The sequence below is a fragment of the Glycine max genome, chromosome 12 (assembly GCF_000004515.6).
Source record: "Glycine max cultivar Williams 82 chromosome 12, Glycine_max_v4.0, whole genome shotgun sequence".
NCBI classification, from domain to species: Eukaryota; Viridiplantae; Streptophyta; class Magnoliopsida; order Fabales; family Fabaceae; genus Glycine; species Glycine max.
Genome location: NC_038248.2, coordinates 11220833 through 11292921, shown reverse-complemented (window position 1 = coordinate 11292921; position 72089 = coordinate 11220833). Strand labels below are relative to the sequence as shown.

The 72089-nt window shown below is 34.2% G+C and overlaps 4 protein-coding genes, 1 long non-coding RNA gene and 1 other non-coding gene across 6 annotated transcripts; 2 read left to right on the top strand and 4 right to left on the bottom strand.

The window, feature by feature from the left end:
- Window positions 1-22745: 22745 nt before the first annotated feature.
- On the bottom strand, window positions 22746-26353 carry LOC100815222 (uncharacterized). The gene is made up of 4 exons (XM_006592375.4): window positions 25990-26353; window positions 25711-25925; window positions 25269-25497; window positions 22746-23291 (listed from the first exon to the last, which is right to left on the bottom strand). The coding sequence occupies exons 2-4, from the start codon at window positions 25912-25914 to the stop codon at window positions 22861-22863; spliced, it is 864 nt and encodes a 287-aa protein (XP_006592438.1). The 5' UTR covers window positions 25915-25925; window positions 25990-26353; the 3' UTR covers window positions 22746-22860.
- Window positions 26354-34533: 8180 nt separating this feature from the next.
- On the bottom strand, window positions 34534-34604 carry TRNAG-GCC (transfer RNA glycine (anticodon GCC)). The gene has a single exon. It is a non-coding gene; the product is annotated as a tRNA-Gly (tRNA).
- A 1056-nt stretch (window positions 34605-35660) lies between these two features.
- LOC102661631 (uncharacterized) lies at window positions 35661-37811 on the top strand. The gene is made up of 2 exons (XM_006593017.1): window positions 35661-37139; window positions 37233-37811. The coding sequence occupies exons 1-2, from the start codon at window positions 35661-35663 to the stop codon at window positions 37809-37811; spliced, it is 2058 nt and encodes a 685-aa protein (XP_006593080.1).
- A 3983-nt stretch (window positions 37812-41794) lies between these two features.
- Window positions 41795-44193, top strand: LOC100814167 (probable L-type lectin-domain containing receptor kinase VII.2). The gene has a single exon (XM_003540864.5). It carries the CDS (start codon window positions 41977-41979, stop codon window positions 43993-43995), a length of 2019 nt encoding a protein of 672 aa, XP_003540912.1. The 5' UTR covers window positions 41795-41976; the 3' UTR covers window positions 43996-44193.
- A 3038-nt stretch (window positions 44194-47231) lies between these two features.
- On the bottom strand, window positions 47232-47827 carry LOC121173236 (uncharacterized). Its single transcript, XR_005887680.1, has 2 exons — window positions 47662-47827; window positions 47232-47365 (listed from the first exon to the last, which is right to left on the bottom strand). It is a non-coding gene; the product is annotated as an uncharacterized lncRNA (long non-coding RNA).
- An 11610-nt stretch (window positions 47828-59437) lies between these two features.
- On the bottom strand, window positions 59438-66258 carry LOC100814156 (probable serine/threonine-protein kinase At1g54610). The gene is made up of 8 exons (XM_003539881.5): window positions 64891-66258; window positions 63979-64263; window positions 63496-63813; window positions 62819-63046; window positions 62153-62250; window positions 61546-61660; window positions 60419-60865; window positions 59438-59846 (listed from the first exon to the last, which is right to left on the bottom strand). The coding sequence occupies exons 1-8, from the start codon at window positions 65308-65310 to the stop codon at window positions 59670-59672; spliced, it is 2088 nt and encodes a 695-aa protein (XP_003539929.1). The 5' UTR covers window positions 65311-66258; the 3' UTR covers window positions 59438-59669.
- Between the last annotated feature and the right edge of the window lie 5831 nt (window positions 66259-72089).

Below are 72089 nucleotides of genomic sequence, written 5' to 3'. Positions count from 1 at the left end.
CTTATTACACTTAATTGAATAGGATATTAAGATATTCAAAGTTAACCGAAAATTAGTGTAGAAAGTAATAAAAATTAATTTTTAAGGCAACAAACATTGTTTAAATCACTTACTTTAACTACAATTCATCTAGCAGCAGCCTTGGTTTTACTTCCTTGACTATAGTTGAATCCCTTTAAAGTACCGATTAAGAGAAACATGCATGAGTATTGTACAATTAAAATATTGATGTCAAATACTAATCATAAAGTAAATGTATAACAAAATACAACTGACCTATTAACAATTCATTTCAAGTAGTTGTTGAGCCTATTGTGCAAGGAACAAAATCAGAGGACAACATTGTCCTTAGGACATATAACGACCATTTGCCAATGTGTATTGCATTGGAGAACATTTAATATTATAGTGCATACATCATTTAAATTGATTTGTTCAGTTTAACTTACCCATTCAAGTAGACTCCTAGATAGACATCTCTATGTGAATTCTGCATCTATTTCTTAATATGATTTTCTGATTCAAATTGTGATTGCTCATATCTCTGTATGGACTGTGGCTTGAGGAAAAGAATTCTCAGGCAGTTAGTCCTTTGAATCTTTTGTAAGGGAGAAGAGAGACACAAAAGAATTCAGGCGGTTAGTAAAATAGTTAGTTAGCTAACATATAATAATGTAAAGTGACTTACAAAATTCATAATTGTATAATAGAGATACTTAAAGAAAGTGTTGATAAAAAACTTTTAGAAAGATAAAGAGAAATGTACAAGGGGAAGTTATCATTATACACCCCAACCACGGTAGCATTGCATGAAACTTGGAAAAGCTTGAGGAAAATCTGTGAGATGGTCAATGTCATCAGGTATAGGGGATTGACATCAGGATCCGACCTATCTGCAAGTTTTGCTGGTCTCTCAGCTCCTTGTTTATCCAACACAGTTAATAAACATAAGTGAATGACAATCAACACTTTATTTGTAACAAATCCTTTTTTAATAATTCTTAAAAACAACAAAATGAAATACTTATTTTGAAAAACTCTTTACAAGATGTGTCGGCCAAGTAAGGAAGGTGTTAAGTGCATGTCCAACTAAATGAACCTCTTAAGCGGGTACATGAACGCTAGCATCAGCATCTCAAACTTCCGCAACACCAAACTTGACTTGATCATTTCCCAAAGGGATGTTGTGGACAGTGGTCAACCCCTCATAAACTCTTCCAAGAGCAACCAGGTAGGGAGGATTTTCATCAATATACAACCCACATTTCTCTAAGTCACCCGTGTCTGGGTCCTACCCTGAGGGATCGACACAACTTTCCGTTGTGCTAACACGAGCAGTAGAAGGACCAACATCAGGCTCAGGAGTCAATGCGAGTCCCTATGATTGCATCTGTGACTGCAACTGGGATTGCATTTGGCTGAAGGACAACATTAGTTTTCAAGTCACTTTTTTTGTGATCGAATCTTCCAACTGGTCCCTGATTTTTTGTGTCAGCTACTCTAGGTCTTCAGGAGCCATGGACGTAGACGTGCAAAAGCTCCTTGAAGTCGGTCCAAAGTATTGTTTGATCGTGACACCAACTCCAGCAGCATTGACACGACTAGGGTGTTCTGGTTGCCCAATGGTAGTAGTTAGTACATCTTGACGTCCATGGGCGACAAAGCTTCCCTGTGAGGCCTGCTCTTCCAAGGAATCCTGTAGTCAACAAATAAAACAAATTTGGTTTACTCATCCAACAATTATTATAAAAAATGACAACTGACAAATGAGACTCACTTACAATCTTATCTACAATTTCTTTTCCTACCTTAGATGTCATTTGACTAGATTTTTTCATGCGGGCCATCTTCCACTTCACGTGTCATCTAATGGGAGATGGAGGATCAATGATTGTGTTAGTGTTCCCAGATTGGGCTGCTTCCTCCAATCTTTCCTTTTTCTTGTCCTCCATCGACTTTGCTTCTAGATAATCATAACCCCCACGAGCCAACATGTGAAGGACAATGTTTTGTTTCTAAATGGCCTATGCCTTCTTTCAAACATTTTATAACAATTACACATTAGTCTAACTTAATATGTTTGACAATAATGCGTAAATACAAAGTTTAAAAAAATGAAAATCATCTAACCTCCCATGAAGGGTCTTTATGGCTTTGACACAACTGGTTCCACTTTTCCTTGCTTATGTCGTACTTTTCACATGCTTTATCATCATCGCCCTTCTTTTCATCTGCCAGAGCCCATTTAGAGGTCAAATATGACTTAAACTGCCTCCATCGCTCTCATATGGTCTGAAGTATTTTTTTTCTTCGTCCTTAAATCAGATGCTTTAGGAATATCAAATTCAGCATGTGATACAATAAATATATTTTATAGTTAGTCAATTAAAATTTGAGATTTTTAGTACAACCAATTACAAAACATACAACATTTAATTGAAATACATGAATATCCTCCCATATCAAATCCTTTTGAGATGCAGGGATTTGTTTCCAATTATCCACCTTATCACAAGCGACGATCCCCAAATATGTTCTTAATTTCTTTCTGTGGGGACCATCGACGTTCCCAGGGGTAGGATCCACATGAACCATTGGTCTCTTCGCCCCAACTGCCCTAATGGCCAATTATCTAACCCGTGTTACTTTTCTTGTCTTCTTCGACGTAGACGGAAAAGGTGATGCTGACTCAAGAAGAGGAGGAGGGGAGCTGGGTGGTGTAGCCATGTGCCTGTTAAAAAACAACATTAATTAAACAATGTTTGAAAATTATATTAAGTTATGTAATTGAAATTACGAAAGCAAGTAAATATAAAATAAATTACATTATACAATGTTAATTAATTCTCCTTCATCATGATTATTACTATTTGGATGCACGTCGTCAATTTCTTCTTCTTCGTTGACGTTAGGCAACATTTGTGTGGAAAAAAGATTGAGACAAGTATCAATGATTGAATCATCATCTTCAACATTAACACCAATTGTTTTTCCGTGTAGAACCACTGACCACCTTTCATCACAAAGATCTTGAACATAAAACACTTATTTAGCTTGTTCTACCATAATGAAAGACTCATTCTAATAAGCAAGCTTCTTCAGATCTACCAACGTAAATAGGAAATCATCCGTTTGCACACCCATATTGCTATCAACCCACTTACACTTGAAAACAAAGATCGTGAATTTGTCATAATTAAGCACCCATATTTCTTCAATGACTCCAAAGTAAGGCATGGAAGCTATACGAGGATTGTCACCACGTACAGTAGCGAAGTGTTGAGATTCAGCACTTAGACTAACCCCACTATTTTGCAATGTACTTTTGTTGTCTTGTGATTTCGGGTAGAATGAAAACTTGTTGATATCGTATCCATGCCAAGTTATAACATTTCTTTTAGGCCCATCTGCTAACTTTCTTAGTGTTTCAGAAGCATTATTGTCATCAAAGATTATATCTTTAAACTGATTCAAGAAAGTCTTATTTTGCTCTTTCAACACCCTATTCTTGGTCATTTTTGGGTTACTTTCCTTGGCTAAAGCTTCGTGATGAACTATGTATGGCAGAACTTCATTACTGTTATTCAATATATACAAATGAGCTTGTTACAATTCTTCTAGACTTGGAGTAATAACATGCAGTCCTCTTGAACACTTACCTTCCATTCTTTCATCATGCTGAGACTCGAGAAGCACAACAGGTTTTGCCTTTTCAATATACTTTGAACAAAACTCAATAACTTCTTCTGCAATGTACCTTTCAATAATAGATGCTTCAAGATGGTGTAGATTCTTCGTATACCCTTTTAAGATCTTCATGTATCGCTCAACCGGGTACATCCACCACAAATAAATGAGACCATAACATTTAATTTCCCTCAATAGATGAACAATTAAGTGAACCATGATGTTGAAAATTGAAGGCAAAAAATACATCTCCAATAGACACAAGATAATAACGGCCTCATTTTTTAGGTCATCTAACTTGAGAGGATCAATGTCTTTTCTACACATGGCATTGAAGAAAAAGCACAGGCGAGTTATGGCATGCCTGACTTTGTTAGGCAAAATGTCTCATATTGCCATGGCTAACAATTGTTGCATCAAGACGTGACAATCATGAGAATTTAAGCTAACTAACTTTAGATCTTTGAACTGCACAAGACTCTTAATATTTGAAAAGTATCCCTGTGGCACTTTGACACGGTGCAGACACTGACAAAAACTTATCTTCTCTTTTTTGGACAAAGTATCACAAGCTGGAGGCAAGTATATTTTCTTACCATCAGACCTAGGAAGTAATTGGTCTCATATACCCATATTAATTAGATCTTGGCGAGTGTTCAAACCATCATTTGTCATGCCTTGAATGTTAAGAAGTGTGCCAATGACACTACCACACACATTTTTCTCCACATGCATAACATTAATACAATGTCTGACATCTAGATCAAACCAATATGGAAGATCAAACAATATCGACCTCTTCTTCCATATGCAAGTTTTACTCTTTTTTTCCTTCTTTTGGGTCTTTCCAAATATAGTATTGATGTCCTCAACCTGCTCAAGAACCTATTGACTAGTTAATGGTATCAGTGCACTTTCATGCTCTTGACTTCCATTAAAAGCTTTTTCCATTGTCGGTAAGGGTGATAAGCTTTTAGAAAATGTCGATGCCGAGTGTATACTATTTTTCTTCCATGTTTCAGTTGTACGTAGCCTGTGTCCACTCAAATTCCCGTATGCTGGAAAGTCATTTATGGTACAAAATAGCATTGCGCGCAACTTGAATGTTTCATTTCGATACCCATCAAACATGAAAACCCCCTTGTCCAACAACTTGCTCAAGTCTTCAATCAAGGGACTGAGATAAGCATCGATGTCATTTCCTGGTTGTCTTGGGCTTGATATCATCATAGACAACATTATGTATTTTCGCTTCATGCACAATCAAGGATGCAAGTTGTAAATTACTAACAAAGTAGGCCAAGAACTGTCTTGAGTGCTTAAACTACCATAGGGATTCATTCCATCAGTGGAAAGTCCAAGCCTTAAATTTCTTGCCTCTTTCTCAAAATCTAGATACAAATGACTAATCTTCTTCCACTATAGGAATTAGCCAGATGGCGAAACATTCCATCGTGATTTCTCCCATATGCATGCCATGAAAGGTCTTTAGCGTCATCTACGTTAGCAAACAAACGCTTGAACCTTGGAATGATCGGAAGATACCATAACACCTTCACTGGGGGGCCTTTCGTTGTGCTTTCATCATTGCTACACTTATTGTCATCCTTCACTTTGTACCATGATACCCCACACCTGGGACATTTATGCATTTCTTCATACTCATGTCTATACAATATACAATCATTAGGACATGCATGTATTTTTTTATACTCCATACCCATCGGACACAGTATCTTCTTCAGTTGATAATAACTTTTTGGCAACGTATTTTCCTCTGGAAGGATATCCTGCACTACCTAAAGCAGTGAAGTGAAGCCTTTGTCACTCCACCCATATCTGGCCTTGACATTAACCAGACTTAACATTGCTGACAACAGGGCCAAATATTTCTTGCACCCCAAATACAAAGGCTTCTTGGAATCACTTTCCAATGTATCATACATAGGGGAATGTGCTTGCCGAAAAAACTCTTGTCCAAGATCATGAATCATATCCTCTAATCGATCTCTCATTTCTACATCAATCGATTCAGTTTGGGACCCCCTCTGCATGTCTGTCAATTCACCATGCCAAGTTCATGCCATATAATTCTTCTTAATCCCATCATACAAAAGATGTTCTCATATGTCGTCTAGTATTTGTTGTCTCCCATTCAAATAGTTTATACAAGGACATAAATATTTTTCATCCTCATTAGGTCGACTTCTTTCGGAGACAAATTGCAAGAACTCTTCAACACCTTCCTTATACGTAGGGCTCATGTGACTTGCATTCATCCAACTTTGATCCATCTAATTAATAACTTTGTGATACTCACAAAGTTATTCCATGCATGAAAATCTCACTTTTTTCATTAAAGGTGTGACCATATCCCATTCAGGAAGACATTTCTTTATACTAGATTCATACGTAAAGGTTAAGTCTCTATTCTTAAATTTGACAAAATTTCGACAACATTTCACATTGATCTCCAAGTACACGACATGAAAGTGGTGACATGACTTCCAGCATATTCAAGTATGCACTCAAAGAACAAAGTGAAATGAATTATACCAAAATTTCATCAAATTTAACAAAGAGACTTAACTTATACATGTGAATCTAATATAAAAAATGACTTTTCTCAAATTGTCCAAACGGACAATTCAAGATTCAATATAACGATTAATCCAAACTATCCGAAAGAATCATTGTATTCAATCTCAAATGGGAAACTAAGGTTCACTCATAATGAACATAACTTGTATATAAAAAGCAATATGACATCATTAATCACATAATATAAGTTATAAAAACATTTGTTACGAAAATAATCATCAAAATAGTATGACAGACATTTGTACCTATGAAGATGGTCACTATTAATAACAATGAATGATCATGATGGAGACAAGGAAAGGAAAAGTGCCTACAAATTACAATTACAACTACATAATGTTATTTAAAGGGACTAATTTAAAAAAAATATTTAAAGGACTAAAATAAAAAAAAAGGTTACTCCTATTTTATTAGGACCAAAAATGTTGATCATTAGTTAGGTCCATTCACTTGACTGGACAATTTGCTTATGCTTGCGACTATAAAGATAATTATTGGTGAATCATTTGGTCTTCTTCATCCAACGGTCAAAGGAATTACTGAATTGGAGAAAGATCAAGAATCAACAAGACACTTGGTGAAATGCTCAACAAGTAAATATTTTTTTTTTCATTGTCATATAAAATAAACCCTCACATCACATGTTCTCTCTCTTCTCTCTCTATATACATTTTATTAAAAATTATAAAATAACAAGTTTTTTAAATAAAGAGTGGGATTTATTATATAATTTTTTTCTAATATATTTCAATTTACAATAATGTGTTAGCCAAATAATATTTTGCTAGTATTTATTTTAAAGAAAAATATCTCTTTATAATAATGTTAATTACCTTTTTTATTATCTAACGTAAAAATGAATGCTACAAATTAAAAAAAAAAACAAATATTTCAATTTTTGAAAGAAAACAAATCAAAAACTTCACTTGTAATTTATATGTTTCACGGTTCATGAGAAGAATAAGGAAGAAAGAAGGTCATGGAATGTGGATTCTAAGTCTAGTTCATTTGAAGTCCCTTACAAAGGAAAAGGCCAAATTTTAAGTGACAAATTATAGCCAAATTATATAGTGGAACTTAAAAAGAAAATTATAGCCAAATTAATATAGTGATTCTCAAACCCTTAAACCCAAGTTCAAGCTAGATTACTCTACTCCAAATTCAAACATTTATTCTCATATAAAAATGAGAAAAGTAAATCCAATGAGATTTTTGTTACTCTACTCCAAGTTCAAACTTTTATTTGCAATATTTGTCAAAGTTTGCGTTCAAGTCAAAGGTGATCGAGGCTCATAGGACTTATCTATGAACTTAAGATTCATAGTTCTAAAACAGGACCAGCCACCAAACGCTTTATTTTACGAATTTAACATGACATGTATTCCATGGATAAGTCAAATTCAAATTGCAGAAGCAACAAGCTCATTCACAAACAAATTCATTTAATTCTCATTATTTCCTATCTTCGATACTTCTCCCCATCTTAGCACCCAAAATTTTATTTTCTTCCTTCTCTCGAAGCATCAATTGCAATGTGAATTTATTAAAAGTGCGACTCCATGCATCAAATATTCATAACAAATAAAGTATAATTTTTGCCTTATCAAAGTACAATTGAAAGGGAATATGCAGTCACAAATTGGACTATGGTACCCATGATCATCATTCATCACAAGTAATGCACAATAAACACAAAAAGGAGAGAACAAAATATTGCAGAACATGGAAATCACATGTAGGAACTAGTACTTAAAACTATAAATTCTTGTTATTGTTTTACTCCAATCCATGTTTGAAATCAATTCCTTTTATTTTCCCTGTGCACTATGACAAGTGTAGTAAATACTTAAATCAAGTTAATAGACAATATGGGAAAACTCAACCAACCCTAACTCCAACATTGCAATCATCAGTGCAACAAAAAAATTCTAACAATGTGTACGCCAGAAGATTTTCATATCTAACTTTTTCATACCTTCAAACCACAATGTATGGATGGCGAGATGTACTTGTGGCGGCGCGAATGGACTGGAGGCACGAGAGGCAACAACATCGGGAAGGCGAAGAGAAAGAGACACGGAATAATGGAGCTGAGAACGGACTAGAGGCATAGGAGGTAGCGAGAGAACGAAGATGAAAGAGAAGAAAGGAAGAGAAAGAGGCGCGAGAGACAGTAGTGACGCGAGAAACAACGAGAACGGAGAGGAAGAGAGCACACTGAGACAGAGAGAGGAAGAGAGCCCAGCGTGAAAGAGTAACCAGAGATTAGGGAGTGGAGGCATTTTTAAAAATTGAGTTTATTAACGTCAATTTTTACTAAAAACCGATGTTAACGACCCAATGTTAACTTATCATTTCACAACATCGATTTTTTCAAAAATCGATGTTAACAAACTCAGGTTAACATCGATTTTTTAAAAATCAATGTTAACAAAATCCTTTTACTTATAAATATACAACCACGCTTTTGTTAACATCGATTTTATAAAAAAATTGATGTTAACATAATAAGGTTAAATCTATATTTTTTAGTTGTAGGTATTAATTCATCCTACCTATGGCAACTTTTCAAAGTGTTGACACTAACTAACAACATGAAACTTGAAATTGGTTCTTCAAATTTTGATATGAACCAAATGAAGGATATTTACTATGCTTCTATACTTTATACATATTACTATGATATTTGTTAAGAAATTGTAAATATGATGCTAAAATTATCCTATTTGATAGTTTTTAATATGGATACATGTTTTCTTGAAATAGTTAAACATATACTTAAAATATTATCATATATCAGATCTTTTTATTAAACTAAATATATAACTATTTATATACGTTATGACATACAAATTAAAAATTTAATCCGTCCTCACCAAAATATCCATCCATGCATCGCACTTTGTTTTAATATATAGTAGGTACAGAAGCCGCTGTAACAGCATATACATGTGTCAAATATTAAACTAGTGCTTAGTGTTGTTTTATCAAATGTAATCATTTCCTTACAAAATTTTACTTGTAGTTGAAATTTTAATTTATAATGGATATCTTTTTGGAGTTTTCTAATTATTAATGAGTAGATCCATTAAGGTGATTACGTAGATCGGAAAATTGTTTTCAAACAACAGCAAACACGTGCCCTCTCTTTGCAAACACTAAACATGATAATAAATGGAACGATAAATAGTTAAGTTAGTGTTCAAAAATGATAAATTGATCGTTAAAAGATAAAAAATATAAATTTAATTTTTAAATGGATAAAAATTGTGAAATTAGTTCTTCCATTAAATTTGAAAGATTATTTTATTATTAAATTGTAATGTTCAAAAATTAATTTGATAATAAATTATATTTTTTAAGATTAATTTAATATTAAATTATAAAATTTAAAGAATAACTTATTATTAAATTATTTATAAAATTAATTTATCATATTTTATGCACATTTAATAATTGAATATAAATTTTTTATCATTCAAAAATCAATTTATTAATACTTTACATTTTTATGAAAGAATTTGGATATTTAGCTGAATGTAATCATATTCTTGATATATGCAGACTCGCTCCATTCAATATTCCATATTGACCATAACGAGGAACATTTGGTTTGACAGGATTGGATCATATTTATATAATTAATTATATGATATTTATATCTTGACTTAAATATATTTTGGTTTTGCTAAATATTATCAATGTTTTATTTGGAGCTCTTTAATTTTTAAAAGTAGGAATTCAATTTCATATTTTTTTCACAGACTTCTATCAATTCTCTTTTCATCTTATTAAGTATCATGCATACTTACCTGTTAATAATTTCTTACGTACGTGGAGCACAAACGCGTATACCTACCATCCTCTAGCTGCAGTTATTTCTCCAACTTATTATATTAGTAAAATAAATATCCACTGTAAGTTGATATTTACCCACTAGGGGAACAAGATCACTATTTACTAAACATTAACCAATAAAACCAACAGCCGCGTAAGGTATGGTTTTGTATGACAGTGGAAAACTACCTAGTTTTTTATTTGGTTTTTTTAAGAAGATGTTTTTCACTTTGGATAAATATATTATAGAGATTGAAGTTAGGCGTGGCTTAATTAGGCTTAGACTTTCTACTCAAGCGTATCTAAACAATGTTAATTTAATTAATGTCATGCTTCTTAGGTTTGTGCGATTTACAAGTCAATGTAGTGTGGTAGTTCTAAAACCAATTCTTATAGGTATTCCTTTTGCTTGATTACGACAAGCAAGTTCAGTGCTTCGACATGTGTATCATTTAGCTATGGAATAAAACATACGATCAAATATCACACACTAGTAAAACAATGAAGTTGTTCTTATCCTAAGCGCTTATTCCTCATCGGTTTCATGATGAGGCTTAGTGGAGATTAATAAAGGGGAAATTAATAAAATAAACAAATATAACCTTTTTCTAAGAACAAGTGTCTATTAATTTCACGAAACGTTAATTATGACTGAAAGAAGCAATTTTCCTAGAAAGAATTTTGTCAAAATTAAAAATAAAATAAAAAATGGCATGCAATATGCATGCATTCTTTTTTTTTTTTACAGGAACATAGAATTTTGCTATATGCGATATGGATATATTATATAATAATAATGTCGTAAACTCTCAGTTATTAGTTTTCAAGGAGTGGGGGGCATAGCTGCCTATAAGAGTAGTTAGGGATTCCATTCAAATATAAGAGAGGTAAAATAAAAATAGTAAAAAACGAAACTACAAAATTCTTGTATACATTTGGTGGCAATCGGAACAACCCAGAAAAAAAAAAATTGGATTAAACCCTTAACGTCCAAAAAACATTTTAACCAATAAAAAGAGACCAACTTAAAATGAATTGAAAACTACATATAACGAAAAAGTATTCGAACAAGACAAGAAGGCGGTCACCTAGTGCAACATACCCTACAAAGCCGAGTACTCTTTTGTTCATATGTTCACATATTTCATACAACACGTCTTGATCTTCAACATAGACAAGTGATGAGTACCATTTGGACAAAATTATAGTCAATTAACCCGCTTAAGAATAATTACTTGGTTAGAAGCACCTAAACAAGATTAAGGGATCTATTACCTAACTAGTAATCAAAACATGTAGGCCCTTAGACCCAATGCTCAGTAAGGTCAGTATATAAAAGGTAGAGCGCCCCCCCAAGTATGGTGGACTGTTATTTTTACTTGAATATTCACTTGACATCCTTGATAGCTCTGAGTCAAATCCTTACTTGAGCACTAGAGTGTCTTTTGCAATTAGCCCCAGCTCTTTCGGTCTTATGCACACAGAGACAAGTTACCATCAAAGAGGCCTTTCAACATAGCAGGAGACCCTTTGGAGGAAGAAGTGTTCGGTCCATTAGTGACAGGAATATTTTGGTGCCCATCGTGGGGCCCAAGTAAGTTATATGTCGACCCCAAGAAATTATGACAATAATTAGAATTGGAACGAATACAACAACAATGAAGCAACCAGTAGAACGAGGAGATTCATGTAAAGGACCAAACCAACTTGTCTTCAATCATGCGGAGATTACAAGCTCGGGTCTCGAAAATGCAAAGGCATCACGTCGAAGAACTCATTTCCTTTCATCGCGAGAACGCACATCTGTGGGAATGTCATAGGTCGTGGAAACCTGAGGCTAACCCATCTAAAGGAGGAGAAGTCGAGTCAACCACCATCAATTTACCTAGAGCTACAAATTTCAGTATACATTCAAACACTAATCCCCCATCCCTCAACACTTTAGGAAAACAGTTTCTACAGTTCAAGAACCTCTTTGTTCCCAGCATCATGGAGGCGACTCTTCCTTCTAACCGGAAAAACTTGACCATTGAGAAATATGATGGTACCATAGACCCAAATGAGCATCTGAACGTATACATCATCCAGGTAGGCATATACACCACGGATAATGCAATCCTCTGTCAGGTGTTCCCGACTTCGCTAAAGGGACAGACCCTTCATTGGTTCATGGGTCTACCCCCTCCCCCCCAACTCCATGGATTCATTCGACACCTTGGCAGCCCGTTTAAGCACATAATTTGTCACTAGTCGACCTCACCAGGTGTGGGCGGATGCCATTTCGGCCAAGAAAGACATGATAAGCCCAACTCCAACAAAGCTCGCGACAACGAGAAGAGGGATCGACCACCCCGAGAACCGTGTTATGCTTGCTACACTCCCCTTACAGCCAATAGATCTCATATCATGGATGAGGCCTTAGCTGTAGACATTTTGGCCATGCCAAAAAGGGCTAACACCCCATTGAAAGCCGACTACTCAAAACATTACCGGTATCATTGCAATTACGGTCACTCGACACAGGAATGCAGTGCCTTGAAAGAAAAAATAAAAAGAATTTGTCAAGCTTGGCCATCTAAAGGAGTTCATCCACAAGTCATAGTCATACAGGAACCACAATTCGTATAGACCACAGTCAAGCCTAGAAAAGGACCAATAACATGTAAGTCGTTTAAAGAGACGAATGAACTGAAGTCACTCGAGGGAGAAAGAGAATAGACCCCTGGACCAACCAAGGTGAGTCATAAACACCACTGTTGGAGGTTTCACTGGGGAGGGGCCACTACCTCTGTGTGAAAAAGGCACCTATGGCTAATTCGGTCGACCAATATGGTTTCGTGGCAGAAAGCACCCAACATGCTTCCCATAACCTTTACGTCAGATGACTTCAAAGAGATCGACCCAGTACAGAATAACTCAATGGTTATTAGTGTAGAGTTAGCCAACTGCATAATCATGAAGACCCTTGTAGACCAAGAAAGCTTGACTGGCATCTTGTTTTGGAACACTTTCAAGCAAATGGATATACCTAAATCTGAAATCCTCTTACATGATGACCCATTTTTCAATTTTGCTGGAGAACGGGTAGGGACAAAAGGGTGTATTTGGCTTTAAACTAAGTTCGGGCATGAAGGGCCACTACAAAAAGGGCTAAAAATACAATACAGGATAACGCGCGCTCACACATCGTACAATATACTCCTTCGGTATCCTTCACTGAATGCCATGGGTGTGATTGTGTCTACCTTTCACCTTGCAATGAAATTTTTGTCAGACATTGGAATCATCATAATTGTGCACGCTGACTAGAGGACAACCAAAGAATGTTATATGGTCAGCCTTAGGTTACATCCTTATGCAGGAGAGGAAGTCCCAAAAGTTGTCCATTATGTAGAGGGCAAGATGGAAGTCGAAGAGGTGGAGGAACTAGATCTCGATCTAGGAATCGATGATGACAACTGTGTAAGGATGATAGAGGAGACATCCACCTTCCAACTTAGTCCTAAGGAAGGACAGGTCACTCAATTGGGAAACCAACTTTTCGGTGACGACTGACGTCACATCCAACAAATTATTCGGCAACATGCTAACTTGTTCGCATGGTCTGTGATAGACATGTCTAGGATTGATCCAGATTTCAACTGCCACAAGTTAGCCATATGCAAAGATGCAAAGTCCATCGCATAGAGGAAAAGAAAGATGGGGTAAGAGAGGTCTCGAGCAGTACGGTAGGAGATTGCCAGCTGATGGTTGCCCAGTTCATCAGAGAAATTGACTATAGCACTTGGCTTTCCAATTTGGTAATGGCGAAGAAATTGAATGGGAAGTGGAGGATGTGTACAGAGTATATGGACCTGAATCGAGCATCCTCGAAACCCACACTCAAACATCCACCACCTGATTGACGGAGCAACTAAACACAAATTGTTGAATCTTTTGGATGCGTATTTTGGCTGCAATCGGATAAAGATGGACCAAAGGGACGAGGACAAGACGACAATTATCACCAAATCTGCAAACTTTTGCTACAAAGTTATGCCATTTGGACTTTAAAATGTTGGAGCAACTTATCAGCGTTTAATGGACAAGGTGTTCAAGGGTCAGCTTGGATGAAACCTGGAAGCTTATGTGGATGGCATGGTGGTCATGTCTGATAATTTGGCAACCCACGTCACTGATTTAGAAGAGGTTTTCGGCCAACTCAAAAAAGTATAACATGAGGCTGAACCCCAAAAAGTGTGTCTTTGGAGTAAAAGGGGGAAAGTTTCTAGGCTTCATGCTAACCCACCGAGGAATACATGTCAACCTGGACAAATGCCAAGCCATCGTAGAGATTAGGAGTCCTCAGAATGTAATAGAAGCTAAAAGGCTAGCTAGCATGAAAGCCTTCTTGTCAAGATTTTTGCCCAGAATTGCTGAGAGGGTTAGACCAATCATGAACCTCCTCAAGAAAACCAACAACTTTGTTTGGGACGATGAATGCAAAGAATCTTTTCGGCACTTGAAAGAAACATTGGCAACACCACTCATCTTGTCAAAGCCTAACATTAACAAAAAGCTTATTGTCTACCTTTTGGTCTCAGGTGAGCCCATAAGTGTGGTACTAGTATAGGAAGAAGGGAGTGAGTTGAGGCTAGTACATTTCGTGAGCCAAGTACTTTAGGATTGAGAAACGAGGTATCGTATTATGGAAAAGGTAGCCCTCGCACTTGTTAACGTCGCCCATTGTCTTTGCTAATATTTTCTAAGGCATAGGGCCACTATTCGGACTAACTGCCCCATAACCAAAATACTGCGCAAACCTGAGCTGACATGGCGGATGATGGCATGGTCTATTGAACTCTCAAAGTATGAGATAACTTAAGAGCCAAGAGGGATTGTCTGGGCCCAGGTGCTAACTGACTTCATCAATGAACTTCACCCTCTACAATCACATTTTGAGCAAGAAAAATGGATGGTGCATGTGGACGGCTCTTCCAACAGACATGGAAGTGGAGCATGGCTGATTTTAGAAGAACCCAATGGCATAGCCCAGATTCAATCTTTACATTTCGATTTCAAGGCTACATGTAATCAGGCCGAATACGAGGCTCTCCTAGCAGGATTAACACTTGCCAAAGAAGTCGGGGCTCAAAGAGTGTGGTGCTAGAGTGATTCCAAAGTCGTAGTCGAATAGATAAACAAAGTGTTTCAAATCCGAGATCCCCAACTCCTGAAGTGCTACCATGCATTTGACAGACTCAGGGAAGAGTTTGAGGAAATTTAGGTGACTCACATAAGTCGAGAAGTCAATGACAAAGCCGACAAGTTGGCTCGACTGGCAACTTCACCTAAATCTAGGCAGCTGAAAACAATCATACTTCATTCGATTCCCAACCCCAATGTCTTAGGAAAAGAATGCTTGTAGGTTGAAGAAAACCCTTCGAGATGGAAAAAAAATAGATAGTTGAATACTTGTAGCATGAGACATTCCCAACAAACAAGGGAAAAGCCAAAAAAACGCTAAGAGCACAAGCCACTAGGTATACCTTAGTGGTCGAGGAACTATATAGGAGAGGGTTCTCCTCACCTCTACTCAAATGTCTTGATCATGACTAGGCTAACTATGTGCTTCGAGAGTGCTAACTATGAAGGCATCTACGACATGCATTCCGAGGAAAGAACAATGGCCTCAAGAGTGTTGAGCGCCAGATAATATTGGCCAACTTTAAGGACAAATTGTTCGAGATTCATGAAAAGATGCCTCCAATGCCAAAAGCATGGGAATTTGATACATTGGTCGTCCCAAGAACTACATCCTATGGTTTCCCCTTGGTTGTTCCTGTTTAGGGAATGAATATTTTCGGACCCTTCCCGAGGGCTCCAGGGCAAAGGAAATTTTTGCTAGTGGCAATCGATTACTTCAAAAAATAGGTAGAGGTCAAACTGTTGGCAAACATCACAACTTATACTATCCAAAAAATTCTTTTGGAAAAATATCATCACACATTTCGGAACTTCAAATACGTTGGTAACAAACAATAAGCTACAATTCACAAAGTGAAAGCTCAATGAGTTCTTGGGGGGCCTTGATATCAAGCATAGGGTGACATCAATGGAACATGGGCAAGTCGAAACAACTAACAAGATAATCTTGGGTGAGTTAAGGAAGCGGCTGGGTGGAGCGAAAAAAAGATGAGTCGAAGAGCTAGCAGAGGTCCTATGAGCATATAGATGCACCCTACAATTTATAACCCAAGAGACTCCTTTTCGACTAACCTATGGGATGAATGCCATGCTCTTTATCGAGATAGGAGAAGTCTTTCTCCGACGACACTACTTCGTTAAGGCTGAAAACAATGAAGCACTATGAATAAAGTTGGACCTTATCGAACAAGCACGGGAAGATCGGTCACCATGACTGAAGCCTGCAAGCAACACATGACCCGATGCTTCAACTTTAAGCTAGCCCTTCAACAGTTTGAAGAAGGGGACCTAGTACGAAGAGCATGTGGAGGAGCCTGAAAGGTCTTGTCAGATGGAAGTTGGTGGCCAACTAGGAAGGGCCCTTCAGAGTCCAACACAATTTGAAGAATAAAGCTTACAAGTTAGAAGAATTATCCGGGAAGATCATCCCGAGGACTTGGAACTCCACGCATTTGAAATTCTATTATAGCTAAGGGCATTTTTGTAAAGGGTGTCGTACTCTTTTTCTACCTCAATTTTTTATCCCTATAAAAATGTGAAAGGGTTTTTTCTGAGGGGGTTTTAATGAGGCACACTCCAACAACCAACTATTAATCAAAATCTTTTTGTCTCTATCTTTGACTGGAAGTTAGCGTATCCGGGAGTGACAACATTTCCCTCCTAAGTACTCTGCTCGGCTAAGGTTGAACTTCAACGACTTATCAATAATTCCCTCTCGAGTACCCTTCCCAACTAAGGTTGAACTTCAACGACTTATCAATAGTTCCCTCCCGAGTACCCTCCTCGGCTAAGGTTAAACTCAAAAGCTTATTAACAATTCCCTCCCGAGTGTCTGCCCTCATCTAAGATTGAACTTCAACAATTTACCCTCATTGGCTAAGATTGAACAACAATTCAATAACAAGTTATATGGTGTATGTTAAAATTTATTACATCTCGGGTAAGTGGTAAATTTACACTTACGCGATTTACTTTTATCATTTTACTGCCAAGTACCCTTTCAATTGAATACATAACATATTGCTTGAGTCTTTTCTCTTGAGAGCTCCCATCCTTATACCGGAAGCTTCCCCGAGCCACTTTGGTGATCGCAGTGACTCCTTTTATTGTGCTTATGCTTCCCCTTAGGGTCTTTAACGAGAGGGGGAATGGACCTCCGTTGGCAACAATTTGGCTCCTGCGGGCCAGGCAGAAGGCGTTCATGTCGACACCAACTTGAGTCATGATTCCTATAAAATAACACAAGTCATAAATGCACAAATTAGAACAAGAAATTAGCGCACACCCGAAAAGAAACATAACTAAAGATTGGAGAAGTGACACTAAAGGCCAAACAGGTAGTTGTTAAGGGAACATGTCGAGGATATATTCAACTATACATAAGCCATTCAAATGGTACAAGGGCCATAGTGACAGTTAACCAAAATACACACACTTTATTATAGGGACATTATCATAATTTATTGTTTATTTTTTGAAAAAAAATAAAAACTTATGTTTCTCTTTTGTCCCACTCATTCTCACTTCTTTTCTATTTCTATAACGATCCATCTATGATATTATTCTCACTTCTATTCTATTTCTGAAACAACCCACCTATGGTATTATGCTTAAATACTACAACATGAAGAACTCTATTATAGTCCCTTCAAGCAAGAAGTATATATATAATGTTACTAATACAACTACAAGTTTTCAAAGAGTCTCCTTCGAGGAAAATATATACATAACAACCCAAAATGATATACTAAGGCCCTAAGCTCGTCCCCTTTAAGAGTATATGCATAACTAGCAAAAAGAAGGAGCTTGACTCCTAATTCATCCTTCAATTCTATATCTTTAAGAGACGGTGTAATTTCCTACAACATCAATATCATCTGATCCTATGTTAAACACAATCATCACAATCATACAACATCGCATAGACACAAAAGCAAGGGTAAACTTACATAAAATGAAATCATACTATAAAGGAATTATAGGCATGAGGATACAGTCCAAAAATAAATTTGAATAAAAATAATCATTTCCAAGTCAAATAAATATATGATATTATGTAAAAAAATGTTGATATAACTCCATGGAGATCTACAACTTTTGGGCGATCCCTATAAGATCCATCCCCTACCATGATCCTGTTCTCTAACCATTCAAGGAGTCCCTTGAGCTGACCTTGTGGAGACATTGTGGTTTTATCAAAGTTAAAAAAGTGTGGGTAATGAATTGTCTCTATAAGGTTTGCATAACCTTACATCTATAGGATTTTGCCCCCTCGTCTAATCTATAGGTTCATTCTCATTGGTTGCCACAAAGACTCCCAACACTAGGTAGAGAGTCTACCAAACACTCTCAACTTACATGTCTATCCATATGCATATGATATGCATGCATAAACCAAACATGTTCATCAAATCAATATGGTACTACAAGTTCATTCTCATCAACACACTTAGGAATCCATCTAGCAATTCCATAAGCTCAACAACACCATGATAATTATCAACAATAAAATCATAGACCAAACCTCGCATTATAAGTATACGTCACTCTTCATTTCTTACTATGCGTCTATGACCTTAATGACTTATAAACATCATAATTATAGTTATACTAACACAAATAAATTTATTCTTGTCTCATTTGAAATCTAAGAATATTATCTCCAACTTTTATGTTTATCCCAAGACCTAGTTTGGAATTATACTTTATCTAAAATTACAATCTATATGGGACTTTTTCTTATCTCCAACAACTTGACCTTTGTTCACTAATTTGGTAATTTCTAGAGTTATACATACTATTTTTAAGTGAGACCAAAGTCATTAGTTAGCTAACATCTAGGACTATAATTTTTCCTAATTCTATCATTTGAGTCATCTCCAGGGTCACTCAACTCACTTAGTGAGTTATTCTTGCCCTGCAAGTAAAACTTTTTTTCTCTTAAAATTTCCTCGAGGCAGTGGGGTTTGCTTGCCTAGCGAGACTGCAGAATTCTACCGTTCATGACTTTGCCTCAAAATAGAACATCCAAACCCATAAATCCATACCAAACCAAATTTTGATCAATTCAACATATACATTCATCATTCAACAGCCAAAAGTCACAAAATAGACATCAAAACTCAACACCAACAACAATTTACACATTAAAGCTTCCCTTACCTAAATTAGACCCTAGGTTTCCAACCTCTTGTAGAAGGAAGAATCAAGGAGGAACTTGGTGAATTTTTTAGTGAACTTTCTCACTTGTGATCCTAGACCAGTTATGGAATCCTAGGCCAACATCAATATAGTTCTACAAAGTTCTAACACCAACCCATAAGAGTTCATGACAAAAGGAAACAAAATAAGCTCAAGGAACCAAAAGAAGAGGAATTTGGAACTTATCAACTGAAATTAAACAAGGAGCCTTTAGGATTTTAGAGAATCAAGCCACCATTGACTGGGTGTTGAACATGTAAGCTCTAGAGGAGGAGATTTTGGGCACATATGGGAGTGAAGGAAAGAAGGAAGGGTGGGGAGGGGGGGCTACACGTTAGAAATGAATTTGTAGGAAGGGATGGACTATGTATTTGGTAAATTTCTAATCGGCTACTCGGTTTCTTCTATTCCCACCCTCATCAACATACTTTGTGACTTTATATTTTTGGGCCCATAAATGCCTAAGCTCACTAACACTCCTACACCACTCAAAGCATTCATATAAATAAAAAATCAACCACCACATCAATAATAAAAAGCCACACTCAAAACTCTATCTTGCAAAATAAAATAAATTAAGCATTTAATTGCACAAAAGAATAAGATAAAAACATGACATTACAATTTCTACCGGAAGAAAAAAATATGGCAACCACTAACCACATCTCCGAGGCTAATTCATAATTTTTGCGATGAGTTAGTGTTCCGATGGAAAAATTTTCTGCCCATTTTTATTTAACTTTTTGAATGCCCTCTCCTCATACATATGTTATCGTTTGTTTCTTAATAACTTTTTGTTTTTTCTTTTTTGTTTTTCCTGCATCACTTTGTTTTTATTCATTTTTTTTTTCATTTCTTTTCCTTTTTTGTGATTTGATTTTTCATTGTTTTCGTTATAATCTAAATGTAATGTGATATGTATATGCAAAAATTAAATAATGGTGGAGAATTGTTTTTGTGATTCAATAACAGTTATTTGTATTGATTTTGTGAAGACTGTTTGCATTTGAACTTTGGTGCAGACAAAGAGCGCCCTTTTTTATGATGAAGAGTACTTTGATATTGCACATCCCTGTAACGTTACCAATTTAAAGATCGATGCAATTTAAAAAGTTGATCATATTATACAAATATATTATTTATTTCAATAGCATTAATTAATGATGTGTTCCTTGCATGTCACTATTTCTATTGTTTGTTCTTCTCTCTTGAACTTATTATTATTATTATTATTATTATTATTATTATTATTATTATTATTATTATAAATTTTAATTATCTATGTTTTACATAAGTATATAGAAAGGTGGATTTTCAACATTATTATTCTATACTTTTCAGTTAACTATAATGCTTTCTATTAGATATAATTGAAAGAAAAAAAAAAGAGTATTATAAATTTAATTTCTTATTCTCAAGATCTCGTTTTTTTTTTTTTTTTTTGCATAGTCTTTTTGTTTATATTTCGTGACGCGACATATCAAATCTTATATAACATTAAATTAATATTTTTCTTTAATTAGCTATTTACTTAAAAGTTAAAAAGATTAAACCCTATGTGGGATATGCAAGCATGTAGGTACATGTTATGAAAGCGTACGCGTGTTGAATAAACAAACAACATCACATTGTGAATACGAAACTCTTATTATCTTGAACTTTGTTCCAAACTTCCTTCCAATGTTAATTTCGATCATATTATTTTTTTTACATGTAAAATAAGAGATATTATGCTATCCCTATTTCTGCCCCCACGTTTGATTTTAAAGAGAACCCAGGAAGAAACAAATTTTTAATTTTTTTGTCATTTTTATATTATATGAATGAACAGAAATGTGAACAAAAATAAATCATGGACAAAAAGTTGACAAATTCTCTTATTTCTCCTTTACTTGTATTTTTTTTTTCTCATTTTGTCTTACTTTCTTTCCTAACTGTTAAGTTTGCCAGAGAACCCGTGTCGGCCCTTATTCAGGACCCACAATAGGATTGGGCTAGGAAGAGGAGTTTAAGCCCTGAAGAAGCCACTTGTTAACAGCCCGAATAATTTAGTGTGGGAATGCTTCTTTTTTTTAAAACTTAGAAAACTTGTTTAAAAGTATCGAATTCAATACCACTCAAACTATTGATGGTGTGTTAGAATAATACTTTGAGAGAGGGGGAACTATATTCAAGTGACATTAAATATTTATTGAATTGAACCAATAATTCTTTTCCCCTATTGACCAGGAGTAATTTTGAGTTTAAAAAGTCTTGTAGCTCCTAATCAGTGGCAGATCCATAGTGGAGGTAATGGGGCAATTGTCCCACAAAGTATTTTTTTACTTAATATGTCAAGTAATTGTCTTATCTTTCCCCATAAAAAAAATAAATGTTGCTCCCACAAAATAATTATTGTTAAAACTGAATGTAAAAAACAATAAATGATAAAAGACGAAATAAATTAGTATTAATTTAATTCATATAAAAAAATTGATAGCAATTTTATCAGCAGATAAATAAATTGGTCCTAATTTTATATTTTTAATTTTAATCATTCCTAATTTCTCTAAAAGCTTATAATATTTTTTGCCTGCGAAAATATAATAAGTTATTTTTTTTCCCACTAAAAAATATTTCTGAATCTGTCAGAACTCGTAACCCTAACTCAAATATAATTACATCTGTAGAATATATGTGATCTTAAAAAAATATTCTCACGTGGAGCTAACTTGGAAGTTGATAACTTCAGGCTCCGTTTAAGTCTTAACAATATTGCTATTTACATTAGACAGCTGCTTCTTCTTGTTGTTGTTGTAATATACTTTTTAGTTTATGCGAATAGCATGTTCTCCACACAGTTAGGATTTATCAAAAGAGAAACAAGGTCATCAAAATGAATCAAAAATGAAAAAAGAGATACAAGGTCATGAAAATGAAAAAAAACACAAATAAAACAATAATGCGCCAAACAAGGTCTTACATTTAACTAGAAATTTTCAGTTTTCCATCACACATTAATAATTGAGCTAATATTTTTTTCCTTATTCTTGGTAGGTCGTTCAACTAAAAAACTATGATCCTCATCCTTGATCCAAATAAAATATGTTTTGAATCACTTAAACAAATTCTCAGCAAGATCAAGAAATACGTGACTGAAAGAAAAATCTTACTAAAACTAATTTCTAGTCAAGATTAATTATTGACAAAATTAATATATATTTCATAATTCATACCAATAGCATAAAAGAAAAAAAAGAAAAACGATGATCATCATATTAACTTACTAAATTTTTACAGTATTTTAACACAGCCATATACTATTATGACATGAAAACATAATTAACAAGATTCCTCATCATCCCATTTTCACACGACCTCAACTGTAGTACAGTGCAACCCGTGAATAATGTTATCTAATAAATCAAAAGTGAGCATTGAAGCCTTAGATTTTGGTTGCTGAGCAGAGTTCATTATCGTAGGCAGTGATTCCGTTGTGGACATTTCGCACGTGCTGAACCACTTAGCTTGCATGTACTTGTGTTTCCTCCATGGTCCAATGTGCATTTTTTTCTCCTTCATGCATTTTTTCGATGCTGAGCACATAATCTTGACTAACGCTCTTAATCTGTCTGATTTACCAACAAATACTTCGGGTAATCGCTTAATTAATTTGTTGTACTCTTCATTGGCCCGTGCCATCTCGAATTCGGCTCTAAAGTACAATTCAATCACCACTTTTACTGCCCCTCGTTTGGTGTTTGATACATTATTTCTCACTTCCAAATAAGTATGCTCCCCTGAAACAATCGTGGGTAAAAACAATACCATTTGATCATTCTATAAGTTTGTACTCAATACCTAGCAAATAAAGTTCCATGTATATGTAAAGAAATCATAATTACAATCTATATTCTATAGTTATAAAAAAAATGTTATTTGCCACAAATGCAGTATCAGTCAAAATCACACAACTATATATATATATATATATATATATATATATATATATATATATATATATATATATATATATATATATATATATATATATATATCACCACACTCTTATATATATAAAACCTGTCCAAAAACTAGACACATGTATGTATTTTGTGCCGACTTTTTTTATTCAATTATCTCTTTTCATTTTGAATTAGTTTCGTTAGAGTGTTAGTTTTTTTTTTTTTTTGGGTTGACGTGATCGAAGGTCAAATTACGGGTAATATATACGGCCATGGCCCCAAAAGAACGAAATGACAGAATAACCATTCGTGAAGTAGAGAATAGAGACCCAATACTATAAGCTAAAAACAACTGCTTCAAAACATCTATTGTTGCTCAACCATCACATACTCAACTTCTAAACTAGTAGCTATATTGGCCGAAGCATCTGTAGCCCATGAATTTGCTTCCCTATAAATATGCATCAAAGAAACTCTCAACCCACTATTCAACAAATAGGCTGCTATAGCATATTAATTAGCACGAAGAACCTTTTGTTTTGTATACTCACATAAGGAGAGATTAATTTATATCACATTTAAGTTATACCAATTATTTTTCTTCAAAAATAAAATTTATACCAATTATTATATTTAAAAAATCTAATAAAAAGTTATTAAATAATAGTGTAATTTTTAATTCTTATATTTTAAAAATAATATAATTTTTTCCCTTCACCAAAAAATAAAAGTATGCAATTTTTGTAATTTTTAGAGAACAAAAGAAAAGTAAAATTTTATAGAAATTGAAACAAGGACTAAAATATTAATAAAACCAAATATTTATTGTGCTTTTTTAAGTAAAAAATACTTAATGTGATACATTGAATACTTTTTAGCAGAACCCACGAGTACCAGAATACGGATTGTGAACTTGTTATTACCATTTCCGATAGGATTAATTTTGATGTCAAGCTTTTTAAACCGCAGAGTGTATATCTAGTCATGACATTCTTTTTTTTATGGGAAAAAAAATTATGTAACCATACTTAGTCATGACATCATCATAGCTGCACTACACTGCGATTACATATTTATTTTATAATTCTAAGAGATTCACAAGCATCTATGATAATCAAAATCATAAGCATGATGTAGGTTAAGTTTTGATAAATCTTCTCAGTTAGTTTTTAATTTTTTATTAATTGAAAAAATTATTTCTCAGTCTGATAAATAAATTTTTTAATAATTTTTATCATTGTTTAAAATGTTACTTAAAAATTAATTTTTTTTAAAATACTGACTATTTAAGTTTGTATCTTTTTATATTTTTTTTTTATCTTCAATATATTTATTCAATTTTTTAGTTATTCTTTCTAAATAAATCAACCATTAATTTTATCGAATACTTTCAATTATTTTAATAGTTAATTAATTAAATTATAAATGTTTGATTAAATTAACTATATTGAAATAACTAAAAAATATAAAATAAAATAAATAATAATAAAATTTTAATTTATTTAAAAAAGATAACTAAAAAATTAGATAGATATATTAAAGATAAAAATATAAAAAATTAAAAATTAGAATCTAACATTTTAAAAAATAACAAAAACTATAAAAAAAATATTTACCAAACATTTAAACAATTTTTTTTACTACTAACTGAAATAAGTTACGAAACATATTGATAGTAGTGGGGTAGCCACAATTGTAATTTAAATCCTTATCGGATATACATAAACCAAGACATGCTACTTGCAATTTGATTTATTTATTTTGCTTTAATTTCGTTAACAATTTGAATGATGGGTAATTTCAAAATAATACCTGATGGGATTTCGGGTGAACTCCTCCATTTAGATTTGCAAATGGCACAATTGTAGCCAAGGTTCAATAATCGATCACATACTTCCCTCAGCAAGCAATTCCTGCAACTCTTAGCCACCTCTGCCCTCCGGCAAATACAAAGCATCTCCGATATGTTCAGTTCTCTTAGAACCCCCTTCGTTGCTTGCCGAACTTTTGTCTCATATGAACTGGTCCTGCACAAAATTGCCTTTGCAAATGGAAAAAAAGAAAAATTGAAATTATCTATTTCAATTCATTCAATTAAAAAGTTAAGGATTCAACTTTCTATGCATGAAACAAGACAGTGATTTGGTTCCCAAACCAAGTAAAACTTTTTGTTCCCCTTCATGACAAGATTTGTGGTGAATTATAGATATTAGATGTAAATATTGTTCTAGAATTTGTGTAGTAAGTTGTATACCTTAAGAAGTTGATATTGTTCCTCCCAAAATGCTTTACCATTTTCCGCAGTACAAATGGTTTCATCATCGTCGTCGTCATCGTCGTCGTCGTCGCGATCATTGCTTGAATTGGATGAATCCCAAAACCCAAAAACTGTATCAGCAAAGCTCACATCGTCGGAGCTCCGGCCGGCAACCGGTATAGTGGAGAATTCTTTGTCCATGAGTGTGCAAACTGCAAAGAATGTTAATGCTTCTATATATATAATTAGAGAGAGATATGTGTTGAGGTGTGGTACCCGTGAGTGTGAGCACTTCAACTCAAATTAAAAAAATTATGGTACAAGTTTCACATGGTTTTATTCATGGCCATGACGTTGGATGCCTTCATGGGATCCAATCGGTTTCAGTTGTCCGCATATTCTATCCTCGTAGCATGTTCTTCTCACCATGGGGATGATTAGCTTCACTGTGAAACATGGTACATTCCAAATGAAATGCGAATTTTTTTTTCTTCAAACTGAACCTTCATGAAGTCTTTACAATTTGCCTTATAGTTTCATTTTTAAATGTTAGTGGGTATCATCAATGTGTTTATTAGTTACTTTATTTTTTCACGGAAAAAGCTGAACAGAAAAGCTCATAAAATATTTGTATAGCTCAGATCCTTTTGTGCTGATGGCACTGATTGGAGGATATTCGTATCATTTCAATAATGTTTTTATGGATGCTTTTTAAGAGTGACTATATTATATATAAGTTTTTTTAATTGATTTTTAGATAATAATATGTCTCTCTTTCTTTTCTTTTCTTTTTTCGACACTCAAGCTTACTCTTTACTCTCAAACTTTTGACTGTGAGTTATAGGCAAATGTTTCATTTTCCTCCAATCTTTTAATTTACATTTTCCATCTTTTTAACAGATAGCCAACAACTAATTTTAACAAAAGTTCCTTCAGATTTGAAAAACATCTAATTGTAGGATAAATTTAGGGTGTATTGGTGAAAAACTCAAGCTGATCCAATAGTAAGTGAAACTTAAAGTAATTTTTTTAAAACAATATTATTTTAAATAAAATTCATATATTAATATTGGACCATTTTTCCAACATATATATGTGATCTTTTGGCCAACATATGAGATCTTTTGTGCTTTATAAAAATTAAGAAAAAAATAACTTTTTTTTGTTGGTGGACCTTAATCTTGAGTTTGAGTTGCTTTAGTCTTGCACTAGTCCTATATATTTTCATATATGAAATACTCCATCAATATTTATTATTATTTTCTTTTTTTTCTAACATGTTATATATATTTGCAATTTATTAAGGTTGGCCTAGTGTTGGGATTAGAATAGTATGTATGAAGTCATATGTTCAAACTTATGAGCATTATAAAAAACCTAATATATTTACTTTTTTTCTTTTTCTTTTTCTCTTTCTCTCTCTACATTAAATAGCATTTAATTAGTGTTCTTTGCTTATTTTTCTTTATTTTTAATTGAGTAAATCTATAAATTATAAATACATTCACTTGTAATATTCACTTTATGAGTAACATATCCATGAAGGTTGCATGTTAGGTTAAAAACCGTGTTGGAAATTAATAAAGAGATAAGGGCATACTTATTTTATTATAAAAGTGAAGATCAAAGAACTATAAAACTTCCAAATTTTTTGAAAGGTAGGTTCAAATGAAAATAGTTTACGATAGCATAATTAAGCACAAAATGACAGGTTTCGCCCCCAAAAATTCGGTTCGAGGGGAGTTAAGAAAAAAATATAATTTAATAAATAAAAATATAATTTTGTATGCATAAAATATGTATAAAAATTAAATATTATATATATATAATATTTTTTATAAATAAAAAAATATAACTACATTGAGTATAAAAATAATACTATCTTTAATTCTTTGTATAAAAAACAATAGATACATTTTTCTAACTCCTATTATAGAAATATAGACTTATTTTTAAATGTATTAATTGTATATTTTCTTTTATACCCTTAGTTATTATGAAATTTATTGACGAAACACTCAACTATTTCATAAATAAATGCATCTATTTACCTATTAACATTTTGAAGTCACGCTTACATTAGTGAAAAAAGTTATTATTTGAATTACGAATAATAATGTTGTAAAAATATAGCAACTGCTTAAATTACCTAATTCTTTGACATTATTAATTAAAATTCACTAACTTAATTAATTGTTGTTTTTGATAAATTAATTATTTGTTTCTTTTATATATATATATATATATATATATAGAGAGAGAGAGAGAGAGAGAGAGAGGGGGGGAGGGAGGGAGAGAGAGAGAGAATACATGAAAAAAGAAATAAATTAGATAGAATAAATTAGATAATTATACGTGGACACAAATATTCTACTAAAATTTATAGTAGCATTTTTTATCTTTTTTTCTATGACATTATGTTATTTATCATATCTATATTGTTTTCTCTTCTCTCTTTTTCTTCCCATGTGTTAATTAATATTTTAATTTTATGTATTATATTTTAATATATTTTTTATAAATTTTAAGGGGGCCTATAAATATTTTTATAATAATATACCCCCGGCCCCGCTAATTCACCAATTAAAACCCGATAAGATGAAAGCTAGTGACGGGAGGAAAGAAAGGCATACTATATAATAAAAAAAATAAAAAAATATATACTTAGATGAATCAAATTGATTAATTGTAATATTTTTATGTCAAAAAATTAATCATAATATTTATTAGGAGTACTTTTGATAAGTCACTTTTAGTAATTTATAACTTACTTTTGACTAATTTATTAGTTATTTTAGTTTATAAGCTTTTAACTTCAGTACTCCTAACATTCAGAAAGAAAAAAAATCCTTCACTGTTCCAAACTTATAAATTATAAATTTTAGCTAACTTATAAGATAATTTTACCAATACATCCTAAATTATTTGTTCTTAATTTTTATTAAACATAAGAGAACCCATATATATATTGTCAAAAAGACTACATATATTGACAAAAAATGCCCAATATATATGACTTTTATTTAAAATAATAATAATAATACTTTTTCTTTAAAATTTACTTTAAATCTCATATATTTATCCCACAATTAGATTTCTTCAAATCTGATGGAACTTTTGTTAAAAACAGTTGTTGGTTTGGTTGTCTCTTAAAAAGATGTAAAATGTAGATTAAAATATTCTAGGAAAATGAAACAATAGTCTACAACTCACTTGTTATCTTCTATAGATAAATAAAAAAGTCAAAAAGTTTGAGAGTAAAGAATAAGTTGGGTCTAAAAAAGGAAGAAAAAAAAAGGGTGGATAAGCTCCTTGAATTTAATTATCACTGTCTAATGTCTTAGTTGTCACACCTACACTGCTTAGAAACAGTAAAAGGGTAAAGCAGATTAAAAAATCACGAATAAAGTAATCATAAAAAAAGCTTACGTACTCAACCAACATGATAAACCATAAAGGAAACAAAAGAATAGAGTAATTGATAAAAAAAAAAATCCCATTATGTGATTATTTAGTACTATTAAGAGCCAACGGATAACACACAACATTTTACATGATATAATAAAATGATTACACAATATATAACTACAATATTAGTCACTTTCTTTCGTGAGGATAATTCAAGAGCTTCACATGTCATATGACATATGCATATTAGACGAATATAAATTTGACAAAATAATATTGCAACTTGCAAAAAGTTTGATAAGTCTCTTTTTTGCAATAAAAGATGTAGAAATGATTTGTTTATTTAAAAGATAGCTTTGAGTTTAAGCCGAGTCATCTTGAAAGTGAAATTTGTGTGAAACTGATGCAAATGAATACAGTATATGTATGTTTTCCACTTTGACATGTTTTGCCAGAAACAAAGGCACCACGAGAAAAAAAAAGAAGAAAAAAATGTGGTGAGCATGGATCGAACACGTGACCTTTAGATTTTCGATTTGATGCTCTCTCAAGTGGGTTATCTTTGCATAAATTTACACAAAAGACTGTTGTAACTTCCAAGAAGTTTGATGATGCATATAATATATAGTGTTCGAACAAGGACAAGTGTATCCTACACAATAATATCATAAATACTAAAGTTCAGATATCAAACTTAAAGGATCAGTTCTATCTTCAATTAGTCAAGTTTATTAAACTAATAGTAAAAATAATTAAAAAGAGGATTTAAATAATTTTATGGTTTTGATTTATAGAAGAAAACAAATAAATGAATATAAAGAGAGATTTCAGTTAATTGTTGCCCAATCCTAATCTTAATGAAATTCTTTCTTAAGTTAATTGTTGATTCCCAAAATCAACCAAAGTCTATGATCAAGGTCACAAATATTCTTTGACTTAAATCAATACCCAAATTATCATAAATCTATCAAATTAAGTCAAAGGATAAAATCAATTCTAAGGATGATTAATTAAAAATTGATTAATATATTGAATATTATTCAAACAGTTTGATCATTTAATTTTGTGTAAAACATTGTCTACCTAGATCTATCAATTACATGCAAATGATCACTACTATGCAATTGATTAAGTATTAGAATGTGTGATTCCAAATAAAAAGTAAAAAAAGGAAGAAAATCAATTAACATAAAACAATGAGGAATTTGATTAAAAACAAGAAGAATGATACAAATAGACACTTACATCATAATCCGTACTAGGGGGACTGATCACTTATGATCAAAGCAAAACTAGTTATCCTATACAAAATAAACATAGACATACCAATAGGCAGGAACGATGATTACGATTCATCTTAACGATATTGTCAATGCTCTTCAACTCTTAAAAGCTCTTAATGTTCTCTCAAATTCATAAAAGAATAAAAGTAAAACTAAAGATTGTTTTCATAAAATCTATCATAAAAGAATAAAAGTAAAACTAAAGATTGTTTTCATAAAATCTAGAGACCTATATAAAGCTTTCTAAAGTTACCAGCATGAAAATGTGCACTACAACTGTGTGGTAAATCTGCCATGGTCATGGTACGAAGTGACGCTGGAGCTCTGGCCCATTATGAATTGACTATTGCCCTCTTGATTGACCATGACCCTCATGAATTGACCATGGTCATGATGAGTTTAGCATGATCGTTGTCGAATCTTTGACATTATTCTGAGAGAGTTGTTATCATCTGACTTTGGTTGTGTTGATTATCACAGTCATGGTAAATTTATCACGACCGTAATCAAGAGCAAAGTCTTCAAATCTTCAACAAAAATTATGCAATTTTCAACTTTTTCACATAATTGAGAAATTGTACTTCTACAATAAATGTGAATTCTACCAACAAAATAGATACAAAATGGCACAAAATATCACCCAAAAAGTGGTGTATCAACCTCCCTACACTTATACATTGCTTGTCCTCAAACAATTATTTCAGTTTCCAATCAAAACAAATTCTCCTGAGTCAGAACTCATGCAACAAAAATTCTCATTTATTTAACAAGTAAAAACTCACACAATGAGACATAAAAAATCCACTCAGGAATCCATTAGGCTAATAATTAACATGCAAACAATCTTAAAGAGTTTCAAGTTCACTCTGCTCACCATCTCTCAATGTTTTACAATATTATATAGATAGACAGTTACACTTAAGATCACAATTCAATGAGCAAGTTCAAAACTTTGTAGAACAATCAACTTAATTCAAACAAATCTAAAAATTACAAATAAGTGAGGCATGTTAGGTTGTAATGGGAGCAAACATATTGTGTAAGGTAGGTACTAAAACAAATAGCCTAACAAAGGGTTTCACTCAATCATATGAAAACACTTAGAAAACAGAGGAACTTTACCTATTTTTGCACCACACACACACATATTCTTTCTTTCTTTCTTTTCTCATTTTTGTTTTAGTTTTATCTTTTCTTATTTTTCTTCTTTTTCCTCTTTTTTTTCATCGATCATTTTTTGTCTTTGATTTCACTTGAGAGAAGCACTTGAGATTTATTTATTGGCACAACCTGCAATATATATTAGTTCCCATCTTTTCCTCACATCAATAATATTTACACAATATAGTTTAAGGACCAACAAAGAAATAATCATTGAGGCTCAAAGTGGTCAACTAAGGAAATAACTAATCAAAATAATTCACAAATCTCAAGAAAGCCTATATGAGTCTCACCTTTTCAGAAAATTCAGAATTCATTCAAGGATATGCATGCCAAAATAGAGAATAAAACAATGCTGGTAAAATAATCAATTCACCCGCACTAAAAGAATCAAATCTCAACACTCATATTTTTTAGGGTATCTCTAAGAACGGTTTACAATCATGCAAGCTAATGTTCATCCCTAAAGAAAACTTCCAATTGCCCCAGTACACACGCACGTACACACATTTTCTAGTATATTTTATTAAAAATGGAACAACTGGAAACACAAAATTTTAAATCCAATAAATTTTCACACAGTGATTGAATAAAAGTAGCTTTGAACCAAAAGCTTATCCTAAATGGCACTCCTTATACCACCAAATTCCTAACTCAGACACTTTTTAAGTCCTATTGAATGATTATAAAGTGACTTGCAACAATTTGGTGAGTAACTCGACACTGTATATAATCATAATCAGTACAAAAGCACTTTTATCTATCCAATTTTAAAATCATATACATATTTAAGATGAGCTTAATGTTAATTTCAAGATATGCCAGAGTATCATGTACTTGTTTATGAAATGTGTAGGATTCATTCATCTGAATTTGGAAGGAATTACGGAATGCAGGATTATTTATAATCATTGGAGAAAGTTTGCAAAATTTGGTTGTACATGGAGGACTTTTGCATAATCACGAAATTTGAAAACTAGAATGCAAATTATATTTGAGTTCTCATATTCAACATCTAACTTTGTTTTATTTTGGATTTGTTTGTAATTTAAGTACATTATACTATACTAATATCTGTAAATATTTGTTTATAACTCTAGATGGTATATTTTATTAGAAATGATGCTAGGAATATTTCTGCTAGAAATCTTTTTGTCAACTTATCATTTTATGGATAGATAGTTTATCCTATAAAATATATTGCATAATCTAATTTTGCTTGTTTTAATTTTCATTTACTTCTTTTCAATGATGGCTTATGTTTATTTTTAGAATTTTTACAACTTTAAATGATAAGTTGTGTTATGTATAATTACAGTTGGTAATTAAAAAAACAGTCAGGATATTAAAAAAATTCCAAAAAACTAAAAAAAACCGATGTTATTTTATTAGAAAACAACATCGATGTTGGTGAGCAAAAAACAATATTTATTTTTAGAAAAACTTATGTTTTTTGTTGATAAAACAACATCAGTTTTAAAAAAATCAATGTTAATGTTAATACTTTTAACGTTGGTAATTTCAAAATCGATTAATAACCAATATTGAAAATTCTTAATGATCGATGTTGAAAATTCTTACTAACCTAGTAGTGATTTTCACACTAAATAAGCTTTAATTTGTTTTAGGAGGCATCAACACTTAACACACATCTCACTTTGCAGGTGACACGGTGCTTAAACTGTAGGGCCTGGGCTATCCTTTTAAGTAAATACAAATTTTCTTTGCATCATTAATTTGTTGGAAAAGTATTTTTTGTTCTTGCAAGAGTTCTCTAGATCTGTCAAAATTATATTCGTCAAAAATGAATAAGTCAAATGCCGTTTTCTTGAATGATCGAACAATTTGCGTGAAGCACTCAACGAATTGGCTATCTGATTTTTTATTTATTTAAATTTTGGTCATAATTTAGTTTTTGTCATTTTCAAACGTGTTGTCATTTTGTCGTACTTTATGTTTGTGACAATGTTGTCTATTATCAATTGGCTCTTAATAGTAGTAAGCAATAGGTTAGAACTCACAAAATTATGTTGATATATCATATAAACATATAGTACAAATACCGGAGAAGGGAAAATTAATTAGAAAGTATGCTGATTAGGTAAGCACCAACAAACCCTAACATAATGCAACTTGCATTGTTTCAGTCCCATGCCATGTGTAACATGAATGGCCACTTTATGGTTTAATCATACTTCATCGGATGACATACGATTGCACCACCAAACCTTGTCTACTTCATAATTTTACTGAAAGTTATTGCTAATAATAAAAACCCAGATTGTTATATATGGCAGAATCAATATCTAGAATTCTAGATATATTATGCAGTTCTTTTAATAGCCTGAAATCAATCCAGCTTTATCAAGGTCACATTTACACCAGCAATAACACATTTCCTAATTATCTCCATTCTCCAGTTTCAGATCTAGCTAGTGGCCGCCTTAACCTAAATCACAGACCCCTAAATTTATCTTGCTTGTCACACTGACTTGTGACTTTTAAAACAATCTTCTTTTGCATCTAAATTTAAATAAGGTGTACTTTTGGATTTAAACACCTCTTAATTAAGGTCAGAAACCTATCAGTAACCACCATCAGACTGAATAGTATATACTAGTAGTCAATTTCAAACACCTAAAAATACTAGCATAATAACCGTGCTCCATACATAAATCACCAGGCCATCGATGTTTTGAGCTTTAAAAGAGTTGGAAATGTCATACACCAGAAACAAATTTGAAGTCTAGCGCGTGCTATTCTCTTAATTTTAGTTTCGCATGCATGTCATGAAAGGAAAGAAGAAACACAAAAACAACTTTAATGAATCATATACAAGCAAATAATGAGTTTTATCAAAAGTAAAATTTGAGTTCTGAATTCTTATTCCATAAACAAGGCACTCGGAAATCAAACAAAGAAAAAAAGATAAAATAAAATGAAGTTGACCCCATTTTCAAAAATGTCTTGCACCAGCCGGGAATCGAACCCGGGTCTGTACCGTGGCAGGGTACTATTCTACCACTAGACCACTGGTGCTGCTTGTAGATGTTTTGTTTAAATTATTTTAAGACTTATTCCTTGCAGAGGTGTTCAATTCTGATAAGACAAAAATACGTACGCATGATCCAATTTTCGAGTGGTCCAATAAAATTGCTGCCTTTCACTGCACGTAGTGAGGCAAAATCATTTCAAAGTTGACAAAATAGAAAAAAGCGCCTACTTGTTTTTCTAATATTAATTAAAATATAAAAACAATAAAGAATTCAAGTAATAAACGCGTTTAAAAACCTTAACAAAAGCAATCTCTTTTATTAAATTAAAGTACTTTATAACAATAGATATAGGTTCCTCCAAAAAAAAAAAAAAACAAATAGATATAGGTTGAAAGTATTGACCCACTTTTTAGTAGAATATTTTCCCTCTATTACAATTTTTTTCCATTTACAAAATTTAAATAAAGATTTTATCTAAAAAATTCAAATCAAATTTTATTTCGACCAATGTAATTTGACGTTAATTAATATTTAATTTTAACTATTAAGTATTTTTTTTATTAGTATGAAAGATAACAAAATAAGATTACAAACGAGTAAAGAAAGTGTCTCTTTCATCTGCCATAAGAGCACGAATTTTGATCATTTAAGTATAATTGCATGGTTGAAATTTATTTCACTTACTCTTTTATTGTTAGTAATTCAGCTGCTAGCAACCCAGCCCAAGCACGGCCCAGATCAGTTCGGGTCAAGTCAGCACCCATTCACTTGAAGGACTACCACGTTGACCACATGCATGGATCTTCATGAAACCTCAACCCAGGCCGTTAGGGCAAGCATGAGCCATTTGTTCATTCCCGCACGTGCTTGTATTCGTTAGCTCTAACTGATTCTGTTAGGCAGTTACGTGAGCATAGCTATAAATAATACAAACTGTGTAATCACAAGCATGTAAGAGATATTCAGTTACGAAATCCAGGAGTTTTCCCTTCCTCGAATAAGGGCGTGTGTGAATTGCTTAACTCTCTCTCCTCTCCCTTGTACCCTTTGCCATCGTGAACCATAACAACTGGTCCGACCTACCGTCGTCGCCATCGCCATGGCCGACCATGGAACCAGAAAAACCACTACAGACTGCCTTGAAGAGGCCATAACGCTCCTTACCAATAGTCAAGCCTCTCTCTCAGATCGATACATGGATCTTTCTGGCAAGGTTAATTCGATCCTCGATCACCTTCGCCTTCACGACTCCGGCCGGAATGCGGCCAACTCTGCAAACCACCACAAGCCTCAACGTAATTCCGTTAAGCTAGACATTCCTCGGTTTGATGGTCATGATCCTTTAGGCTGGATCTTCAAGATCACTCAACTCTTTCAATACCAGGATACACCGGAGGAGGAACGTATCACAGTTGCTTCCCTGTACCTCGACGGCGCAGCACTGAGTTGGTATCAGTGGATGTTCTCCAACGGCTTCATTACCTCCTGGGAAGGTTTTCTTCAGGCTCTTGAGTCACGCTTCGCTCCAACCTTTTACGATGATCCAAAGGGAGCTTTGTTCAAGTTGACACAGAAAGGCTCCGTCAACGAGTATCTAACGGAATTTGAACGCCTTGCAAACCGTGTGGTAGGTCTTCCTCCCCCATTCCTTTTAAGTTGTTTCATTTCCGGTTTAAACGCCGATGTCCGTCGCGAGGTAATGACCCTACAACCAATCTCCCTCTTGCAAGCAACTGCTCTCGCTAAGCTTCAAGAAGAGAAGCTTCGAGATAGAGTGGTCTCGAACACTCGCAACCTCTACCAGCCTAAACCGCTTCAACCTCTCACACCCAACCCCACTACAAAAGCTAAACCTCCATTCGTGCAACGTTCCCCGGCCGAGATAGCTTTCCGGCGAGAAAAGGGGCTATGTTACAATTGTGATGAGAAGTGGAACACTAATCATCGTTGTAAAGGACGAGTCATGCTCCTCATCGCTGATGATCAACAACTTGACCCCGACGTGAGCGTTTCAGAGCTCGAGGAAGCTCTCCCTACCTCCATCGATACCAACAACGAGCCATCTGCGGATTCAAACTGCTCCCATATTAGCCTTCACGCGTTATCAGGTTCCCCGTCAACGGACACTTTCAGAATCTTTGGCTCCGTGAAGAACGCACAACTCACCATTTTGGTTGATAGCGGAAGTACTCACAACTTCCTTCAACCACGCATTGCTCAGTTCCTGAAACTTCCAATTCAATCCACTCAACCTCTGCAAGTGTTAGTTGGTAATGGTTCCACCTTGGATTGCAATCAAGTCTGCCCTAAGACGTTAGTCACGATCCAGGGCCACCCATTTTCCGTTTCGTTCCACCTTTTGCAAATCAGTGGAGCTGATGCCGTCCTGGGAGTCGACTGGCTGAAGAAGTTAGGCCCAATAACAACGGACTACACATCACGTATCATGAACTTCACTCATCATGGCCAGGAGGTGTTGTTAACAGCAGACTCAGCAATTTGGCTTGAACCCGTATCCCCGGCCCAACTAAAGCGGTTCATTCAAACAGGTGCCACTTCAGCTTTTTATCAGCTCAGTGTCTGACCCGTAACCACACCCGAAACTGCCCTGGCCCAACATCCCTTCCCTTCCATTCAGCATCTTCTTCTCCGATACAACCATCTGTTCCAGACTCCCTCACGACTACCACCACCTCGTCAAGTGGTTCACCGCGTTACACTACAACCCGCCACAGCCCCCATCAACGTCAGGCCGTACAGGTACCCCCACTTCCAAAAGAATGAAATTGAGAAGCAAGTCTCCGATCTCCTCTCAGTTGGCCTCATACGACCCAGTTCCAGTCCATATTCTTCACTGGTTCTCCTGGTAAAGAAGAAAGACGGTACGTGGAGGCTATGCGTTGATTACAGGGCCCTCAACGCAGTTACTATTCACGATCGGTTTCTCATACCAATGATCGACGAGCTGTTAGATGAGCTAGGACAGGCCACTTGGTTCTCCAAACTCGATCTCTGGCAGGGTTTCCACCAAATTCTGATGCATGAAGCAGACGTGGAGAAAACCGCCTTTCGAACACATAATGGCCACTTCAAATACCTCGTGATGCCCTTCGGGCTTAGCAATGCCCCATCAACATTTCAATCCGCCATGAACCACCTCCTGCAGCCCTTTCTACGAAGATTTGTCACAGTTTTTTTTATGACATTTTGGTCTACAGCAGCTCCCTGTCATCCCATCTCCAACACCTAGAGGCTATCTTCGAAGCACTGCAAAACGCTGAGTTCTATCTCAAGCAATCTAAATGTCTATCCGCGCAACAAACCATTGAATATCTGGGGCACATGGTTTCAGGCAATGGAGTCACGCCGGAACCCTCGAAAATCCAAGCTATGGTGCAATGGCCTACCCCAACGTCCGTCAGGGAACTACGCGCCTTCTTAGGCCTTACTGGCTTTTATAGAAAATTCATACGAGGTTATGCCGCCATTGCAGCTCCCCTCACAAGCTTACTTTGTAAAGATGCATTCACATGGACCACTGAGTCCCAAGAAGCTTTCATTCAGCTCAAGTATGCCATGACTAACGCTCTGGTATTAGCACTACCCAACTTTGTCGAACCTTTCGTGATCGAAACGGATGCCTCCGCGATGGCTATCGGCGCCGTCCTCACCTAGAAAGGACACCCCTTAGCTTACTTCAGTAAGGGTCTCAATCCTCGACTAACCCAGGCTTCCACATATATTCGTGAGCTCCACGCCATTGTTGCAACTGTGCGTAAATGGAGACAATACTTGTTGGGTCGTCCATTCACGATTCTCACAGACCATAAGAGCATTCGAGAATTGATGACACAAATCATACAAACTCCAGAGCAGCATTATTATCTATCAAATCTTTTGGGGTATGACTACTCCATACAATACAAGGCAGGAGCAACCAACGTAGTGGCTGACGCTCTCTCTCAAGCTCCACCACCCACGGCGCAGCTACTCATCCTCTCAGTCCCTCAGTTGGATTTCCTTAGTGATATCCGCAAGTCGTTAGAATCCACCCCGGAGTTCCAACAACTCAAGCACTCGATTCTCTCTAACCCAGCTAGCTACCCAGGTTACACCTTCTGCAACAATTTAATCTTGTTTAAGGGACGAATCTGGTTGCACAGTAACAATCCTTGCATCCCTAGCTTATTATCTGAATACCATGCAACGCCTTTGGGTGGCCACCTCGACATCGCAAAGACCACCCACCACATCCAATCCAACTTTTTCTGGGCAAACCTTAAGGATGACGTTCGCCATTTCATCAAACGATGCTCCGTCTGTCAGCAAAACAAAAACTCGTCCAAACGCCCGGCGGGCCTCCTGCAGCCATTACCAATCCCTACAGGGGTGTGGGAAGACCTCTCTATGGACTTCATCACACACCTCCCCTCCTCCAATGGCTTCACCGTCATCTTCGTTGTGGTTGATCGATATTCAAAGGGGGTAAACTTAGGAGCCTTACCAACCAGCTTCACCACATTCAAGGTAGCTAATTTTTTCCTGAACATTGTGTGCAAACTTCACGGTTTCCCCAGAAGCATCGTGTCCGACCGTGATCCTATATTCCTGAGCAACTTCTGGCGTGAATTATTCAGACTTTCTGGCACCCAACTGCGACTCAGCACAGCCTATCACCCCCAGTCCGATGGACAGACGGAGGTGATGAATAGGATCCTCGAACAGTATCTGAGATGCTTCGTTCACTCTCAAACCGCAGCATGGTTCCATTACTTGGCCCTCGCAGAATGGTGCTATAACACATCATTACATTCCAGCACTGGATTGACACCATTTGAAATTATCTATGGCAAACCCCCACCGGCCATACGAGATTACCTCACCACAACCACCAACAATGAAGTCGCCTAGTCTCTCCTCGAGACCCGACAAGCCCTCCACTCCCAGCTCCAGAAGAAATTACAGAAAGCTCAGGCCACCATGAAACGCTATGCTGATGCCAAGCGCGACGACGTCTCCTTTTCGGTGGGACAGTGGGTCTACGTACGCCTACGGCCCGGCCGACAAACGTCTGTCACAGGCCCTCATCACCCCAAACTCTCCAAACGTTTCTTCGGACCCTTCATGTTCGAAGATCGCATTGGTTTCGTCGCATACCGCCTGCGTCTTCCACCTGACTCTCAGGTTCACCCCGTTTTCCACAGTTCTCTTCTTCGTGCTCACCACGGTCCCCCACCCCTTTCCACCGACACCTGGCCTTTGGGAACTCTCACTCAACAACCAATACGGCGTCCACTATGCTTCCTCGATTCAAAGATGGATGACTCAACCGACCCTCCGACACAGATGGTTCTCACACAGTGGGTTGGGGAACCCCCAGAGGACACCACATGGGAGCCATGGCCCTCCCTTTGCAAGTCCTACCACCTTAAGGACAAGGTGGACTTTGGTGGAGGAGGTATTGTTAGTAACTCAGCTGCTAGCAACCCAGCCCAAGCACGGCCCAGATCAGTTCGGGTCAAGTCAGCACCCATTCACTTGAAGGACTACTACGTTGACCACATGCATGGATCTTCATGAAACCTCAACCCAGGCCGTTAGGGCAAGCATGAGCCATTCGTTCATTCCCGCACGTGCTTGTATTCGTTAGCTCTAACTGATTCTGTTAGGCAGTTACGTAAGCATAGCTATAAATAATACAAACTGTGTAATCACAAGCATGTAAGAGATATTCAGTTACGAAATCCAAGAGTTTTCCCTTCCTCAAATAAGGGCGTGTGTGAATTGCTTAACTCTCTCTCCTCTCCCTTGTACCCTTCGCCGTCGTGAACCATAACAGTTATTAAAATGGTTTTCTTATTAGATAGTAGATACACTCCCGTTGATTAAATTAATTAATATATAAAATTTCTTTCTCTTAAGTATTTATGAGATACTTTTATATTTTCAAATTTTTTTAATTTATTAAAACAATAATTTCATTTAATTTTTTATAACTTGTTTTATTTCCATTTTCTTGACTTTCCATATATTTTAACTGTTCAATAACATTTTGTATTTATTATATTTATGTAAAACAAATATTAATTATAGAACATTGAGTCGTTAATGAATTAAATATATACTTTATTACATATAAAAATATTAAGTAAATAAAAATATACATTGGTAAAATTTCTATATATTCCCTCGGAAATGCCTTTTAATTTATTTATACTACTAACATTAGTATAAAGAAAATTTCAAAAAAAAAAATCTTAGAAAAACGGTAAGTTAAATAAATATCTTAATTTTTTTTCATAAAGAATGAAAAAAATTAATGGAGTGACATAAATTTTAATAAAACAAATAACACAGTAAAATTTGAGTGATAAAAATTACTAAACTAATAATAATACATATTGATAAATGTTTAATTATTACAGTTTACAAATTTGAAGTACAATTATTAAAAAAGAATATGATGACAAGTAAATAAAATTTATTTTGTCAACCAACCCCCAGCGCACTCTCACTGTCTACCAAATTAATATATCATTTTTTTCAGAGATCAAATTTAAAATTGTTTTTTTGTACTATTTTATTGGTATATATGAAATGATGACTAATTTTAGTAAAAAAAATTGATTAATCACTTCTAGAAAATTAAATAAGTAAATTATTCATTTTTTAATTAATTATAATTGTCTATTTATTAATGATATATAGCAATATATATATATATATCAATATGAAAAAAGCTTATTTAACATTATTAATAATAAATAATGAGTAATCAACAATATAAAAAATAAAATATCACTTTCTCTATCTTAAAATAATTTTCGTTTTAGATTATTTTATAAAAAAATAACAATAAATAAAGAAAAAATATACTAATTTTACAAAAGTGATTAATTTATTTATAAATTTTATTCATCATTAATAATGCAAAGAATATAAGTAAAAAAAGATAATTAACATTTATATTAAAAAAATTAACATAATAGTTATTTTAAGATAATTTTTTTAGGAATTGTAGTGAACTTTCAGTATAAATGTGGTGAACTTTTTATTTTGTGTGAGAAGTTGAGTATACGTGCATGATCTCATAATGGTCAAAGTGTCCAAGTCCAACCATCCAACCTTATCATAAAGTGATTCACACAATTTCTTCAAAGAAACAGTGATACACAATTCTAGTTGCCGAATCCCTCTTGAAGTCATGTCCCACATGTCTGCTAACTGAGTCTGAGTCTCAATTCTGAAACATTCCTCTTTGGTGGTGTGAACAAACAAATAATAAAATGAAAAGAAAAAGAAAAGTCTAACTTTTCATCTCATGTTGACCTTTGATTGCATATTAACTTTCCTTTGATCACTGCCATATTGCTTCTTAGCAACAAAAAAATCTTAAACAATCACTTACATCTTCAATGTCTACACTTCTCATCTCTTTGCTTCTTTTCATCATCTCAAACCTTACCCTTCTTCTTCTAACCTCAGTTTCATGTACAGAGTTCATCTACAACACCAACTTCAACTCCACCAACACCCTTCTACACGGCAACGCCACCATAGAATCTTCCATCCTCACCCTCACCAACCGTTCCACCTTCTCTGTGGGCCGTGCTTTCTACCCTTTTAAGATTCTCACAAAACCTTCCAACTCTTCTTCAACCCCTTTACCATTCTCAACCTCATTCATTTTCTCCATTACACCCTTCAAAGACCTTCTCCCTGGCCATGGCTTTGTCTTCATATTGACACCTTCTGCAGGCACCACTGGGGTGAATTCTGCTCAGCATCTTGGCCTCTTTAACTATACCAACAATGGTGATCCCAACAACCATGTCTTTGGCGTTGAGTTTGATGTGTTTGACAACCAAGAGTTTAATGACATAAATGACAACCATGTGGGGGTGGACATAAACTCTCTTTCTTCTTTTGCTTCCCATGATGCTGGATTTTGGGGTGGCGGCGACAACGATGAGTTCGAGGATTTGAAGCTTAATGATGGTGAGAACTATCAGGTGTGGATTGAATATTTGGATTCTAGAGTTAATGTCACAATGGCTCCTGCAGGCCAAAAAAGGCCTCAGAGGCCCTTGATTAGTGAAATTGTGGATCTTTCTGAAGTTCTTCTGGATGAAATGTATGTTGGATTTTGTGGGGCAACAGGGCAGCTTGTGGAGAGTCACAAGATTTTGGCTTGGAGCTTCAGTAACACAAATTTTTCCATTGGTGATGCTTTAGTCACTACAAATTTGCCTTCATTTGTGCATTCCAAAGAGTCTATTTTGAGGTCAACAGGTTTTATTGTAGGGATCATTATAGGTGTTTTGTTTGTCATTGGTGGTGCTGTTGTGATATTTGTGCTTTTTCTCAGAAGAAAAAGGAGCAAAAGAAAGGACGAAGAACAAGAAGAAATTGAAGATTGGGAACTAGAGTATTGGCCACACCGTGTTAGTTATGAAGATATTTATGCTGCTACTAAAGGATTTTCAGACCAACATGTAATTGGGTTTGGAGGGAATGGGAAAGTCTATAAAGGGCTTCTGCAAGGAGTGCAAGTTGCAGTGAAAAGAATTCCTTGTGACAGTGAACATGGAATGAGAGAGTTTTTGTCTGAGATTTCAAGTTTAGGCAGGTTAAAGCATAAGAATGTGGTTCCATTGAGAGGTTGGTGTAAGAAACAGAGGAGCTTGATTTTAATCTATGACTATATGGATAATGGGAGTTTAGACAAAAGAATATTTGATGGTGATGAGAACACAATTTTTGGGTGGGAGAAGAGAATCAAGGTGCTGAAGGATGTGGCACATGGAATATTGTACTTGCATGAGGGTTGGGAGGTTAAGGTGTTGCACAGAGACATCAAGTCAAGCAATGTGTTACTTGATAAGGGTATGAATGCAAGGTTGGGGGATTTTGGACTAGCAAGAATGCACCATCATGGGCAGATTGCTCATACCTCACAAGTGATTGGAACTGTTGGTTTCATGGCACCTGAACTTATTCACACTGGGAGAGCCTCAACTCAGACTGATGTGTTCAGTTTCGGTGTGTTGATTTTAGAGGTGGTGTGTGGGAGAAGACCAAATGAAGAAAACAGGCCTTTGGTTACTTGGTTATGGAGTCTAAAGGAGAGAGGAGAAGAGTGTTCTGCTCTTGATGAAAGATTAAAAAGGAGGGGTGAATGTAGCATTGATGAGGTTAAGAGGGTTCTTCATCTTGGTTTGTTGTGCACTCATCATGACCCTCATGTTAGGCCAAGTATGAGACAGGTTGTGAAAGTGCTAGAAGGAGAGAGTTTAGATATGAGCTTGCTTGACAAAATAAATTCAGCAGCTGGATATGTTGGGAGCTTTGTTAACAGGTTTCACCCCACAATTGAGGATATTTACTCCTCCAACTGCTCTTTCACGACTCTGACAATGAGGGCAGATGAGTAGTCTAGAAAATCATTTGACTACTGGTTCATTGGTACACCTACAAAATGAATCACCACAATTTTGTAAACTGTGTTCCCATGATATATATAGGTTATTGTTTCATTCCTTTAATCATCAATAGTTGAATTGTTTGTATGAAAATAGCATTCTGTATATGGTTTAAAATTTGGTTCTATTTGATGCAATAGTACATATACATAATAACAGACTCCAGTGCAATTCTTTTATTTTAAATATTTTGGGATATATCCAACTATCCATAATAATTTTCATTTGCTGGATTTGTGTGCCTTTTATAAGGAAATCACATAAGAAAGAAGTCATGCTGATTGATCTAACAATTTGTGTAGTTCTATTTCACCACGGCTCATGTGTATAATATAGTAGCATTATGCAGAAGCTGATTTTGATTCATTAGGACAATACATTGTCCATTTTCTTTTGATTGTAATTGTGATTTATTGTAGTTGACTTGAAGTTATAATTTAGAGTTAGCTTTTTTTGTCCCCGATGAAATTATGAAAACACCTTCCAAGACTCATTCTTATTCTTACTGTGCAGACCTTTTTCTCCACAGACCATGCTTTTTAACCTTACAGAATATCCATGATGTCAGCCAACTCTTCTTCCTATACCTATTCCTTTTGCAACTTCTTTTATCTTCTTCATTGCTCTTTGTACGGACTTGCCTCGTGGTTATGGGTTTGCTTTTATGTCTTCATTTTCTTACAAACACAACTTGCGTCCAGCACCCTCTCAGCCAGATTTTTTTTTCAGAAACATACATAAAAAAAATTATATACCCAAACATACATATCCCACATCATTTACACATATATACAATTTACACTGTGTTTTTCAAAAAAAAAAATCAAAAATCCGTTGGAAATTCGGATTCTCTCAACCTGATCTTTTTTAAGAAAAATTAATTTTTTCTAAAAGATTTAAAAATAATATAAATAAAGAAAATTAATAAAATTAGAAAATATATTAAAGAAGATAATAAAATTAAAGAAAAATAGTTGAAAACACTCTTGTTGAAGAATTTTTTTTCTAATTTATATATAGTGTGAAATTAAATACATTGACACTAAACATAAAAAGAAATTTAATTTGTTAGACTAGAACTTTCAGGACGATGAGGATACTTATTTTTTAATAACCTACAAGCCTGTAGATTGAACAATGATTTGATTTACCTCTTTCTAGTTCATCCATATTAGTCTGTATTCTTGTTGACTTTGGTCGACATTTTTTTATTTCTTCTCATGGCTGGATTGATGCATAATTGTGGTCCTTCATATGATAGCCAATAATCATGATGACGCATGCTTGCTAACGGGACTTTATAGACACTCGACACGTAGTTATACTAGATGAACATATTGCAAGTAATCTATATTGATGTGCTTACATGCAGCAATGACATCTGCACATGATATGTGTAGCTTTTGAGACTTTCCACAATCGCAAATTCTTTGATCCAGTCTCATAGGATGTCTGTATCTCGAATTCACTCTTTCCTCACGTTGAAACTAAAATCTTTGGCAGTCAAATTGTTGAACGAAATGAGTGGTGGACTTGGTTTCTTCTTCAGTGATGAACTTGGTGCAATGAGTGCGTAAACTTGTCTGAAGGCAATCATTGCATTAGCTTGAGTCTCACGGTCAATGAAATATTTGTTTAACTTCTTATACATAGTTTTGACCAAGGTCGGAAAATTTTTCATTTTTTTAGCACCGAATTGAGTTACTATGCCAAATTAGTGATCATGTGTCGTAACGCTTTATTATGTTTTGTTTATTATGTATATCTCTAATTTTATGAATTTTTTATTTATATTATTTTTAAATCTTTAAAAAATTATTTTTTCTTAAAAAAATTACGTTATGAATTCAAGTTGGAGGACCCAAATTCTCAATGGGTTTTTGAAAGAAAAAAAAAATAAAAAACACACGGTAAGTTTAGGTCCTTCCAATCCGAATTTACAATGTACATAGTAAAGTTGTATTTTTGTGTAAATAATAAAGAGATATGTATGTTTGGGCATGTTATTTTTTTTATGTATGGTTCTGAAAAAAATCTCCCAACAAATCGTTAGTCTTTTCAATCCTTCTTGTGTGGGTATTTTTCTCCAACCACTTTTTTTTACTGAATTTGATTATTATTATTATTATTTTGACTTAAATTCTTCAAATTTAAAATTTGTTTGCTTTTTCCTTCGATTTTAAAATTAATCTTTTAATTCCTATGATTTGAAAAAAAAAAAAGGTTTGTTTTTTTCCCTTTGCCTAAACATCTTTCCACAGAAAATCGTCAAAATGAATATTTTGAAAGGAAAACAAACATGTAATATGGTGTTTGATGACAAAAATGCAAAATCAATTTGTTTATTTCAAAAATTATATTTTAGATTAATCGAACTAAAATATAATTAATGTAAAAAAATCGAATATTATTTCTAGTTATAAAAGAATTAATGAAATTTAACCTAATCACATGCTCATCTCCTTCCCGCTGAAATTCTCTGCTTCAACTCGTCATTTTTTAAAATATTCTACTCATCAGTCACCTTTCTCAGCCTTCAAGACTAGCATTCGCGGCGGTTAAGTTTTGATGGGATTTTGCTTTTTTGCTTTATCTATGCGTGGTAGTCCTTTTTATCACGGTGACTGAGGGATTTCTGCAGATAACGATTTTTATTGAATACAGATTCCTATATTTTTAAAAAAATTTATATTTATCCCTGTTTTTGTACTGTGATTTATATTTATATATGAGAAAACATGTTGGATAACTAACTCTCTCCAAAAGCATAGAGAAAACATAGGTGTTAGGGGGTGAAGGATAAGAGCATTTGAATACGTATGAAGAATTTGCAGGGGGTTACCATTTTTTATACCATAATGATTCTAAGTTATGAAGTACGGACACTCCGGTCCCTTGTCGTGTTCGGTATTCGACATGCGTCCGTGTCAATATTCGACATCGACATGACACCTGTACTACGTTCTATGTTTTGGACATTACAGGTGTCCAGGTATCCGTGTCGGTGTTGTGTTCGGTATCCGTGTCGGTGTTGTGTTCGGTATCCGTGTCGGTATCCGTACTTCATAGATTCTAAGACAATAGACATCCATGGCGTGGAGTTACAATCTTAAAATCTAACTTCCTTTGCATGATTTTACCTATTCCATAACTGATGAAAGTTAGTTAGACTAGATTCCTCTGCCTTCTTTTTCTTTTTTTTTTTTTAATAATAATTGAAGGTCCTCATGCCTTTGTCTTTTGGTAGTCTTCATCTATTTGAACTTGGTGATCCTCTTGAGAGTTTGCTTTTGTGATTCTTCACCTTTATTCACAGGCATGCCTACAATTACACGAGAAATGTTTCCTTCATGGCCAATGAGATTTTGACAAACCCCAAGAGTAGTAGTCTCTTAAAGTTCAAGAAATCTCACTCTTTTGTTTTCCTTATTAAGTTTGAAAATGATATTGTCCAAATTGTTAGTTCTACAAATTGATAATATTTCACTATTTCTTATGAACTGGCTTTGATAATATGATAGATTAATTTTAGTTGAATTATCTAAATAAATAAAAATGTGGTGGATTTTCAAACGCAGGGGGACGGCTCAAAGTCAGTAGGAGAAAATACTGTTTTACCTCTTTCAAGCAAAACGGAGCCCCCTTTAAGGCAGAATCTCCGATAAGTAAAAAGGCATCTTCTTCAGATCATCAAGCTTTTGATAAGCAACATCTGCAGCATTGACAAGAACATCAACAAGAGATGGCATTGCAAGTGATGCCCCAAGAACAACCTCTTCACATGAAAAGTTTTGTCACTAAGGGTCTAGAGCCCAAGAAATATACCACTTTTCTTCACTGTTGGGGCATCCAGGGTCACGGTAGGCCGGTAAAATAATAAGTTTAAAAACAAAGGAATCACTACCATAATTTATCAAAAGGCAAACTACGAAAAAATATTTTTTAAAACAAAATGACCTTTGGAATTAAATTTGACTTCGGAGTTGATTATACATACGGAAAGTCATTCTATTAAGTTCGTCATAAAGATAATTACTTCTAGCAAACTAATTTTAACTTTTAAAATATTTATCTAACATAAAAAGATTATGATAAAAAATATTTTATTTTTAACAAGCTTCAAATTTTGTAATTATTTTTGAAAAAAGAGAATTAATGTTTTGTTTTTTTATTTTTTATATTAAATTTAGGATTTCCATGTTGTCACAACTTATAGGTCCTAAAATATGAAATTGCCAAAGATATACACCCAAGCGAATTCTTTAATGCCATTTTGTTAAATTAAATTGTAAATACTTGGTTATGAAATATTATTGTTATCTAATTAAGTTATAATTGTTAACTTTCCTTCTTTTTTTTTTTTATCAATATTGCCTATTTACATTATCATTCCAACTGCAATGCCTTTTGCATAAATCTCAACTTTTTATCCCACTGCAGCAAATGCTACAAGACCAAATTAAAAAAGAATCAAAGCTAGTTGACAAAATAATGCATCAAGATTCAAAACAATGCAGACAGAAACTTAGCAAAGAAAAGACAAGGCAAAACTAGTCGAGACTTGGATTAAACAAGGAATGAAGAAAAGAAAATCAAAGACAAATAAATGCAGTGGAGTGGTGCAACAGTGTATCATTAAATAATCATTAACAACGTAATTGCTATTGCTGTGAAACCAAACCAGACTTATGGAGTAGAACATGTTGATGTCCCTTCTTTTAACTTAGTCATTGAACACTAACAATACCGAGAACCAAAAGCATTTTTATCAATCTCTACATATATGTATTTTGGTCTGAACTAAGAGACCGTAGAGAGCTAAAATCACACCAAGAGGTAAAAGTAATGAATAGAACACGAGGGCCAAAGAAACAGAGATCCACTCATCATAAATCCCTCATAAACATATGCATATTATTGAACCGGTAAATAAACTTCAACTCAGACATACAGAGAACATATACACAATCAATCAAAGGACAGTGTTGAAGACCTGAGGTTTAGCCAAATCAACTAGTCTAGATATTTATCAAACAAGTAACTGGCAATAACCGAATAAATCGCAATAGTAGCAAACAACAAACAAACCAAAACTAATAACAACTCAAAAGCAATAAAAAAAAAAAAAAAGGGAGGATGATTCAGGGAAAATCAGAAGAATCAATCACATGGAACATATTCCTCACATAGAGATTGCACAATGAGAACTTACACTTACACAGATAATTAAGATCAGTGTTGCCTACTATTAATAGCTCAGTGCCAAAATACAGCTAAATTCTTCAAGCCCTGAAAATTACAACAAGTTTTTCTCCTTGCAATTCCCTTTTCTCCCTTTACAGAAGTAAAAATTCTCACCCCCTTTCTCTCTTGCGGTGGCTTCCATTTATTGTTGGTGTCTTGCTCTCCTCCTTGAGCCAAGCGTGATAGTTGACTGCAGGAGGGTCTTGTGTGTTGCAGCTTCCAGTCACCTTCATTTCTCCATTTGAGGTTTTATTCAATTGCTATGTTTTTTTGCTTCTTCCCATGCTCTGCTTTAACCGAGAATAGTATTAAAATGACTCCCTTTGCTGATTGCTATGCCTCGAGCTGGGAGAGTGAGAAGCTTTGTTGAGACACGGTTGAACTGTATGAGGAAATGGCGGTGGCTTGTGGTCACAATGAAAGTTGATTGGGTATAGAGGATTTTGGGCCCTTAACCTTGGTGTGTGGTAGTTCGGGTGTTGCTAGGTGCATAACTAGCATTAAAACAAAATTTAAAAAATATTCTTTAAGTGTTTTTGTTTTTACGAATTATGTAATTCGTATAATTCAATTATTGGTTAATCCCTATGAATTATACTGATCACATAATTCATATAACTCATATGGATTAACTTAATCCGTATGAGTATAGTGCCAAAACACGCCTTTGGAAGAAATCGTTCATGATTTACAACTTCGTTTCCAACATATTATTAGTTAAATAATAGTTAAATTTTTATTTTTTATTTTTTATAATATTGCACAACCTTATTTTGTCAAAAAAAATAATTCATGATAGAAAAAGATTTAAAATAGGTGAAATTGTAGCCAATGATGAAATATTTGTGTGAATTCACTATTACAACTTTTCAACTTGAGCATGTCTCGTTTCTATGTAGAGAGTAACCATCATGGCTTTGTTCGCTAAGGATCTTCATTTTAGTGTTATATCAAAATTAATTGTCACAAAATTTATTATTTAAATTTACATACGCATTAAATATGCATTAGAAATTTTAGTGTTATATATAGTAACATTATTTATTTTATAACATAATTAACTTATTTGCTTAATTGGTTAGAGTGTCGTGTTAATAACACGAAAGTTAACTCTTGCTTGGACCATTAATTTTAAATTAATTCATAAAATATATTTTTGAAGAAAAAAAAACACTTCAAATTAGTCAATCCGTGTTCCTTTTATAGAAGGGCAACACGGGAAAATCATGCAATTGTTGGGTGTGCCAGCAATTTTGCTAGGTGCACGTAGCAATGTCCTCATACCCTAATGAATTTTAATATTCTAAGGGATTAATTTTTTACTTTCTGTCTAGAAATACTTGGTTTTAAAAATAAAAAGTATAGAGGATTGTGGGACAAAGGGAATAGACAATTGAAGAAAGTGGGATGTGTGTTAAACGGAAAGAGGGAACCGTGTAGCTATAGGGTTTGTCTTTGCTTAATGGGAATTGGGTTCAAAAACGGGTTTGGATTGTCACTATGGGTCATGGGTATTTGACTTGAATTGATTTTGATGGGTTAAAGGGTCAATGGCTCTTGATTAAATTGGGCTTCGTTAGTATGTTACAGATAGAACTGTGTTTTTAGTCAACTTTACTATAATCTTATGCTTGCTTAGGACACATATCACTTTACCTTTTTTCTTATGTTTTGCATGCCTGGCATTTATAATGTTCATTTGCTATTGATAAATATCCTTACAATTTCTTAGTGATTTTTCATGTGTCATGTTTAGAGCCTGCCAGATACTCTTAGCAGATGCTAGTAAGAATTAGTTAAGTCTGTTAGGTTAGTTAGAATGGTTAGTTACAACTAACTTGAAGATACTTCGTGTACATATATACTGCAACATTTCCCCAATAATGGCAAGATGCATATTTTGATCCTCCAGAACATAAGTCTGCACTTTTTCCTTACTGCTATCATTCCTTTATGGCTTCTGTGTTTCCTCTCTCATCTTATCCCGATACGTTCTTCAACATGGTATCAGAGCTCTTCAAATGAGGAGCTCTGCTGCGCACACACATCATCATCTTCCTCTCAAACGAATCATTAGCCACCATGAACGAAGCAACTTACAACAATGCCGAGAGTTATCTGTACCTTCACCCAAGCGAAAACCCAGCTACTGCCCTTGTGTCACCAGTGCTAGAATCGACTAACTATCACTCATGGAGCCGTTCCATGATCACTGCTCTTAGCGCCAAAAACAAACTGGAGTTCGTCGACGGAAGCGCGCCGGAACCGCTGAAAACCGATAGAATGTACGGTGCGTGGCGGCGATGCAACAACATGGTTGTATCCTGGATAGTCCACTCTGTAGCCACTTCCATAAGGCAAAGTGTGCTTTGGATGGATAAAGCAGAAGATATTTGGAGAGATTTAAGATCGAGATATTCGCAGGGTGATTTATTAAGAATTTCCGACCTTCAACAAGAAGCGTCAACATTGAAGCAAGGAGCGTTGACGATAACAGAATACTTCACTCGACTACGTGTCATCTGGGACGAAATTGAAAGCTTCAGACCTGACCCAGTCTGCACCTGCAACATCCGATGTTCTTGCTCAGTTTCTGCCATTATCGGACAGAGAAAGCTTGAGGACCGAGCTATGCAGTTCCTGCGAGGTTTGAATGAGCAATACACGAACATTCGATCTCACGTATTGCTTATGGATCCCATACCACCTATATCGAAAATCTTCTCGTATGTGGCGCAACAAGAACGACAATTACTAGGTAATTCTTCTCCCAATCTCACTTTCGAATCTAAGGAAATCTCCATTAACGCTGCAAGGTCCATTTGCGAGTTTTGTGGACGAGCCGGTCACACTGAAAATGTGTGCTACAAGAAGCATGGTATGCCCCTCAATCATGAAGCAAGAAACAAAACCTATGGGGGAAGAAAGTCTTGTACCCACTGCGGAAAAATGGGCCACACCGTAGACGTGTGCTACCGGAAACACGGCTATCCACCGGGATATAAGCCATACAGTGGAAGAACCACGGTCAATAACGTGGTGACGATGAATGACAAATCTATGGACGATCAAACCCAGCATCATGAAGCCCAAGATTCCGTTCGATTCTCACCAGAGCAACATAAGGCTCTACTTGCTTTAATCCAACGGCCATTGACTGGAAGCACGGCATCGGAGCAAACCAAACAGGTTGCTTCAATATTATCTTGCACCACTGATAGGCTTCCCAACCCAGGTATGTCGTCATCCATCGTAAGCTCCTGGATACTAGATTCAGGAGCCACAGATCATGTGACTTGTTCTCTGAACAATCTTCATTCATATGAGCCTATCAACCCCGTCACAGTGAAACTCCCTAACGGTCACCATGTACAAGCTACCCACTCAGGGATTGTGTATCTTTCGAAGACCATAACCTTGTTTAATGTCTTATACATACCCACGTTCACTTTCAATCTCATTTCAATTTCTAAACTTGTGTCATCCACTGATTGTGCACTAATTTTTTCTTCTACATCATGCATGCTGCAGGACACGAACACTCGTATGAGGATTGGTATAGTTAAGGAGAGACATGGCTTGTATCATCTCATACCAGACCAAAACGATAAAGCTGTATACTCGGCCATTGTCCACCCTAAATGCAATATTATACCAGTTGATCTTTGGCATTTTCGAATGGGCCATCTATCAACAGAAAGGCTACAATGTATGAAACCTTATTACCCAATTCTGAAACATGATAGAAATTTCGTGTGTAATACGTGCCATTATGCTAAACATAAAAAGCTTCCCTTTTCCTCAAGCATTTCACACGCATTGCATAACTTCGATTTGCTTCACATGGATATCTGGGGTCCTTGTTCAAAGATATCTATGCATGGTCATAAGTATTTTCTAACTATTATAGATGATCATTCGAGGTTTACTTGGGTACATCTTATGCACTCTAAGGCAGAAACACGTGACATCATCATAAATTTCATCACATCTATTGAAACTCAATATAACCAGAAAGTTAAAATAATACGCAGTGATAATGGGTCTGAATTTATTATGACCAATTTCTATGCATCAAAAGGTATCGTGCATCAAACGTCATGCATAGAAACACCTGAACAAAACGGCATTGTGGAACGTAAACACCAACACTTACTTAATGTCACACGTGCCTTATTGTTTCAAGCTAACATGCCATCTAGTTTCTGGAACTATGCATTATTACACGCAGCATACTTAATAAATTGCATCCCTACTCCGTTTTTACATAATATATCACCATATGAAACTCTTCATGGACATATACCAAACATATCTCATCTTCGCATATTTGGATGTCTATGTTATGCTGGTACCATTAAAGCCAACCGAAAGAAATTGGAACCTCGAGCTCACCCCTGCATATTCATTGGGTTCAAACCAAACACGAAGGGATACATGCTTTATGATTTACATTCACATAGCATCATTACATCACGCAATGTCGTGTTTTATGAGAATCACTTTCCACAGATCATTAACACACAACCTTCATGCATGGAACCTAGCACAATCTTACCAGAACCCTTCTCCAATAACCCTTGCGAACCAACAGCAGAAACTACACAACACCCAGTACAAGAACCCATAGATCAAACACTGAAAGCCACTTCTCCACAACCTAGACGCTCCACACGAACCAAACAAACACCCACATACTTACGAGATTATCACCGTGACCTCTCCTCACACGATACCAATGCATCAACGAAGGTTCGCTACCCTCTAAGCTCAGTTCTTTCATATTCACGCTTATCACCCACACACAAGCATTTCGTTATGTCAATTACTTCCACAGTTGAGCCTTCCTCCTATGCTGAAGCATCTCAGCATGACTGCTGGATTAAAGCAATGCAAGCTGAATTAGATGCTCTACAATCGAACGAGACTTGGAGATTAACTCCTCTTCCTCCACATAAAACGGCCATAGGATGCAGATGGATATACAAAATCAAACACCGAGCAGACGGTTCCATAGAAAGATACAAAGCTCGTCTCGTGGCCAAAGGTTACACGCAAATGGAGGGCCTTGACTACCTTGACACCTTCTCTCCAGTAGCAAAGCTAACCACAGTTCGCTTTCTTCTTGCTATTGCCGCTATGAACAACTGGCACCTAAGACAATTAGACGTTAACAATGCATTTTTACATGGAGAATTAGACGAAGAAGTTTATATGCAGGTTCCGCCTGGCTTGACAATTCAGAACCCAAACTTAGTATGCCGTTTGCAGCGCTCTCTATACGGGCTCAAACAAGCAAGCCGACAATGGTTCTTGAAGCTTTCAAGTCTCCTGACAACTCACGGGTTCCAAAAGTCTCAATTAGACCATTCACTTTTCTTGCGTTTTACTGGATCAATCACCACTATACTACTAGTATACGTGGATGATATCATTCTTACTGGAAATAGCAGCTCTGAAATACAGGAGATCATTACCATCCTTGATCAAACCTTTAAGATCAAGGATCTCGGAAATTTGAAGTATTTTCTCGGCCTTGAAGTCGCGCGTTCCTCTAATGGCATTCACTTATCTCAAAGGAAATATACCTTAGATATTTTGTCTGATTCGGGCATGTTAGGTTGTCGACCAAATACGACCCCGATGGATTACTCCACCAAACTACATACCACTGCAGGCACTCCATTGTCAGACGCAGAATCATCCTCTTATCGGAGACTAGTTGGCCGGCTTATATACCTCACCAACACGCGTCCTAACATCATGTACGCAGTCCAACAGTTGAGTCAATACATGTCAAGCCCAACCAATATGCACCTTCAAGCTGCCTATCGGGTCCTTCGTTATCTTAAAAGTACACCTGGTTCTGGTGTCTTCTTCTCCGCTACCAGCATTCCTCAACTCCGGGCTTTCAGCGACTCGGACTGGGCGGGTTGTCAAGATTCCAGACGCTCGATCACCGGGTTCGTCGTATACTTTGGTTCCTCCCTTGTTTCATGGCAGTCTAAGAAGCAAAACACAGTTTCGCGAAGCTCGTCGGAGGCTGAATACCGAGCCCTAGCTTCGACTACCTGCGAACTCCAGTGGCTGACTTACCTCCTTCAAGATTTTCGCATACAATTCATAGAACCAGCTACAATTTACTGTGACAATCGTTCAGCTATTCAAATCGCCACTAATCCTGTTTTTCATGAACGAACGAAACATATAGAGATCGACTGTCATATCGTTCGTCAACGCGTCACTTCGGGTCATCTCAAATTACTTCCCGTAACATCTTCCTTGCAACTCGCGGATATTTTCACAAAAGCTCTACCTCCTGCCACTTTTCAAACCCTTTGCACCAAGCTGGGAATGCTCAATATCCATTCCCAGCTTGAGGGGGGGATCTTAGCAGATGCTAGTAAGAATTAGTTAAGTCTGTTAGGTTAGTTAGAATGGTTAGTTACAACTAACTTGAAGATACTTCGTGTACATATATACTGCAACATTTCCCCAATAATGGCAAGATGCATATTTTGATCCTCCAGAACATAAGTCTGCACTTTTTCCTTACTGCTATCATTCCTTTATGGCTTCTGTGTTTCCTCTCTCATCTTATCCCGATACGTTCTTCAACAGATACAATTGTACCTTTAAGTTATGGCATGAAGCTAAGTTATTCAAGTCTATGTGACCATCTTAAGTTTAAAATGTCAAATTTTTAAACCTTTCTTTTGTCTTATATATGTGACTGTAATATGATTCTTCATTTGGTTCTAGCAACACACTTAACGTTGAAGTCACAAGAAAAAATCGTTGCAAACTACAATGCCTGGTAAGTTGTTAAATATTTTTAATTCATGGGTCTTGAGTTAAAAGTATTAATGATCTTTCTTCACTTATTCAAATGAAATTTGTGTTGTCATTTTAAACTGTGAATATCGATGGAGGGTGAGCCTTGGCAAAACACAGTAAGGTTTTTGTCATCTGACTAAAACCTTTTACTACTGTATGACTCCAAAATATATCCCTACATGACTGTACCGTGGCTGTTTGAAGTTCTAAATTTTTTTAGCTTCTACATTTTTAATGCCAGTTAGGTGGTCTTTAGTCATGCATGGGTGGAATCTTTTGATGATATCAATTTTAGCCTTGGCATTTTGTAGCTCTTTACATGTAACCATACAACAACACCACTTGTGCTGGACTTTGTGTCTTCATTAATTCAATAATATATCTTGCCTTCCAAAAAAATTGATTATTCAAAATTGAAATGTTACCAAACTATCTACTGCCAAACAAAATGCATAAGTGTAAACACTGCTACATTGAAAACTAACAAGAAAAATACATGGGAGTCAAATTATTAGGTTATTACAAAATATTACACTGATGAAACGTAAGGATACATCCTTAGTCCACTTTAAGTTGCAATTTTCAGTTATTCACTTTATCTCCTAAGATACACGTAATGGCAACGCAATCAATAAATTTTTCATAATCTATATTATGAATATATGATAAGAAATTTCTCCTATTTGTTGTTCCTGGATGTAAATTCAAATCAATCTATCTACATATACGCATGGATTAACACTTTCAAGTTTCATACCCATTTAAATTAAGGGAAGCATAGCATTAGGCCATTAACCTTGGAATTAGCTTAATTTAGATAAACTAATCTATGCTTTCGAAAAAATTTGTTATTATAATTTTGATTACAATCTTTTTTGAAATACTCATAACAAGAAGCTCTCTTTTTATCTTGATTTATCTATTTTTGTTCTACCATTACTTATTGTGGTAATTGGTTTGAATATACGTAATTATGTTATCAACTATATTTTTTATTGTTAATTATATGTTGTTATTTTTACGAACATAGAGTAACTCAAATTTGAAGATTTTGATTTGTAAGGAAGATTATCAAGAGTTCGTCTAATAGAAAATTTGTATACAAAATGATGTGTTTCAAAAGATATAAGATATATGGAATTATTATCTTTTAAATATGACTTATAGTTTATATTTTAACCTTTCTTTCACCGTAGTATTAAGCAATTTTTTTCTTTTTATATTTAACAATAAACAAAATTTATATTTAACGTGTTGAATTGAATGTTACTATAATGAAATTCTCAAATATAGACTAATTATTTTTAATGTGTACTGTATAGTATCAGAATAAATAGGTTAACTTTTGTCGTGTTCCATTATAAAATCATAAGGCATTATATTTAAGAATAAATTTGAAACTTTATCAATCTAAATATAAAATAAAATAAATATTTTACTATATGGAAATTAACATCAACTTTAAATAACAATGATAATATTCGAATTAAATTATGATTAAGAAAAAAAATAGTTAACCATCACTTTAATGTCTGGCTATTTCTTTTGTGTAAAAATTGGATAATAAATTATTCTAAAATGCTAATGATCCGTGCATCGCACGGGTAGGAAACTAGTGTCATACAAAAGAATTGTAATTCTTAGTTAATTAGTAAGTGAAACATTCAGCAGTATTTAGGACAGAGGGATTTAAACAAGCTTTTTTCAAATTATAAAGATTAAAAAGATTAATTTTAATTACTAAAAACAAAATTATTCCAAAATTAAGGGATTAAAAATACATTTAGGTATTTTTTTTTTTTAATCCGGGATATCTCATGGCCGGAGCCCAGGACTAATTCCTATAAATGATGAAAAAACTGATGGTTGGTAGAAATGACGAAAAAACTGATGGTTTAGGAAGAGGATTTGGACAATGGTCATAACTACCATTACCTAGTATGGATAGTTTTTTTAATTCACAGGTCAGTGTTACTATGGTTGTAAACTTTCCTGGGGTTTTATTGGATGAAAGAAATGGACGTAGGATTTTCTGGAAACTTTTGAACATATTAGCAATTAAAACTTTACATTTTGGTGATGCTTTGCTGACCAGATATTCTTTGCAATTTTTTATTTAACTTTTGTTCAATGAAATGCAAACGCATGGCCTTGGTATTGATTTGTGACCATGCACCAACCCTATGGTGTTAGACTGTTAGTGCCTGGTGCTGGTGGACACTTTCATATTAATTAATTAACAATCCCCTTTTAATTTTGTAAGGACCACACACAAAATATCCTTAAAATAACAGAATTGCAATTTCCTAAGGATAATTAATGTTAATCTCAAAAAAGGTCAATGTTAGTATTCCTATATTAACTACTTTTCTAAACAAATCATGCAGAGGACCGTCAAAGCAGGAAATTGATGTTTGACAAAGACAAGAATGCAATATTGGGGGATTTTAGGCTAAGCCAGGCAGCATCACATGGGAGAGTTGCTTGACACAACTGGAGTAACAGGGACTGAGAGGCATATATAACTCCACAACTAGATAGAATTTGGCAACCATCCCTGATGCTTAGTTTTGAAATATTAGTTTTAGAAGTGATATGTGGGAAAAGACCTATTGTGGCAGATAAGACACCGGTTACATGTGGGTATTGTTCCTAATGGACAGTGACAAATTGTATAGAGACCTTGATGAAGTTGACACACCATTGACATTGAGGACGTTAGGAGAGTGCTTGATTAATTTTATGTGAAACCTTGAGCCCTATCATGGTTTTCAAAGTTTTTTTTTTTAATCCTGAATTATAAATGGCAAATCACGTCATGTTCCAAAAGATTTAGATGATGAAAATAATAACTTAAAATATCATATATGAAATATATAGTATTCAATGTCAAAATTTTAAACGATAATGTATGTAAAATCTCTTGGTGACTCTTCCCTAAATTCAAGTTTATCTTTGAAGGAATAAAAACTGCTTCATACTTTCAACATCCATGTTAATATCTTTTCAGTAAAGATATAGAATCTCATCACATGACCCTCACCTCGTTGGTGGGGTAAATCTGAATGACATTTTACATTAAAGTCAACATAAACTTTATTTTTATACTGCTACATGTGTCCTTTTTATTCTGCTTTCTCCTCGTGTTGTGAATGGTTCTAATCTTTTCAGCAATGATTTAACCCTCTCAACTTCATGGGATATACTTTTCTTCTCCCTAACTTAATAGTTGGGGAAATAAAGGGAGCACCAACATAAACTAGTAAACTGCAATAAATCTAGAGGTGAAACATGAAGGGAGGAAAGAACATAATAAATTGAATTGCTTATATTTTATATAAGGGTGAAACATGAAGAGTTGAAGAAAGACCAAACTCTTCTTATAAAGCCTGCAATTTACATGATATATGCTACATTGCTACTGTAAGATTGAATACACTCTCTTCCTCTCCCTGCTCTTTTCTTTCCTTAGGTTTGAGATAAATAAATGGTGTCATAAAAATATGTAAGCAGCTGAACAATCCGAAATAGTTATCTTAATTCGACTACTTCCGCTGTGCAAAAACTTTCTCACCTCTTGCTCTTGACTTGTCAATTCTGGCTCGTCTTGAAAACTCTTGGATCTTTCTGTCATGCTCTTTGAGCATCTGATCCATGTTGCTTGACGAAACCATTAATGGACCTGAGAGGTATATCTTGTTTCCCATGGACTCGCGCCCACCCTGAAAGTGTCCCACATCAATATTCAATCACTCAGCCAAAAAAAAAAGTGTTGCCAGTCATTAGTTGTCAAATATTAATTGATTGTTGATTCTAATTTCAAACCATAAATGTTTGGACTTTGAACTCCATTTATTATAATCAGTGACCTATCCACCTATAAAAGTTACATTCAACTAATAGGGTACCGGTAGGTACTTAAAAAAAGATGGGAAACTTGAGAATTTCATAAAAAGAGAACAAATTTCTAGAAAACTGTGACAATTTGGGGAAATAAAAGACCATCATTTTGATATCATTAGGGATTTGAATTGCCTCTTGTTCTTACATAACAGGAGAGCATGAGTGTCCTGATAGAAAGATAAAAATATGGATAATTTTGAATAAAAATAGTAGACTGTATAAGAAATCAAGAGGTCCCTAGTCCCTACACTTGATAAAACTTGTCTCTCTCTCTCTCTCTCTCCAATATTCAATCATGTAACGAGAGACTCCAGATCCTTATTGATGCCTAGTGTAGACTTGCACTATCAAATATTTAGAATTAATAAATAAAAAAATAACAACAACTAACCGGAGTTGATTTTTCAGCCGGGACCCTTCTACTTTCAATTTGATTGAGATCAACAATCTGTTTTTGATCGTGCCTTCTTCTCGACTCTGATCCATTAGTGGACTCCACGGATTTTCTTACTTCAATTGGTTTTCTGTGGTTCGAGTGAACTGGTTTAACCTCCTGATCTTCAGAGAAAGTCCTAGATGCCACTAGCCCAGATAGTTTTGATAGGTTCACTCTGTTTGAAACAGGAGGCACATCATCAACTTCTTTCCTGCCTTTTGCCCAGACAGAACCAGGAACCAATGGGCCTGAATGTGAAGGCCTCTTATAAAGATGCCCAGAGAAATTATCATTCATTTCTTTTTCTGACTGTTTGTGAGGGAAAACCAGAATTCCAGACACCGATCCTCTATGAGGGTTTGATAATTCACTTTGGTTCCTTGAGCTGGAACAGTGTCCTTGCTGCATAAGACAACAGTAAGATAAGCCTATGTGGAAGAAGAGATAATAGAAAGTAGGACAATTGAAACAACATATGTGAAAAGAGCAAAAGAATATTTAGAAGTTTAGTATATAAGGTTTAGTTTCACTATTTTAAAGCATGTTCAGTTTTACAAAAAGTTATTTATGAAATAAGCAATAGGCACTAGGCATACAAGTCTGCAATTTTTAGTGTTAGAACTAGCAAGTCACTAATACACCAAACTGTTTCAAACCCACGGATTCTCTTCTTTGCCTTATTATTAAAAACAGAGATACCATTAGACTCAAAACTCAAATGCCAGTTACAAGTAGCAACAACCCAAAATGGTTTAGGTGTTCTAACACAACTACAGGATAATTAGCATGGGGTAGGTCTTACATAAAGAACTGATAAGCAGAGGCGTAAAATCCTTTGGCTGACTGTAATAAAAAGAACTAGTGATCATCTAACTAATAAGCTTTTTCGTATTTCACAACAATCCAATCTGCCTAAAATAATGAACAATTTCAAAGTTAAATCAAGAGACAGTTCAAAGTAAAAAGAAAAATTCCTTGTCCCCCATTTCATGATCAGTAACACTAAACAGAATTTACACAAAACCCCAAGGTATCCCATAGAGGCAAGTCATACAATAAAACTTGAAAATTGTTTGGATTACCTGCACTGCTAAGCCTGGGTCAGCATTGTCTTTTGCTGTGACATTTGCCCTGTGTCCTTTTTCTTGTCTAACTCCTGAGGCAACTTTTTGTTCCCTACCTCCAACAACTCCTTGCCTAAGACAGTAAACAGAAATGAATACGTATTAGTTGTCATTATCAGCTATCAACAATAGGCTCACAAAACATGGCACCCTTTCAGAACGAATGCATGAATCAAGTGATGCAGAAAGCATAGCTAACAGTCATGATGAAACAACTAAAAGCAAACAATTGTACTACCATAGCATGGCCCAAATATTTTAGAAGAACCAGATATAACTATGTATTCAAGGCTTCAGCCACCAATAATATGCATATTTCTTCTACTATAAGTACACAAGAGATCCCATAATTGATGCTTTTGTTCATGGCAGAGATATCAACATTCAAATCAATAATAAACAAGAGACCCATTTGATTACACTGAAATTGTTCAGATTAAGCCATATAATTTATATTCCAAACAGATTCCATTATAGAGATTGAAGCCACTATCATAATATTAATTATTAAAAATAAATATCCTTTTTTTGCCTCAACATAAATACAATCAACCTATACAGTTACCTTACGGCTTCATCCCGTAATTTAGCATCAATCTCCTTGCTGGGAACATATTTTGGCAAACTTGATGGGTCACAAGGCAGAGGCTCCGACATAAAGAACTGTCAATCAATGGGGAAGCACAAGCCAATTAGCAGGTTAGAAAGGAAAAGGGTTCCTAGAATATGTTTGACAAAATTGCATGAGAAATTTGATTATTTTTTCCTACTTCAAACTTAGCAGTATAGTGACCAAAAATATATCTCATGATTTTGTTTATTTGTAAGCTGACTTCGCCATTTCATTACCTTCCCTTGTATTGAATAGTCGATGATGCTGTTTAAGCATGGAAAGTAAAAAGAAAAAGGAAAAATGTAGAATAGTATGACTTTTAAAGTGTAAAAGAACATATATCTACAGATACATGGAAATAAAGAACAACCAACATTTTTCCATTAAATGGAGTAGAATACAAATATAAATCAATGCCACTGGCTTCTATAACAAAAATGTAAAGAAAGAACGTTAAAAGGAAATTAAGATTGATTTTTTTTTAATAATAATTAGCCTGCAGAATATTCATTTTAGCAGGTGATCATGGAAAACAATATTTTGAACTGATTACATTGGGGAAGAATGTCACTTGATCAGACTATATAATTGCTTGCTTGGAAACATATATCAGCATACCTCACTTTCCAGAGCAGCTGCTGCAGTCCCTCGATGTGCTGGCTCTACAGAAAGTAGGGTCTCTATAAGCTTTACCGCAGTAGATGGGTAGTCCTTAAATGTATCTGCAACACAACGCCTATAATGGTGTGGTGGCCTGAATACTGTGGAATGTGACAACCGCGATTTAAGCCAATAGTCGTCAGATGGTGAGCCACAAAGTTTAAAAATCCGATGCAACTGCTCAACCTACAAGGAAATAAAATTAACCCTCAGATACCTTGTATATACCTTTATTAACACACAATACTAGTATTAATATCAATTTATAAAATTGAGATCAACAGTCTACAGTAGACTGGTATACGTGAGTTTGGAACCTAGGATTATGCATAATGAAATGGAGTCCAGTAATTATTTAACCATAAACTTGAAGGTAAAAAAAGCACAAGATATAGAGAATCCACTCAATAAAAGCGAAAGTAATTTAAAATAGAGAAACAATATCATTTGCATCATGTAACTGCAGTTAAAAAAAATCCTTTGAAATTTCTTGTATTAAGAAATTTCTAACGACCTAAACTATTGAATTTCCATAAAATAGAAACATATGATATCATCAAAGCCAAATGAAAGTCAGGCAGCAAAGCATTTATCGTGAGTGACAAATGATGGAAAATAGATTCCTAAACACATACCTCTGTTTTTCCTGGCAAAATAGGCCTTCCAGTATATAGTTCCCCCAGTATGCAACCAGTGCTCCACAAATCCACTGCAACCCCATAATGATTGGCTCCAAGTAAAAGTTCTGGTGGTCTATACCATAGAGTTACTACTCGGCTTGTCAATGGAACATTGTGCTGAGGGTCATAAAAACTTGCCAAACCAAAATCAGCGATCTTTAAGACTCCATTATTGTCAATGAGAAGATTTGAGCCCTTTATGTCACGATGGAGGACACCATGACTATGACAATGATCCAATCCACTAAGAAGTTGCCGCATGTAGCATTTCAGCTGGCAATGGCATACAAAACATATTGCTGTTTTAGGAGTTTTCTTATAAAAAACAGAGTAGAAGGCACGCATAGTTACTTTCCTATACTTATGCCAGACACATGCACAAAAATTTCAACTCCATGTATATAAGAGCTTGAGTAAATGAAAAGAAATCATCATTACCTGCGGTTCAGAGAACTTAATATCAGGATTTGATGCAAGTCCTGTAAGATCATGCTCCATATACTCAAAAACAAGGTACAAGCTGCGAGACATCTGTGACGTTATCAAGCCCTCCAATTTAATTATGTTTGGATGGTCAAGCCTACGCAGAACATGGATTTCCCTTGTCATAAACTTGACACTCTCAGGATCAAGATTGTCAAAGCGTACTTTCTTCAATGCAACAAACTTTTGGTTAATCACATCCCGTGCCTTATATACAGTACTGTAAGTTCCTTGCCCAATCTGCATAACAGAATCTCATCAAATTATTCATTTAAAGAAAAAGACTACTATAATCAATGATAAAGAATATCAGAGTACATAGACTCCTTCCTTCACCAATATAAGAAGCTTATACTCACAGAAACAAGACAAAATTAATCCAGTATGACTAGTACGCAAAATCTGGTCACACACATTCTATATTCTACACAATCAAATTTCATTGACCATTTTCTTTTCTTTAACAAAACCAGGAGAGTGGACACCAGCCAACATTAACACTCATCTATATTTAGTTAGTAAAGCAACCAAACGATTCCTACCGGAAACATTATTATGTAATAAAATTCACTGTCTTCTGAAATGTTAATATCAGGCTACCAACATTTCCAACTCCCTCCCATCCACTCTGCCATGACTGGTTCATAAACTTTAAAGTACACGATGCATGGAAATCCCAATTAACTTAAATCGCACTTTAAAAAATTTCCATTAATAATTTGACCATTCCAGCAAAAGTGCATGAAAATGGCCAGTGTTCAAAGTATTTTGGGACAAGCATTCATGAAATAGCAGACAGCAGTAAGAATCACATAACAATTTAACTATAATACAAACACAGACAGAGCACACAAGGCAGTAACTTACTTTATGCAACCTCTCAAACGTATTCGCACTCCGTGGTATCCATCCCTTAATAGCTTCACCAGCAACAGAAGAAAGCCATGCCGGCCATCCAGCTGCAACTTGCTCTCCTTCAATAGCCTTTGGAACCCTTCCAGGGCCAATATGATCCACAACAGTCAATTCCAGCTTCTCTAATTTCTTCTTTGCATCATGATCACCATACAACTGGCCTGAACCGTTGGCCTTCTTGTCAATCAATGAACCTTTCACATGACCACCAACTATTAACACATCTTTCACCCCACCCTCATCAACCCTCCTAGTCGAATTCAACCGCAAAACATTCAACTCCGAAGGCCTTGTGCTATACGATTGAAATTTCTCAGTGACAGCTTCCTTGCTGTCCTCTACAGCTGAAGCCTTAGAACATATGCAGCCCATGTTGGAGCACAAAGATATCAAATCAACTATACAACAAGTAGGATCATCATTCACCAGCAACACATCTTCTACCAACTCCACCAAAACTCATAAAAACAAAAAACTCAACCACTACACAGTACCTTCTTTGACACGTACCCAATTCAAAATCAGATATCAAAACTTCCTTCATAGACACATACCCAATTCAAACCTTCTTTTGTTTTTTCTATCAAAGGCAACGATGAAAACTTCCTTCATAGACACATACCCAATTCAAAATCAGATATCAAAACTCTAATACTGAAAGATTCCTGCCCGACCCAATTCCAAAGAAGCAAACTTGAACCAAACCCACAATTCATAACCCTCCAACAACAATCGCTAACTGTCATAAAGGAATCATTGTTCAACAAAGGAGAAGAGATTCAAGCAATAAAAACAAAAAAGTCTGAGATGAATGAAGGTGATAACACTCAGAGACTAATATACAATTTATATAAACCAAGGAATCAATTTAAAAAAAGAAAGGAGGGTGGGGCAAAAGACTAAGTGGACCTTTGAATTGGGATTAAGGTTAAGGGTGAAAATGGATCAGAAGGTTCACTAGAAAAAAAAAAAGTGTGGTGGTGGGTATGTCTGAAAGTTCAACGCGTATTCAGACATTAAAAAGAACATTATCATCAACCAGACAACAACCTTAGACGGCTTTTGCCGGCTAGGCTCAGTCAAAAGACTCCACTTTCTTCTCTTTCTCTCTCACACAAACACACACACACACTTTCCCTCTCTCTATTTCTATTCTCTAGTGATGCTTATGCATGATGATTCCATATAGTGTTGTGTTGTGACTCTCTCTCCCTCCACCATGTTGTTCCTTCTGTCAAAGAACGATTGGTGTTAGTTTTGTGTTCAAAGCCCTCTATGTTGGTCGTTGAGTTCTGTTTGGAATATCAATGCTCAGCATTAAACGCGTTTTTAATTTCTCTCTAATTGTTTTTAATTTATTTTCTTCTTCTTTTTTTCTCTCCTTCTCACTGCAGGGCAATAGTGTCATTAGATTTTTAAATTAAAGGCATTTCTTCCTGTTCGGTGTGTTGGGATGCCGAGGGTTCCATTTCCATACATATTGTATCTGAAAATCAATTTGGTATTTCTTAGTCAAAAGTTTAAGAATCAATTTTAGATCTTGCTCAAGTAACAAAAAAAATAATAGTTAGATATTTTGTTGAAAATATTTTTTTTAAGGATTGTTTAAAATATCTTCAAAAATTAATATAGAGAATATTATAATACTTTCATTGAAATTTTATTTCTATAAGAAAAATTATACTTTTTCGATATAAGGAAGAAAAATTATACTTATAATTAATTAAAAATTATTGTTTGCATAATTTTTAAGGTAATTAATGTAAAGGTTAATAAAATTGTCAGACATAATATTTTATAATTAAATAATAATTTTAAAGTTTTTTAACATAGTATTAAAACCTTTTATGTGCATAGCTTATTTTCTCAAATTTTAATCTTAATTTTATAACTATCTTACATATGACATATTAATCTTTAGATAGTAGAAGATTTTGTTAGTTATTGTTTTAGTCATATTAATTAGGAATCAATTATTATTTTAAAATGCATTTTATTATTTAACAATTATTACACATTTTATCTTTATATAAATATTTTATTTTTATTTAATTTTTTCTTATGTGCAGTTCGAAATGTGCTTATCGATAAATCACAAAACAGGATATAGAAAAAGAATTTTCCAAACTTAAAAAGATTAATTACTTAAAAAAGTAATATAACTAATATTAGAAAAAAAAAAAGACAGTCAAACTTTTATAATCTTAAGAAACTTTTTTTTTATTTTGTCAAAAAATATTTTTTTATTAGTTTAGTATATTTTAAATAAATAAAAATAACAAGATAAACTTAAATTTTTGTATTTATATTTATTACAAACTTTCTGTTTCATTAATGATTTCTTATTATATTTTTTATAATTTAAAATCCACCATTATATTATAAATTATAATACATAATTTGGTGGAGATTGAGACTCTCGTTATCCCTATCTTCTCAATTAGAAATTTTCAAACATTTCCTTTCTCAATTGAAGGAATAATTCACATACGGCTCCCTAAGTTTATCAAAAAAATTATCTCACCGCCAAACACAATTATTTCAACTTAACTATAAATCTTAAATTCAAGTTGTAAGTACGAGAACGGTGTTGTGTTAAATACTTAATAAAAAAAATACATCTCTCAACATTGTAAAGTTACTCATTCTTCTATTTTTATTTATATATTTGATATTTTCAACCACATACTCTTTCTTTTTTTTGTCTCTATCACTGAATTTAATTTATTTATTATAAATTTTAATCATATAAAATAAATACTTTATGTTGTGTAGTGCAAAGACTAAAACATCGACTAAATTAAAATATAAAAAAAAACACGTGAAAATAAGGAGAGTGAGAAAAAACTTTTTTGTTTTCAATGATTTTGATACACGATAGAGATAAAAGAAAGAATATAGATAATGGTTTAATTGAAGATAAATAATATTTCTACAATAAATTTTACAATTAAAAGCGAAATAGAGAGAAAAGTGAAAAAAGTATAAAATATAATAAATTATGTGATAAAAAATATGCATACAAAGTATCATTGTATAAATTGTTATATTAATAATATGACTATTAACTAAAAGAGGGACAACTTCACTCTTTAAGTTGGAGTTGTGTACTATAATTTTTTATAGAGTATATTATTTTGAGATTTCACTCTTAGTAGTCAAACATAAAGAAAGTTTGATAGCACGAGTTATCATATCTTATTTGAATCTATTATTTAGAGAATTATTAAGATATAATAAGCTTATTGTGTTAGAAGTGTATTAGGTGAAAACTATAATTAATTTAGAGTGTTTTTAAGAGTTGATATTTGTAAATCATGCAGGTTTTGATGAAGTCGAAAAGAATTTGCTTGATAATGATTGTCATCATAAAAAAGGGGGAGAATATGAATGTATGAATACATGAATTTTGATGATGCCAAAGAAGAATCAAACAAGGTTGTTTCAAAGGATAAACATTGCTTCAAGATTAATACAAGATTACTTCAACAAACAAAGTCTTGCTTCAAGATTATTTTAAGATCAAGTCTTGCCTCAAAACAAAGGATTCCAAGACATGCAAGACTCTGGTAATCGATTATTAGGCAGTATAATCGATTACCAGAAGACAAGTTTGAGGAATAGCTGTTAAAAAGGGTTTTAAATTTGAATTTTGAACATGTAATCGATTACCAGTTGTTTGTAATCGATTACCAGCAAAGAAACTCTTGAAATTCAAATTCAAAAGTCATGACCCTTCAAAATATAACTATGTAATCGATTAGCAGAAACCTGTAATTGATTACTAGTGAAGAATTTCAAAAAAAACTTTTTGAAAAGACACATATCTTCAAATCATTTTGAAAATACACGAAGAGCCTATATATATGTGTCTGATTTCAAAAAATGAAAGATTTGTCAAGAGAACTTCATTGTTAAATGTTCTCTCAACAACTCTTGGACAAACACTTACAAATCTATTAAGAGTTCATGAAACTTCAATTGAAATATTCTTCTCTTAAAGAGAGAATTCTTCTTCTTCTTAATCAAAGAGATTGATTAAGAGACAGAAAGTCTCTTAAGTTGTAAGGATTCCTGAACACAAGGGATGGGTTGTCCGTGTGTGGTTCAGACTTTGTAAAATGATTTTTACAAAGAGAGTAGAAAATCTTAAGTGAATTGCTTGAGGTCTAGACGTAAGCACGAGAAGTGGCGAACCAGTATAAATCGAGTTTGCATTTCTTTCTTCCCTTATCTCATTTATTATTGCAATCAATTTTGTATTACATGTTTAAATAACATTATTAAATTGATTAATGTTTCTTCTTCTACAGCATTCTGAGTCTATCCTTTAAAAGGGGGTTAAAAGTTTGTTAGTGAAAATTAATTCACCCTTTCTTAAGATAATTGGGGTCATTTGTCTAACAATATTAAATTAGATTGTTTTTAGAAACTATTTTTAATGAAAGTTTTTTTGAAAATTATTATCACTCTCATTGAACGTGTCTTATCTTGATCCTATATATTAAGTATTTTTTATTTATTTAAAATATTTTTCTTAATTTTATATTCAAATTTAATTTGTTTTAATAACTAGTTCAAAAAAAATTTATCAACCATCTCAAACCAGTATTTTTTTTAATCTTTTTCCATATACTTGATTTTCTAATCTATTTTTTCATCTTTTTTCCTAAATTAATATCCTATATTTTTTTTAAAAGAAACTATTATCAATTAAAATTTTTTTTATCACAATATAAATTGTTTATTTAAATTTAAAATACAACTTATATGTTAAAAAATATTTATTTATTATAAAATTTAATTAAAATATATTTTATATACTAAAAAATATTTATTTGATATAAATTTTAGTTATATAAAAATTAATATTTATCATATATATTACACAAGGTAAACCACTCATTTATTAATAAAAACAATAATATTATCGTTGATACGTTGGTTTTTAGGAAGCAACAGCTAATCAAGATTTTCCATTGATTTGGTCATTAATTAAGTGATTAATGCCATGAATTCTTTCCTATCATGTTTTTTTCTCAGATTTGCAACTCTTTTCTTTACGTACAGTGAGCATAGTTAATGGAATTTTATTTGTACAATCGAGATCATCTTTTGACTCAAAAACTGTATTTGAGCGTAAAAGACATAATACCTTTCTAAAAGAATATGATTTGAGCATACAAAGTAGTAGTTAATAATATATTCAAAAAACCCACAATTTATAGTTTCGAGTCAAAAGACTTGTCAAAATATAATAATTTCATGTCTTTTTTATAATTAATAACAGTCGTTTCTCTTAAAAGGTCATAGCTATATGATCCATGAACCAAATAGTCTCTCAAATTATTACTACACCATTATTCACTACTAGAAAATACACTTTCAATATTGGTTATTTAGAACATTTTACGTCGGTTCTAAAACCGATGTTGAAAGTGACGATGTTGAATGTATGAATGTTAACATCGGTTTTGGAGAACCGATGTTAACATACATATGACAACATCGGTTCTCCAAATACCCGATGTTAAACACAATGAACAACAGCAAAAAAAAATGTAGACATGATGAACGTTGACATCGGTTTTCCAGTAAAACCGATGTAAATATGTTAGTTTAACATCGATTTTCTAGAAAAACCGATGTTAATATATGCCCTTAACATCGGTTTTTCTAGAAAACCGATGTCAACGTTGATGATGCATACACTTATTTGGTGTAGTTCTTTGTGTATAACATCGGTTAATTATAAATAACCGATGTTAATATTCAAATATTCACATCGGTTATTGATAATTAACCGATGTTAATGTACACTAGTTAACATCGATTTTCTACAGATAACCAGTGTTAAATTACAAACGCTGACATTGATTATACACAAAAAAAACCGATGTTAATATACAAACGTTAACATCGGTTTTCTATTATAACCGATGTTGGTTATGATATTAACATCGGTTTTTGTTAATAACCGATGTTGTTTTCAAATATTTTTTTTATATATACTTTCTGTTTTTACCATAAACCCAAAATTGTACCTGTCAAATGCAATTTCAGAAGGCCCAATTCACAGCAAATAAACATTTGATTTTGCTTTCAAGCAGTTTTAATGATAATAAACATCAAATAATTGATTTATATATTATAAAGAACTATCAACAAATGAATTAAATGTTCATGTTACATAGAAAATGTCAAAAATGTTAAAAAATGTCCCTAAATCCTAGGCCTGATTTCTAATTTGGAGATAAAACTGTGCCCACTGGATCCGCAATGCTTTTAATCTCTCAAGCTCCAATGGTCTAGGGTCGTTAAAATACTGCATGATTAAATAAATCATATTAAGTTAATAATGTAATACAAATTATAAATAAATCGATTTTCTTTGAAATAAACTTACCGCTTCCCAATTATTTGTAAAAGTTCCTAAAATGATGGTGGACATCCAGTGCATGACATAGTAGCCGCACTCAGTAGTTCCTTTTTGTCTATTACACTAAATACATAATGAAATTTGGATATTAATTAAACAACTAGTGTACAGACACATAAAGAAATATATATAAGTAGAAGTTTTATGTAAATGACGTACCTTGACGGCAATCCACCTAGCAGGAGCCTTTGATTTAGGCTGTGGAGCATCATCAAGACCTTTGATAGCACTGTTCCATATGAGTAACAATTAAAAATTGGTGTTGTACGTTGAGGTATTACAATGCAAATGTATTGAAAACAACACTAACCTATTAATAATCCCCTTAAGGTAGTTGTCTGGCCTGTTATGCAATGAACAAAACCAGACAACTAAGTGTTCCTTGGGCAGGATGACCACCATCTGCCAGTGTCCGCTGCAGTGGAACCTAAAATGGGTTAGTACATTAGTAAACATTAATTAAATTTTGTTATTTTGTGACTTACCCATTTAGGTAGGCTCCAAGATACATATCGCGTTGTGAACTCTGCATCCATTATGATGGGCAGAGCATTTTTCAGCATTGCATGAGATGGAAGGTAGGTTGTGGGGATAAAGTTTATTTCTGGAAAGACAAGTGGATAGGGGAGGATTTTACTCTCCAACAGAAATACAATCAGTTGTTTCTCATCAATGAACAGCAAGATGATCTCATTTCTATGATGGGGACTTT

Excerpts from the sequence above, each read along its gene's own strand:
- LOC100815222 (XM_006592375.4), bottom strand. The coding sequence starts at position 25,914 with ATGGACAAAGAATTCTCCACTATACCGGTTGCCGGCCGGAGCTCCGAC. Across the intron at positions 25,498-25,710 it reads AACAATATCAACTTCTTAAG|GCAATTTTGTGCAGGACCAG; the intron begins GTATACAACTTA and ends CCATTTGCAAAG. Across the intron at positions 23,292-25,268 it reads TTCACCCGAAATCCCATCAG|GGGAGCATACTTATTTGGAA; the intron begins GTATTATTTTGA and ends CGATTGTTTCAG.
- LOC100814156 (XM_003539881.5), bottom strand. The coding sequence starts at position 65,310 with ATGGGCTGCATATGTTCTAAGGCTTCAGCTGTAGAGGACAGCAAGGAA. Across the intron at positions 60,866-61,545 it reads ACCCAGGCTTAGCAGTGCAG|CAAGGACACTGTTCCAGCTC; the intron begins GTAATCCAAACA and ends TGTCTTATGCAG. Across the intron at positions 59,847-60,418 it reads CGGCTGAAAAATCAACTCCG|GGTGGGCGCGAGTCCATGGG; the intron begins GTTAGTTGTTGT and ends GGACACTTTCAG.
- LOC102661631 (XM_006593017.1), top strand. The coding sequence starts at position 35,661 with ATGGCCGACCATGGAACCAGAAAAACCACTACAGACTGCCTTGAAGAG. Across the intron at positions 37,140-37,232 it reads CAGCTTTTTATCAGCTCAGT|ACTCCCTCACGACTACCACC; the intron begins GTCTGACCCGTA and ends CATCTGTTCCAG.
- LOC100814167 (XM_003540864.5), top strand. The coding sequence starts at position 41,977 with ATGTCTACACTTCTCATCTCTTTGCTTCTTTTCATCATCTCAAACCTT.